The following is a 57,012-nucleotide window of genomic DNA, read 5'->3' on the forward strand; positions in this document are numbered from 1 at the left end:
GGTTCACACCGTTCGGCAGGGACGGTAATGTGGCAATATAGCATGACGAAGTGGTTGCTTCTTTTATGCAGTGCATGTTCATTGGCTAGCTAGTAACTAGTGTTGCCAAATGTAAATATGAAGCATTATTTCTGTTACGGGAGAAAGACAAAATGACGGTGAGTTTTGTTGGATTGTAAAGTGTAAACACCGTATTTTTATTTTAAGTATTTGACTGGTTTGACATTGTGTGCATGTATTGCGTGTGTGTAAGTGAAAGTGCATGTGTTTGGTTAGTGAACGTTAAATTCCATAATGCCTACAGTATTATTGTTCATATTTCATCACTTTAGAATTGCTCAAAAGAAATAAATTATGTGGAGGCATGAGCATTTCAACCCTCGGCTCCGGCACTGGCACGTGTTCTTGTAGGAATTGTATGATGGAAGCTGTTATTTTTGCTGCTTAATGCGATGCATGTTTTTTTTTTTCTGTGTGTGTTAAAATTGGCATGTTTTGATGGGTGACAAGTTCATAACAAAAGAAAAAGCCGTGCAGCTTATCGTCTGGTGGCAATATATGTACTTCCTATTCTTGTTGCGGAAGCCGGCATCGTATGTAAATGTACAACAAAGGCAGCCGACTGTCGGCCATCACAGAGAGGCAATAATACTGCTTAAGGAGGAGTATTTGTGGTCCAATTGTCGCTGTTTAACAGGTTCGCAAGTTACACTGTTCTACAAATTTTCACTTTTTTCTGTTACAGAAAGGAAAGTAGCTCTTTCTTACTGAAATTGACCTCCTGAACACGAATACGAATTTCATTTTCTAAGATTAGCTCTTAATTTGAGTTACGGCATAATTCATGTTACCCATAAGCAATGCGTTGGCTATTATTTTCAAGATAGCATAACTCATGTTACATAACAATTAATCATAATCAATGTGGGCATAACTTAATAAATATATTAAGAGTGCCCGGAAAAGGAGGCCATGGAGGCACTTGGGAAGAATTAATACAATTCAAATTTTGAAATTAAAGCGTGAAAACATAGATGAGAGATGCCGTGAAAGACAGATGCAAATTAACTTAATGATGGTGATGCTTTATGATAATTCTCATAACTGGAGGAAAGCATAACTCTGTTTCCTCCACTTTAAACACTTCCGTATTCAGCATCCTCATATTAGTAAAGATTGGGTACTCTCATTCATAGGCGTAGCTACGGGGTGTGCCGGGTGTGCCTAGGCACACCCTAATGGGCTGCTTTATCAAAGAGAATTAAAGACAGATATTTCAATAACAGAGAAAATAAGCGGCAGTTTGTAAGAAGTTGAAAATGTCATTACTTGGTACAAACGTGTGCATTATCGCTGATGAAACGAGTGTCTATAGTTTTTCGATTTTTTGATGTCATTGGAGAAAAGATATTTACTGCATTCTACTCTGTACTACAGCGCTTTTCTTCTATACCTGTCAAGCTGCACGTGTGAGAGAGCTTTCTCCAAGCTTACCCAAGTTAAAACTAAATTAAGAGCAACTCAGATGCAGGATAGATTGGAAGCCCTACTCTTGCTATTTGTGGAACAGGAAAAAGCTTAGTCTATTGATGTAAATGAAGTTATTGAACCTTGTACCTTTTGACAGACGTCTCTTGTTATAGATGACGTGTATTTTGATGTATTTGTAACATTTATGAACATTTCGTGTGTGTGTAATTTCTATGCAATTTGATTTTTTCTACTACATATACTCAGAAATTTTCAACACTGTCATTTAGTGAATTTATATTCCTTTACAAACATCAGTGCAGTTTAAGAGCCAAGTGATTGTGTTGCAAAATATGCTATTAAAAAGGTACAATACCTCAGGTTTTTTTCTTTGTGCACACCCAAATATAAAGTTCTAGCTACGCCTATGCTCTCATTTCTGTAACAAAACGTGTTTAGAACAGTGTTATGAGTTCTCAAACCAGTGGTAGTGTCAGTCGTGCATCACTAGTCGTTGCAGTTCCAGTACCAGTGTGGACGGTCTTATGGGAGTGAACAGTTAAAATGCCACCAGGTTCATTAATGCAATGGAAAAATAATAAATTGCTTAATTTTATTTGAAATCACTATGAAGAAGTCTTCTTTACATCATTTTAGGTGATTTTACGCAAGGATTAGTCCACATTTAGCAGTTTTAGTCCATATGTATGTACATATAAAGCCACTAGCTAGCACATATAAATCCCAGCCCTGGTTATAATGCATGGCGTTTAAAACTCAATGTTAGATAGAGCTGAGTTCTCTAATTTCCTTGTTTTACGAACAGCTGTGCCTCGGCACACTGTAGCGATTTTTCTAACGAGCAGATTGGCAACACTGGTTCTCCCGTTCTACTGCGTCGATCGTGGCAGAAATATCTGCATTTCACTCTACACAGATTCACAGCAAGGTAAGTGTTGTCATCTCAGTATAAGAAGAAAATTTGCCGACAGCTTTACAAAATCAGACACGATTTTTTTTTTTTTTCGCGCGGTTCATGGTCATGAGCATGGCATATGGAGCAGTCATTGTAAAGGACACTTGTGCTCTGTTGTTCCAAGCAGTGGCGTACGAGAGGTTGGGGCGAGGAAATTGTTGGGGGCTACATCCCTCTCCAAATTTTGAGTTTCGGATGAAAGCAGAACTCTGAAACAAAAAAACAGTGTTAAATGCAAACAGCCCTTAAAATGATCTCCGATTACCATTTTTGTCTTTGAATAACTTTTATAATGAAGGTTTAAATTGGTGATTGCAAAATATTTTATAGTTTATTCCGGCCTTACGTAGAAAGCAGCTATGTGATACAGACCTTTACAATTCCAGACCCCTCGGGAGAAAACCCTGCGTACACTAGCAGTTCCAAGTGAGATTGAGTGAGTGAGTGAGTGAGTGAGTGAGTGAGTGCAAGGGGGGTAATTGTAAATGCAAGGAACAATATCTACCTGTAGCATGCATCTGTGAGAAAGTCAAGAGTTTTACCGCTGACAAGTTGGTAAAAAACATCTGAGTCAAAAGGGAAGAATCCGCACTTTCTAAAGCCATTTATGGCATCAAAGGTGTACTTGCCTTCAGGTATGCTTTCAAACATTTTGCTTATTTGAAAAGCTGTTACAACTCGTCCAGGATTATTGGTAAGCCATTTTTCTAGAGCATTATTGTGATACTGACTCAGGGGTAACATAAATGAGACATGAAGTGGCTGAAGTTTATGTGTTGTATGGGGAGGTAAACACAATATAGTAACATGGTTAGCTCTCGCCTGTTCAATCACATCAAGGTTTTTTGTGTGACCTAGATGACCATCCAAAATAAGAAAGGCTGGATCTTGTTCTGATGGTTTGACATGGCTGAGAAAGTGCTCAAACCACATTGTGAATACCCCTAGTTTCATCCAGCCGGATGAGCTACACTCAAAAGCTGTTCCTGGTGGTGCTCCAGCCTTCAATTCAGCCTTCACATGTTGCCTGGCAAAGATGATCATGGGTGGCACAAAGTGTCCTGCAGATGACATGCATATGACTGCAGTACTTGACTCACCACAATCTGAAGATACAATTCGGCTGTACCAATTAAGGTTTCGTCGACATTAAAAATGCGATAGGGTGGAAACTGTTTTCCATTAACTGCATTAGTTTCCTTAAGGAGTTTGAAAAATTTTTCAACTTGAAGCTGGTTGAAAGCCCTAGCTTGAGCCACCGAAGTAGATTCTGGTTTTCTGAGTGTTCTTTCTAGATGTCGACTGCAGAAGCACGTCAACCAATCTTCTCCAGTTAACTGCTCACTTTCACTGAAAGGATGGCCTATCTTATTTTTTACAGCAAGTTGATAAGCTAAGTACCGCACATCTTTAGTTGTAAGTCCATACATCCTAGCTTCTAACTGAAGAAGGTGATTCACTAGTTCTTCCTCTTGTTCTGCACTGAAAACTGGACGAAAGCGACCATATATTTTCTTGTTGTCCTTCAGAATATTTCTGCTTCGTAATCTTCTTTTTAAAGACATTCGAGGGACAGCAAAATCTCTGGAAGCAGTCTTAACAGGCACACCATTCTTTACTGCAGTAATTGCTTTGGTCATTCTCTCCTCTGACCACTCCTGCTGGTTATTTTTGCGAACTGACATCCGCACCATCCTTTGATCTTATTTACAAAACGTCCAGTAAGAGATCACTCAAAGTTAAAGTTTGAATGCCACATGCCATGTAGCTATGTGATCTGACCTGACAACAATCAACAGCACTGACAAAGGTTGACACATGGCGTGCAGCTTAGTGCTTGTTGTTTACATTCAGTTCTCATTTATGCACACAAACGTACATGCGCACACATACACAGAAACACACACACACTGAGAAACACCCACAAACATAACTAAATGTAGGCCGACATTATAATGAATTAGTAATATCAATTGCAATATCAAATTTCCTTTTGAAAATTCGCTGATAAGTTAAATCAATGAACATATTAATATGATGGTGCATACTGAGCCCTCCAGGGCAAAGTGCTCCTTTTCAGGGATCGCTTTGCCCCACACCAGTGTTGATATCAGTGGCCATTCTCACCGTCAAACAACACTTCAAGAACAGTAGTATTAATATGTGTATAGCGTTCATATTGTGCCCTCTCACAACAAGCTTCAACCAGCAGAGTCAGTCAATAACGCAATTAACAATACACGATATTGTAAACTGCTTATCTTAGTTCAGACATGCTAAAAAACAATTTTTGTATTGCCACTTGTTGTTCACAGCCCACCTTCCGCAACATTCATCAGCTACAACACACTCAAGATGGCTGCTCTGCAGTTGACATGTTTCCCCACTTAGAAGCAACACAGTAAAGTGCATTTTCTTCGAGGGATTACTTTGCCCCAGGGGATCGCTATGCCCCGGTCTCCCCGTATAACAATGTGTTTGTTATTTATTATCCCTTACATTTGTTATTAGCAATAGTATATAATGTTTTACTTTTCTACAGAATCATTAATAACTCATAAAGTGTAATGCATTTACTGGGAAATTGTTATTTTCTTCTGGAATGTTTCTGAGAATTCAAGGAGAAATAGAACATTCACCATAGTGAGTTGTAAATGATTTATTTGATGGACTTTCATTAACAGTATCACAGTAACATTTAATACAGTGGAAATTAATTGATCTAGTCCTATAGGACTTATTTTAGTCTTTCATTCCATGTATATTCAATGTTAATAATATAATTTACATTCAGAATAGCAAGTAAGATGTTTAAAATAAATGAATGAATTAACGAATTAAAATTTTAGGGTTCGTCATAATGTATGACAATTTTGTACCCTTCAAAGTATACGAGGAAGAATCCTCTTATCTCAAACTGTTGCCTTAAAGTCAAAAAAGGGATGTAAAGAGTCCCTTGAGAAAGGTTACAAATGCAAGCTTGTAAAGGCACCAGCAGGGGATTTACAGAGCATGTTAGAAAGGTAAGAAGACATTAAAACTTCCACAGAGAGTGGCATATGTCACATGTTGCTTGTCACTGTGGTGTGAAATCTCCCTATATTGCAAAACTACCTGTTGGTTTCCTTGTCATCACTCATCAGCTAGAAATTTCGGCATTTCTTGTTTGTCAATTAACTTTTTTCGCTCTAAAATTCATTAATGCAATATTTATGCTGAATATGTGAATTGCAACATGTTCAATGCATTAAATATATGCATGTATAAAATACAAAATGTATACATAACATGTACAGCCCCGGCCCTAGGAATTTTGCCGCCCCGTGCAATTTTACTTCTTGCCACCCCACCCCAAAATACGTACAAAGAAAACGTAATGTATGAGCAACTAAGATTGTTATCCGTGGCAATTTCACATGCTATAACCAATTTTTAACATAATAAAATGAAAGAAAACATAATGTGAGCAGATAAGTTATTCATTAATAAAAAAAATAATATATATTTAAGCCTAATAATAAAAAAATATCTTGCATTTACTCAGCATAGTTTCTGCCGACGTGCAGAACTCTCAGCTCTCCTGTTTTGTTTCACTATTTCTTAGCATGACTATTTATACTGTACATAATTATGTACATTTTCCAGAATGTTGTACATGAAGTAACATATCTTTACTTCATCACTATTTACAATTAACTATGTATGTACAATTATGTACGCCTCGTAAACCACAATTTCTTCATGATTACACTATTCACTTTTTACCTTTTCCCCCTTAAGTTGGAAAGCTTACAAATGAACTTTTCTAGCTTTCTTATTTGCAATGTCGCGAGTAACAGAACTATAGTCTAATTTTTGACCAATTTCATGTTCAATTGAGATCATGGCAAGTCCATCTAACCGTGATTTGCCCATTGTGGAACATAAATAAACATTAACAAACGTGTGCGCATTCTCACACGCGACATACACTAACTGCACTATCGTTACACCATCAGGTTCGTAAATGAGGTGCAACCAGCAACGACAAAAAAGCAGTTATTCGTACTTACTATTGTGTCTTGCACGATTCGGCAATACCTATCACCACCACCTCTCGCGATCAACATGTCAAAGAACAATGCAGCTCTATTTCCGACTGCCAAATGTGACACGTCAGTTTAAATCAAACCTCGATAACAGGGGGCGGGGGTGGAGGACTGGCGAACTGTCGCACGATCAACCAATAGATAGCGTTGTAACTTGGCACCACACACGCACAGTAGATGTTGCTTACCATTTTCACAGGCATAACAATAATAGCTGCGGCACTGCTTTCTTTCACAGTTACTCTTAGCTTTTCTTAAACGTTTCTGCTTTATACTGCATATGCAAATGGATTTAAGTTGAATTTTCTCCGCCCAAAGAAGACCAAACTGCCTCAAATAATGCAGCTTCCATTTTTTATACATTTTGCCGCCCCATGCAAATGCACGTATTGCACGTACGGTAGAGACGACCCTGAACATGTATAAAATACATGTATGTGCAGGATAAGTAATAGGATCTTTCAGTGGTGTATATATAAATAATTTCATTCAGTGTGTGTACTTTTGATCCTGCATACTCCATGACTGCAGTGGTTGTGTATTCTAAGACATTCATATTTCGAGTCCAGATACTCGATTTTTGTGTAACTATGAAATATGTAATGCCATATGATGAAATTGTAGTCAATATGTAGAGTGGTAAGATAAGATAAGATAAGATTTATTTCATCCATGAATCACTTATTTGCATATACATGCAGTGATATCGAACATGTCAGTTTGTTTACAATATCATAAAATTAGACCCAAGTTTGATTCAGTCCCTTCAAAGTTAGTTCCAGTTTAATTCTGCTCCCTCAAAATTAGTCCCAGTTTGATTCTACCCCCTCAAAATTAGGCCGTTTGAATCTGTCCCCTCAAAGTTAGGTTCCAAGTTACGCCCATGTGCGTAACACACGAAGAAACATGGCAATGTGATTCCAAACGTCAAGTGTTGGATTGTGTACTAGAATTTATGTTTCTATGTTATTAGAATATAAATAGTATCCTGAGAGATATTTCATACCGAGGTGACAAACCACAAGTATCGCTTGGAAGCGAGCAGTCGGTAATCAACACGCACGCGACAATCTATGTGGGGATTTCACACCAAAGTGACGCAGGTTCTTTGGTTCAAGGCCACTTTCAAACCAAAGCAACACACGGCACATGTCACTTGGAAACGAGCCAATCAAGAGCAATGTTTCATACTGTAGCGGCATGATAGGCAGACAAAACCAGCTTTGTGTTTGTGAAATCCTCAAGTGAGAAGTGCTGCGTGCCGCTTTGGTGTGCAAAGTATCGTATCGTATCGTGGATGCACGAACAACAAACTACGGCAACACGTTACAAACTATTGAGGAAATGGCCCAGTTTGAGCGACACACAATCAACAAAGTGACACATGGGGCTTATCGTGTTGCCTAGATCTATTGTTCACACAATTAGCAGCAAATGCTTGCTAATAGACTGAAGGCACCATGTCGCTTGTCACTTCATTGGGAGATCCCCCTGTGGAACGTCGCTTCGGTCTGAGTACCATTCCTTTAAGGAGCTTTCCGACCGTAGTAACAAGCAGGTCGCGAATACGACATGAACGTGTGCTGAACGGTTTGCTGTTTGGACCCTCATGTGCAATGAACGCAATTTTAGTCTGGAAGTGTCTGTGTCACTAATCACATCAGTGTGAACATTCCGTATCGCTTGTCCCATTGTTCTGAAAGTATGTCGATGGTACTAAGGGAGTTTTGTGGGTTTTCCTTTGTCATTTCATGCAATCATCAGTTATCATCATCGCCACGATTAGTTTCAAGCAAAGAAATGCAACAGTAAACATCAAAAATACAAATGCTTTAGTGTGTATATCTATAAAAGAAATGATGATGACAACGATGATGATAATAATAACTAACCTAATTCATTCACAAAAATTTAGACTTACCAAGAGCATTCCATGCATACATTTTCAATTGTTTTATTAATGAAAGTCACAATTAACAGGACGTGGTCGACTGTCTAATTTCCATTAATATCCTCACGACCACTGTACCAAATATCACAGCAATTATCACATTCATAGAAATGCTTCATGTAAAAGTATCCGACGTTTCAGCAAAAACTCCATTTACTTCCATTATAAACAGACAAATACCACGTTCCGTTGCGGACACCAGCACCTCTAGCGGTATCACATTCGAGTGGAACCTGCCAGAGTTCCTAAAACCAGGGACGTCGTTAGGGGGGGGGGACATGGGGGCACTGGCCCCGGCAAACGTCCATGTGGCCCCAGGAAACTGTTCTGCATTTCCTGGAAATTTTACTTTCATGACAAATATTGCAAAATAATTCTTCAGTAAATTTTGCTTGCAGTTTGAAACACTTCTTCAATTTTCAGTAGCACGAACCCAAGCAAGGCATTTCTTTCTTATTTCCCTGTTTCTTGCTTGTTGAAGACAAACAGATGTATTGGGAGAGGATGCAGTTAATGGTTTTGTGGTTCGCCATGGTCAGGGAAGTCTGAGACCTATGGAAAATGCACTTCTCCTCCCTGCTACACACCAGATCCAGGATCCCCCCCAAAACCTGCACTTTCTCTTCATCTGGCCCTGCACTGGCACCATGGGCGCCGAGAGGACGACACAAACAGGAAGATTTAGCTCCGGGTGGCTAGAACTTTATGGGTTAATTATTTTATGGTTCAGAAAAGATATCCCCATGCGTTGCAAATTCCAAGAACAGAATTATATTGCTTGTCCCTTTTTCGGCGTGGGAATGAATGACATAGCGGTTCTTCTCTCATGTACTCAACCCTCCTGCTGCCCTGCAAGGAGGGAAAGGCCACTTTCTGAAAATTCGGAGAAACATCGAAGCGGTCGGTTCATCTGTTGATTTAGTGGACAGTTGATATGTGTCAGATAGTTTGAAGTAGGATTTGTTGTCCGAGCGGTGGTAAACTTCTGCAATCGCGAGAAGATAGCATCACAAAGTGTTTGTGATCTCGTTTTCCTACATCGCGAGTAAACTGTCGAATGAGAAGCTGCCAGATTGTCTTCCTCTGGAAACAATGGATCAGGATCGACCAAATATCCAACATATTGGCATTCTAAAAGAGAGTCTGACTACCACACAAGATCCTGGGTTCGACTCCCAGGGTGGTTGATCTCATGTATAATGAAGAATAAACCATGTTTCAATTAAGGAAGGAAACTAGGTATGTAGCAATTGTTTTTACAGCCGTCTGCATGCTCTATAAGTATTATGTTCCAAATTTGTATATCTTTCTGACTTTCTGTGATTTTTCTTCATTTAGCCTCCACCTGCAAATGCAGAAGCTGCTGCTGCTTAGGTGGCTAGACATACAAATATAATTAATCCCTAGTCATACAGCGAATAATACTTATAATATAATCATGAGTTATGGAGAAGCAAATAACTTATCAAGCATTTTCTGTTTCTATTTGTTGTGCAGTTGTTAACAAGGTGCATTACAATGCCAGGGGTCCTGAGTTCGAATCCCGGAATGGGCGTGTGTGTTCTTTATGATGGTCCTCTCATCATTTTCACATCATTCATTTTCATCTTCATCTGCACGATTAGCCAAAAAGTGTCAGAAAAGCGAAGTAAAATAAACCAAATCAATCATTTATATATGTCTATATTACACTGCTTTTCTACCTCTTGGGTTAAATGCTACGATGAGGATGAATGATGAGCCGAAGGAATGGCGATGGGACAGACATGATACAACCACACCTGTCCAATGTCCGAACCTTGGACGTCTGGTTTAGTAACGTGTTATACTCAGTGGAATTCTTGGGAAGAAAAACTGTAAAAGTAGGGTGAAAAGAAGCAAAGTTGTACGATGCATAAAAAGCCATGTTTAGTTCTTCTAAAACCCTCCACTTATTGAGTTCGTGTTTTAAGTCCACTGTATGCACAGTAAGGCTAATCGGGGATCCGAACCACTATGTGCCTCCACCGGGTATCAAACCCGGGACCCCTTGATTGCAAGGTGGCATCGCTACCACTGCGTCATCGAGGAGGCCGAGAAAAACTTACAATTAGTCAGTAAAATTAATATTTAGGGACAAGGCCTGCGAAGAGTTCTTTCATTCGGTTGCGCATGGTCATCTCATCGAGTCCCATAGTTTCGAGAGCAGAATTTGCTTCCATATTCCAAATTGTCCTCTCGATGTTGGAACAGCACAGAAATTTTGGAACTAATACAAGCAGGCACGTTCCCAGGGAAGGGGCTCGGAAGCTGCAGTCTTTTCCCGAAATCCTACAAATAACTGATTTTAATAATGTGTAGTAATAATTAAATTTACTTCATTAATAGGATTAAACATCTTGTATATGGTGAATTGCAATATACCAAGAAATTCATCTTCAGCGCATTTACTCCCCCCACCCCCAACCTTTTCGTCTTTAGCTAGGGGCTGCCGATAAGGAATAAGCCCCTTCCGAAATCAAATTCTCGCTACCGGCCTGACCACCAGCGATCGAACCTTGAACCTTGAACTGGTGTTTTAAGTCCACTTTACGCACAGTAAGGCTGGACCTACAGTTTAAAGTGAGATCCGAACAACTATGTGCCTCCATCGGGAATCAAACCTGGGCAGGTTGTTGAGCCTGCCGAACCAAAGACGAGAGTGTAATCATTTGAGCATGTGGGAACTTTGTTTTATCCAGTGCAATCATATATTCAGTTTTCCACACACAAATAAGATTAATTTTAAGAAATTAGACGTGTGCATATAATTTCTTATCGTCATCATTTCCCAAGTGAACAATCAGATGCCATAGAAGACTCGGGCTCGCCCTATAGAATAGTGCTAGTGCTTAACGCGGTCGCCTTGAACTAAGAGATACTGGATTCAATTCCAGTATGAACTGTATACATGAGATGCCTAGCTTGAACTCATTACGCACACATTTCATATTTGCCCTGTTGCCAATACTTGTAAACCTGGTTCCAGCACTTTATATTTAAAACCACGGAAAAGGATTTTATCTACTTCTCAATTTTCTTCCAGCAAATTTACAGATCTAAAGACTAATAACATTGTTCTTGGTGAATCAGCCATTAAGCTAATGATTTCATTCTGAATTTAGTTTCCCGAATAATGGCTGTGGATTTCATGAGAGTATATCCGTAGACTGTTGGGGCTACAGAAGAAAATGATGTTCCTTTCCAATTTATTGATTGATTGAGTTGGTGTTTTAAGTCCACTTTATACACAGTAATGCTAATCGGGACTGGTTCTACAGTGTAAAGTGGGATCCAATCCACTATGAGAATCCACCGGGTATGGAACCCGGAACCCCTTGAATACAAGGCGACGATGCTACTATGCACCACCGAGGAGGCCCTTGCTCCTTTTCTTTACAAGACTATATATATATATTACATACACACACGTACATATATAATGTATGTATATACGAGGGCCACTATTTAAATTTTAAGCCTTGGCAACACTGATTGAAGTTAGGCGCGATTTGACGTTTGCACGGAATCGTCCGGCATTGACCATAACGTACTTCAAATGTTTTGTCAATAGCTTCATTTGTGTTATGTTGCCTTGGAGATTGTGCGACAACAATAAAATGGAATTAACTCGTGAACATTTTCGTGCGATGAGTTTTTACGATTTTCGACGTGGATTATCATCGATCAACTTACTTCCACATTTGACGATGAAGCCCCATTCTTTGCCACTGTGAAACGCTGGTATAACGAATTTAATCGTGGCCGCCATTCGCTCACCGACGAGATTCGCGAAGGTTGTTAAAAATCAGTTGTTGTTCAAGAAAACATTGATGCTGTGCAAAACCTAATACTGCAAGATCGTCATCTGACATACTGTGAGATTGAGGCAACCATAGGCATTAGTTCCACCAGCATATATAAAATATTACATTATCATTTAGCTGTGAGAAAGGTATGTTCTCGTTGGATGCCACACAATTTGACAAAAACTCAAAAAGACGCTTGCGTCAATTGGTGCAAACAAATGCTCAATAAATACAATCGTGGTGCTTCAAAAGACGTATATAAGATTGTAACAGGTGACGAATCATGGATATATGCATATGAGCCGGAACGTAAACAGCAGTCGACAGTATGGGTGTTTCAAGATGAACCCAATCCAACAAAAGTTGTTCGCGCTCGAAGCACATCGAAACAAATGGTCGCCTGTTTTTTCGGGAAAACTGGTCATGTGGCAACTGTGCCTTTAGAGGAACGTAGAATGGTCAACTCTGAATGGTACACAACAATTTGTTTGCCAGAGGTCTTCGGTCAAATACGGAAAACAAACAAACGCCGTCGGATCATTCTTCATCAAGACAATGCCAGATGTCACACATCTCTTCGAATAACCGACTTTATGAAGTCAAAAAATCGAATTGATGGGTCATCCGCCGTACAGCCCTGATTTGGCACCCAATGACTTCTTCTTGTTCCCGAATGTCGTGAATAAATTGCGTGGACAACGATTTTCGTCGGCGGAAGACGCCGTTGATGCGTTCAAAAACCATATTATGGAGGTGTCTCAAGAAGATTGGAAAAACTGCTTTGACAAATGGTTCGAACGAATGCAAAAGTGTATTGACCATAAAGGAGAATACTTCGAAAAACAATAAAGCAGTTTTCAGTGCCAAATTCCTGTTTTTTCATTGTTAGGCTCAAAATATAAATAGTGACCTTCGTACTACAGGCCTATATGGTGTAAAAATAGTTTGTTAATTTATAATACTTTGATAGAAAAAATCTTATGTTTGGGCCCCCTTCCCCCAAATGATCAACTAGCTTCATCCCTGCCTAAAACAGTGCCGTTTTCCACACTACCTATTCAAGAAGTTGTACGTTAATGTAGAAACTCTCGGAGTTTACGAAAATGGTAAATGCAATTTGATGTGTGTACCTCAAGTTGTCCAACAGACAATTAAATGGTCCACATAATTACCTTCCCATCGCACATCTGTTGCTCTAATGAATAGTGCCATGCTTGTTCTCGCATTACACATTGGCATGCATGCGCAAGGACGTGTATCCACTATTGGTGTATGAACTCAGAGTTTCTGTATCTTGTAAAATAAAAATCACGATATCTTCCTCTGGTTTTAAATGGTAAGAACTTATTTCTCAATCCCTGTAAGTGGAGCATGCTATACAAATATGCAAAGATGTGTCTTGTTTTTGGCTAAAAAAAAAAAAAGTTTAAAAGGGGGCAAAATGGATTCTTTCTCTCTTAAACCTTTACATTTCAGAAATAGGGCTGGCTCTGAACATATCTCACCCTCTCTACTTGCTTGATTGGGCAAAATAGTATTTGGTTCAGGGAAAATTTGGACATGATGTTCTGGGAGAAATAAACTAATTGAAACTTTATTGCTCATTTTAACCACATTTTGAGAACAGTGACACACAATACTCTTCAGCATGTTTCGCCATTATTGATTTCAGTAAAATTATATTATTTTCTTAACTAGGACAGTTTCAAGCAAGCATAAACGTTCTATTTCTGCAAATAGCAGACTTTTACTGAACATATCAGACTCTCTCCACGCAAGAAATTTCATGCATCACATAAAAAGCAACTTTACGAATGCTATAATGAACCTCACAATCTTCATGCAAGGCATTAAGGAATTCCTAATTGTCATAACTGAATACTAAATTAACACAAAATATGAAATCCAACTCTGATTCGAAATATTAGGTAATTTGTTTTAAAAGTATCTAAAAAGTCAACTACAAATTTTTCCTCTAGTTTTACATTAACTGAAATCAGAATAGGCCTAGTTTTGTTGTAATGCACTCTGAAGTGCAAGACCAACTAACAAGGTAGTATTATTGAAACAATCACCACAATCAATCAACTGGTAATCAACACAATGCAAAAATGTTACAGGCATTAATGTTTCAACTACTGGATATGTTTATTGTTGCATATTGCTAGGAAATTTTTTAGTTTGTAGTATAAACAAAAAATGAATATAAAAGGAAAGTGTATGTCAAGACAGTAACAAGAAATACAACCAAAGGCATGAAAATAATCAGAGGCGTCGCCTGAAGGGGGTTCACGGAGCACACAAACCCCCAACTGAAAACAGAAACCAGCTTAAAATTTTCTCATAACTTAGGCTGGGTGTGCACCTAACGATTTACTTCATGCGACAGGACTGAAAATAAGGCCAAAACTCCAACTAGAAGGAAGGGCAGCATATTTATCGAAACTTTGATTTTCTGATAACCTACAAGATAATGGAATGGAATAGTCTAGTTAATCTAGTTGAATGTGTTCAAATGATCTTGACATAGGCCGTGAATTGCAAAGACTGCAAGACTGCAAGCAAAAGAAGGAAAGTGCAAAGGAGTGTGATAATCTAGTACATGCTTTATCTTGATATTATCTATCGCAGACACACACACACACACACACACGTTTTTGAGTTATGACCTTTTGCACTAAGATTGTTCAATTCCTTTGGAGGAGTGGGTGGGTTATTAGAATTAGATAGTAGCGTACGGTATCATTATGTTTAAGATTTTATGTAAAATTACATTTTACATTTGATATTTAAGAAATTTAGCTCTATTTCATGGTAACTGGTTTTTGGATGGAGAGGATTTGGGTAAAACTATTTCTTTTTTTAAAAGTTTTGTTCTCAATGTAGGAGAAAGTTATATTTGTCTTAAATATTATGCTAATTAGCGAGACTAGTAGGGGCGGGGCGGCCGGGCGAGGTAACTGGCGGGAGGGGGTTTCGACAGTTAGTATTTAAACAAATAGCCTCCTTCTACTGGTAAGTGGAATTTCTGGAGGGTGGCGGATTTTGGGTATAATTGCACTTACCTAAACATTATTTTTTTTTAAAAAATATAACAATTTAAAAAGTTAATTTCCTGTTTCTAAAATTTGAATCCAAAAACATTACACCATACTCAATAAAACACTACGGGAGGGAAGTGGGATAAAGGAAAAATGTGGGAGAACTAGTCAAACAGGGAGTATTCACATCACTCCTTTCGGTGCTGTCCCCCAAATGAAAATGAAATAGAAATTTTCACGAAACTGAATGCTTTACCTTCCTTTACAGGGTATTCTTTTTTTTCTTTTGTCTCTAACTACTACAGCAAGGAGATTAACAGCTAGTGAAGTGGCGCAGTTTATTATAATTACTGATAGTACAACCAACGGCAAAGATAATAGAAGGCAAATTGTCCATCACTATTTTCATTCCTTTAATTATGTTACACCCTGTATAATTTTAAGGAATGGAATTCTGTTGCTTGGAACAGATGTTACCTTCTACTAATTGACACTTTTATTTCAACTCATTATCATCACATTGTAGAAAATAGACTGCATGAAAATGGTGATGAGCAATTCACCTACTGATTCTTTTTGCAGTTGGGTGTACATAAACATCAAATTACATAAAATACATTGTACAATAGTCTTCTGGAATTTTCCTCTCACAGAAATTGTGAATGATAGTCAGCCTTCCCAACCAGGATTTAAAAAAAAATAATAATGTATGTATCCTCAATACTGTCTTAATCATGTTGACAAACAATAATTAACAAATGAAAAGTAAAAAAAAACAAAAAAAAACAAGGCACAAAAGATAGACAACATAGATGCCATCAAACTCTACTACGAGGTGCATTCAAGTTCTAAGTTCTATTTTTTTCTTCATTAATAGAAGCAGTTATAAACATGAGAGTTGTTTGAGAAGAAGCATTTATTCTTGAAGGTTGATGAGGTCAGATGACAGCACGATACGGCCCATAGGAAGCTAGTGGTGCAATTTAATGACGGACATGTTTTTGATAACTGGGAATGACATCATTTACATCGAAAGAACAGCGTGTTATTATCCATTTTCTTCACCTGCGTGGAGTAACACCCATCGATACTCATCTTAAATTGACTGAGACATGCTGTGGTGGTATCATGGACATGAACAATGTGTGTTTGTGGGTCCAATAGTTCAAATAATGTCGAACGTCGTATGAAAACAAACCAAAGGAACCTCGCCCACGAACCAGTCGCCAGTTACCCCATTGCTGAGAAAAGTGATATTTTGGGACAGCGAAGGCATTATACTCGCGCATTGCTATCCTAAGGGTACCATAATGATGGGTACAAGCTATGAAACGGATTTGAGGACCAAGTTGCTTCAAGCATTGCGAAAGAAACAGCCTGAAATGGCTGCAGCTGTGTTCTTTCATCAGGACAGTGCACCTCCTCATCGGGTGGCCATTGCTAAGACGCTCTTCATGGAAAACAAACTTGAAGTGAATCACATGCTCCATCCATACTCACCTGACCTCGCACCTAGCAATTTTTGGCACTTTCCAACGCTCAAGGACAGTCTCCGTGGTCACACATTTTCCGGACGTTCCTCTCTTGCATCAGTATACAAAACAGACTCCTAAAAAAGCGTTTGCAGAGGCCATGCTGTCGTGACGTCAGCGTTGTGAAAAATGTCAATGTCTAGAAGGTGATTATGTTGAGAAGTGACGGCAGTTTCAGCTCTCTGAGGTGAGTATATTTTTCAAAGTAATTTAGGAGACCTTAGAACTTGAATGCACCTCGTAAGTCCCCTCTCAACAACACATCTATACATAGAAGAAAAAATAAAAGCTTATATATACAGGGTACACAAATCTTCATTATACTATTAAAGAATAAGCAAAAATGTAGTGAAATATGTAAAAAAAAATGTATATATATATATTTAAAATAAACAAACCAGAATAGCCCATTGCCATTTCTGATAAGTGGGGACGGGAAGATTCCAGATATTTACGGGCTATACTGCACAAACGCCCTTTGTTCATTCTGTGAAGTAACATCACGTTTTCTTACATTACTTACCACAGCTGCATTTCTGTATCAAATCCATGTTGTAAACATGCACCCAGACATCCAGGCACCAGAACTTTTAACATGGCCAACTTGAAGCCAAAAATTTTGAAGTAGGTGGATATCAAGATGGCAGCAAGCGTACCTTCATATTTCCACTTGTAACAACTATATTGAAGATGGTGAGTTGTATCGTCACACATAAGATTGCAATTTTCAACTTTACTAAAAAAGATATAACTATTAGGTTCACATGATAAAACCTACAATCGTGTTTTTTCCAAGCTCAAATCAAAACATGCATCTCCCCCATATTTCTATCCCCATGTTGTAAGCGAACCAAGATGCGCAGCTTCAAACAAAAAAAACATCGCTTCCAGTCTGTGGTTTTTAACGTGGATGTAATTAATGCGGACAAAGAGAAAAATATACATTTTTTTTAGTTTTTACACTCTTTATGTGAGATAATCGAATAAATACGTAACAGATTTATACTAGTAGTATCAGCTAACTTTTTGATGCGTACTTGAGAATGTTTACAACAATTGCAAGGTTTGAAGCATTGTTGTTGGTGTTTCATTGTTGTCGTTGTGCAATGCCAATATTATTAACCAACAGACTTCCATGAGAGCTTGGCTGTAGTAAACACGCTTTTGTTGGGCTCCGTGTTCCTACGAGTTTTCATTATGGATATAACACCCAGAAAACGTTCTAGAATTATTACACTGAGTGAGAACACATCGATGACTGTGCGGCAAATCGCTGAAGAGGCTGGTGTTGGGAAATCAGCGGTGTCAAAAATTATCAGAAACTACAGGGCAAGTGGTAGTTTTTCTCCAAAGCGAAAAGGAAAGTGTGGTAGAAAACGCAAAACAACACCTAGAAGTGACACGTTACTGCTAAGAAACAGTAAAATTCACCCATACAAAACAAATGTTGGCCTGCAACGTGATTTGCTTTCTGCTGGGATCAGTATTGATGCATCAACTGTTCGACGTTGACGCTTACTTGAAGTTGGAAGAAAATCCAAGAAACCGGTTAAAAAGCAATTGTTGACAGCTAAAATGAAGACGAAATGCCTAAAATGGGATAAGAAATACCAGAAATGGACAGTCACTGATTGGAGGAAGGTAATATTCTCAGATGAGTCTCACTTTGAAGTGCATGGCTACAAAGCATCTGTTGTGCGATGAAGTCCAGGTGAACCTTTACGACCTGAACATTGCATTCAGACAGTCAAACACCCACCCAAGCAAATGTTTTGGGGATTCTTTACTTGCAGTGGACCTGGAGGGCTCGTACCAGTGGATGGAATGATGAATTCCGCAAAATACATTGACATATTGAGGTGCAGAATTGTCCCACTCATTCAAAATCCCACTAACGACGGGCAAGAAATTTTTCAGCATGACCTAGCTCCTTGTCACACATCAAAGTCTGTACGTAAATTTGCTTCTGACAACAATTTAACGATTCTAGATTGGCCAGGGAATTCACCGGATATGAACCCCATAGAAAACTTATGGGGTATTGTGAAGAAACGTGTTGCAAAAAAGGACTGTTCAACGAAGCAAAAGGTCATTACCAATGTGATTCATGTGTGGTTTCATGACAGTGATATCAAAGTTGTGTGTTCAAATTTGGTTCAATCAATGCCAAACCGCATCAAGCAGCTAATAGCAGCCAAAGGAGGACATATTTCATATTAGTGTAAGTGTACGTTATGTACATCTCCAAGAAAGAGTAAAAAATGGAAAAAATATATTTTTTCTCTTTGTCCGCATTAATTTGAACAGTACTGTATATATGCAAAATTCCACGAGGAAACAACTTTCTTTATTTTGAGTTTTGATCCGTATTTATGGTTTTTGTTTTGAGGAACCTATACCCAACAGTAAAGTTTCTGTTCAGCCAAATTTGGAAGTTCCTTGTAACATGTTATTTTTATGGTACCTTACGTTCAGTTGTGTTAGAATTTCTTATGTTACTTTCTCATCTTCTTTGGTTTGCCCTCATTACGTTATATTAAGTTTCGTTAGGATAGTACGTTAGATTAGATTAGGTTTGGTTAAGTTAGATTACACTTTCTTTACTTTCACTTTCATTTAATGTTTGTGATTTTGTGATGTGCTTCCTTAGAAAAAGAGCATTCTGCACGTAAATTAAGGTAATACCCTCCATTGCCATTGCTTCCTCACCATAAATCATACATTTCTGAAATCCTTGAATCACACCCTTTCCAACGATGTATTATACACATTTCTATCAGGAAGGGTTGATTCGACATCCTTACCAGTTTACGAACCAAAGTGACATTCCAGTCTGCTCTAGTCGATCTCAAGCCCTGGCTGTCACTTATGTATTGGTGTTACATCACAGGGTGGTATGCCTTGTGGTAGAAGTAAGTCTTGCATGTAGTTTGTAGACATATAAGCATTTGGGTTGCATGGCACTGATTGTCATATTAGGCAAATTTGTTAAAAAACCAAGTCAAATTCATTACAAATTTCCACTAATTGAAGTAATTAATGAATACAAGGAAAAAATAATACAAGCATTAACCTTTCCACTATTGGACACACTTCATTCTTCACATTGCTAGGAAAAATTGCAGTTTGTTAGTACATATATACTAGGGATGGGACCGATTAATCGGTATTCTATCGGTATCCGCCGATATAGGCGTATCGGTAAATTTACCGATACGATATATCAAAAAAAAATCTCATAATTTAGTTCAAAATTCTGCCATTTTGTTGTAATTTTTATGGATAATCTTGATGCCCTACTTTCTAAAAAAGTAATTGTCTAAATATTCAACTTCTTTTGCACTGCAGTCACCTCGAAACACACATTTATTAACACATTGGGGTCTCACGACGGGCATAGCCCACAGTGCACTAAAAGTCAATGTGGACGAACGACGGGCATAGCCCATCCTGCGGTATGCAATCGCTTTGCTGATTGAACGACGGGCTATGCTCGTACTTCGTCTCATGCGCGTGTTCATTCAAGCCCCTCTGTTGAAATTCTGACCGCTAGGTGACTCATGTGCTATTTTTATCTCGCACCTGCGACTGTTTGTTGTCGCGTTGATGTACTGTGCATTGTTTAGAATGGCGTAATTAGATCCAGACTGCATAGAGGATTCCGCCTCAGAGTTTGAAGTTAGTGACGATTTTGATGATGCAGATGAATTTGAAGATTTGGAAGGTAGGTTATATTCGTAATAATTAATTGTTGACAATATAAACAGTGTTGCAAACTCTAGTATTTTATGAATGAAGTGAGAAGAGGTAATTTTTTTGGGTCTATCCATCTTACCTCTTGCTTGATTCTCCTACATGCACTGATGTATTTTTAGTTTTTCCATTTATTATTTTGTATAGTGTATGTCAAATGAAAATTTATTTTATTTATTTAGTTTATTTATTTATTTGTTTAATTTTTACAGATGACGCAGAACGAACTGAAACATCATCTGGTCCTGTCCTGCAGCCACTTTTTCATGCAAAAGATAATTACTTGTAATTTGTAATTATTTTTTGTTATGTGCACATAAGAAGTATTCTTATGCAAGATTCAAAAGATGCTTTGATAGTTTATGTAGTTAATTATTGAAATTTCCAGATTACGAACTTAAAATATCTCTATATTAACATTTGTTACAATGTTGTACTTTTTTCTTCTTCACAAAACATTGCTGAAAAAATATTAAAAAATGTATGAAAATGAAAAGAAAATTTAACAAATTTTTGTTCATTGAAAAGAGGAAGTTTTGTAGATTTAAGAAATATGTGGTAAATAAAAACAAATTAAAAATATTTTTTTTATGATTTTTTGAAAAACAACCAAAAACCGCAGACCAGAGGTAACAATGCTGTATCACGAGGCCAGACCCGAATGTGTTAAGGAGATCAATGAACATTTCAGGTTCTTCAAGGACCATTTCTAATTTTATATCAGTACTGGCCAAAATTTCATATCGGCCCATCCCTAATATATACATATATTTTATAAACAAAAGGAATAGCGTACGTCAATAGTTAATCTAGTTGAATGTTTTCAAAATGCTTCTGTAGACCTCCTTGGCAGAATGGATGCACGGCACGTTACGATTCCAGGAGTCCTGGGTTGGAATCCTGGCCTGGGCATGTGTTCTCAGCGAGTATTCCTTCAACAATTTATCCTCATCATTGTGATTAGCCAAAAGTGACAGAAAAGACACACTAAATAACAAAAATCAAATCAAATCAAAAGCTTCTTCGACATGAAGGCCGTGAATCATAAAGACTGCTAACAAAACAAGGAAAATTGGAGGAATGTGGTAAGTATAAAACATACTATCTTGATCTCTCTCAGAAGTGCTAATACACACACTCGCACAAAGTTCTTATGAACAAATAAAGTATTAAAAAATGCAATCCACAGTAGGCAGATTGCCATATATTTTCAAATGTGACAAGTGTTGGGTGACCGAATCCTGATTATGCATTTTTCCACATTACAAATTTGTTCACTTTGATATCCTTAAAAAATAACTGTACAGTGATAACAATATTTGGCAGCGCCACTCCCATATCATGGCTGAAATATTTTAGTGTTGGCGATTTCCAATATCATCCATCGCTACAGCTAACCTACTAAAAAAGATAGATTTAGTAACCACAATTTAAACATTTTATGCACTAATGTGCATGGTGCATGACTACTTGTTCTATTGTGATAAAAGGTAAAAGGTAAAGTGCTCCCCTGTGCACAGCACCACGCCATGAAGGCGTATAGGGGGTGTGGGGGTAATGCCCCACACTTTCTTGATCCAGTCGTGAGTGGGGTGATCAGCATCACGCCCCTGACTGCCTTTACCCCCCAGGGTTTCCCCCAGGTACTATTGTCATGGTAATCCTATACATTTTAGAAGGTCAGGCTAGTGATTCTGGACTTTCCACTTTATTATAGGCTGGGTGAGCCCCAGAGCAGGTTAAGGAGATTGGTTTTGATGTGTTAGCATTTTATTTCTGCTATATACAGGGGTATTCAAAAGTCGCCATACATACTTAGCACACTCACTGTGATAGTCTTCTGAGGGTTTTGGGACATCAAAGTAATTGGCCCCATTTTGATCAACAACCTAAACACAGACACACACCTTGCTCCAGGATACAGTAATGCACTTAGGTCTAAACGAAGATGATGCATTTTCCATCTTCTTAATGGCCACCATGCTCCCCAGACTAGTCACCACTGGATTTTCATCTGTAGGGTCAGTTGAAAGCAATATGTACCAGGAGAAGATTAGAGATGTTGGCCACTTGTAACGCCACACTCTTCATGCATATTCTAAGATCTCTGTCAAGATGCAGCACACAGTGCAAACTGAGTGATTCAAACACATTGATATGTGCATTCACAGTAACGGGGCTCATATTGAACATATTGTGTAACCACAAACCAGCTTTGTGTGCTATGTATGGTGACTTGAATCACCCTGCATTTCATCAAACGGCAGGACTTCACCAAACAGTTGCAAATCAGAAATCAGAAATCAGACAATGGAAGAACAGTGGCAGAAACTAACCAAAACACTTACGAGGAAACTCTACTATTCATTCTACAAAAATCAGAGCAAAGTGGAATGAAAAATAACTTGCAGACACAGTATCAATGTGTATATAAACATTATTAGATGATGTATTTTTTGCAGCACATGCAGTGAAAAGGTACAATTACTGAAGATATTGTAACATTAAAAGGAGAAAATGCACACCAGGGACATTTATTACATAAAAAAGATAACTAAGCATGTGAAATACAGAATATATTACATTAAGAGAAAAATAACTTTAAATACATGAAAAAATTACAATGTTCATATAAGTTATTTAAATTAGGTCCAGCTGATAACCCTTGCAAAATATATAATGCTCAAACCGCTTTGCCAGTAACCAAGATGCATTAATATTCGGTAACGCACAGTAATTTTATTATGCTATTATTTCTTTTTGTGCATTATATGTTATATGCACACCTTATCTCATATAACTCTCTTACCACTACAGGTTAATGTATGATGAAGTGAGTATGTAATTTATGTATTCATATATATGTTGATAGTTAAAATTGCAATTAACAATACTAAATTTAACAGCTTCAATTAATTGTTCGCACGATCAATTAGTTTTAAAAAAACACTGTCTTAATACTTCCAAAACAATTTAACCTCACACGTAACTAATGACAGTGGAACCTCGATTTTACCATTTTCGGGGAACCAAGCTAAAAAATGTAAAAATGGAAAATGTAAAATTGAGCAAAATTTTATAACATTTTTCTATGTTGGGACCATGAAGATTGAATGTATAATGCGGGAAGTTGTAAAATCCTGGAACTTAAAAATCGTGATTCCACTGTATTTGAAACATTTTATTATGTCAAATAAAAAAAGTGGTCCTTCCTTTTTTGGCAACTTTTATCTTGCATTGTTACATGAAACCTTGAACAAAATTGTACATAAATGTCATGAGGCTGTATTTTCATTTAAAATACATTAAACAAAAATAAAGTCTTGTAACTTTTATGTATATTTTTGTTCTATGTGACTTACAAATTATAATTTTCATTGATTTTCAAAATTGATTGGTGTGATTTTATCAGCAATTAAATATATTCGGTAAGTTTATTTAATTATCTTTCCCTATCAACAACATAAAAACACAAACCTGCTAGAAATTAATATCCATTACTTGAAATTCCCATTATAAATCAAAGTATGACACATTATTGATATAAACACATACTGATATAATGTTAAAATACTGTTTAGTGGTGTCTCTCCTATCAAGTGGGCACATGTGCAACACCCTTGCATTCCTTCTCCAATTTGTATGATTCTTCTGAGTCTAGTTTAGTACGGTTCAATATTTTCTTTATCTTGGGTGAAACTGTTGCTCCTCCTCAATTTAGACATTAACTGGAAAATAATAATAATAATGAAAAAGAACAGTTGTAACATGTACCCTGCAAATTTGACATGCTTCGTTTCAGCATGTTGTTCAGGCAGCTTTCAGACCAAAGCGACATGCAGCACATGTTGCTTAGGAATGAACCAACCAACACCAACATTTCACACTGTAGTGGAATGACAAGTGGCACAAGTCTGATTGGTGAAATCCTTGCTTCAGTGTGAAATCTGCCTTGTGCGTCTTAGGATGTGTGCTTAGTGTGACAATCTGGAAACATGAAATGTTCTTACAAACTAGGTACACCCACACACATATATCTAAGTGGGGGGGGGGAGAGTGACTGGTAAACCAATACTGTGGTTGATGTCAGTAAAATACTGTATGGAATTAATTCTAAGCCATCCACAGAATACAAAGTGGTTGATATATCATTCCGTTGAATGTTGTTTTCAAATTTCATTTGAAACTAATTGTGATTTGCTATTTGAAACTAATTGCGATTTGCTATCTGGAAGGTAGTCTTCTTTCTGCATAATAGTTTTTCTTGTACGAGGGTCACTATTTATATTTTGAGCCTAACAATGAAAAAACAGGAATTTGGCATTGAAAACTGCTTTATTGTTTTTCGAAGTATGGTCAATACACATTTGCATTCGTTCGAACCATTTGTCAAAGCAGTTTTTCCAATCTTCTTGAGACACCTCCATAATATGGTTTTTGAACGCATCAACGGCATCTTCCGCCGACGAAAATCATTGTCCACGCAATTTATTCTTGACATTCGGGAACAAGAAGAAGTCATTGGGTGCCAAATCAGGACTGTACGGCGGATGACCCATCAATTCGATTTTTTGACTGTTCATAAAGTCGGTTGTTAGACGAGATGTGTGACAGCTGGCATTGTCTTGATGAAGAATGATCCGATGGCGTTTGTTTGTTTTCCGTATTTGACCGAAGACCTCTGGCAAACAAATTGTTGTGTACCATTCAGAGTTAACCGTTCTACGTTCCTCTAAAGGCACAGTTGCCACATAACTAGTTTTCCCGAAAAAACAGGCGACCATTTGTTTCGATGTGCTTCGAGCGCGAACAACTTTTGTTGGATTGGGTTCAACTTGAAACACCCATACAGTCGACTGCTGTTTACGTTCCGGCTCATATGCATATATCCATGATTCATCACCTGTTACAATCTTATATACGTCTTTTGAAGCACCACGATTGTATTTATTGAGCATTTGTTTGCACCAATTGACGCAAGCGTCTTTTTGAGTTTTTGTCAAATTGTGTGGGATCCAATGAGAACATACCTTTCTCACAGCTAAATGATCATGTAATATTTTATATATGCTGGTGGAACTAATGCCTATGGTTGCCTCAATCTCACAGTATGTCACATGATCTTGCAGTATTAGGTTTTGCACAGCATCAATGTTTTCTTGAACAACAACTGATTTTGGACGACCTTCGCGAATCTCGTCGGTGAGCGAATGGCGGCCACGATTAAATTCGTTATACCAGCGTTTCACAGTGGCAAAGGATGGGGCTTCATCGCCAAATGTGGAAGTAAGTTGATCGATGCACTCTTGTCTTGATAATCCACGTCGAAAATCGTAAAAAATCATCGCACGAAAATGTTCACGAGTTAATTCCATTTTATTGTTGTCGCGCAATCTCCAAGGCAACATAAACAACACAAATGAAGCTATTGACAAAACATTTGAAGTACGTTATGGTCAATAATGCCAGACGATTCCGTGCAAACGTCAAATCGCGACTAACTTCAATCAGTGTTGCCAAGGCTCAAAATATAAATAGTGACCCTCGTATATATGCATTGCTTGCATTGTAGTATTATTTTCCTGTAATTTACGGTTATTACAAGCATAAGAAAACAGTTTTTCATTGTGATGTTTCAGGAGAACACGCGCTCCCTTCATCAGACATTAATTTTCATTTTGACTAAAGATACAGTTAGTTATAACAGTGGTTAGCAATTTTTAAACAAAAGGAATCCGTTATATAATGGATGTTGTCAATGTTTTTTGTTTAATAACCGTAAACTACAGGAAAATAATTCTACAATGCAAGCAATGCGTACATACAAGAAAAACTATTATGCAGAAAGAAGACTACCTTGCAGATAGCAAATCGTAATATGGGAAAATAATTATTTCTGCATGTTTATACTCCTTACATCAACAGCTAAGAGCAGTATAATCGAATCAGGGTGTTTACAAATTCATAAAAACAAATTTCCTGGACATTTCCAGGGTTTTCCAGACCAAGAACCAACATTTTCCAGACTAAAGCCTTTAGTGCAATTCATATACATATGTTTAAATGTCACTATATTTTAGCTAACACCACACTTTCAATCAAACTTGGCTAAGTTTTTAGAATATTAACTTCACATGTAAAAGTGATAACGGCAGGACTGACTATAGTTAACTAAGAATTCTCTTTTTATAAAAAATCATAACAGTTATAGCATAAATAATAATAATAATAATTAGAGTAAAATTTAGTAACAGAATCTGTATTAATCCCAATATCCAAAAATTGAAACAAGAAAGTGGGATTTGCCAATAGCCACTTTTTGCAGAATATTTCTACATAAAAACTACATGAATTGTATCATAAATACACTTTGCCTAAAGTATTAAAAATAATTTCTACTGTAACTACTGGTAATAATCAGTATATCAAATTTAAGAATAGTTTGTCCACAACAGATCTAAAATGTCTTACTTGTCCTTTTTTGCTGTGTTCAAAATTAACCACATTCAGTGCACTACTACAAAAATGTTGTTTTTTCCAGAAAAAAAAAACCAGTAAATTTCCGACATTTTCCAGGATTTCCAGACTGGTAGACACCGTGTCGAATAAGTCTCCATCCCATGTAGTCTGAACAGTATAAACCATGATTCGCAAGTCTGTGAAAGATTTTAGAAATTCACCACAGAGAAACTATGCAACAGATAGTGGTAATTCTGCTGATAGAACAACAAACTATCCAAGTTTTTGTAGGAAAACTTTTGAGCCCATGGTTTGCCACTAGGAGGCAGTAGCAGCAAATATGGTGCTAAATGTGAGAAGGTGTTTTGTGCATTGGAATACGCAAGAACCTTCACTGCTTTGACGCCTTCCTGTAGGATTCTCTGCTATGTCCAGGAGCTTTGGAACCATATCACCATGACTGTAGGATGAAATGCAGTTTCAGCAAAGGTCGACACAGCATTTGTGAAGCGTATGCAAAAAACGTGGAGAGTTTGTTCTAACAGCATCAGAATTACCACTGTCAATCTGTAGGAAAATTTCTAAAATGTTTTAAAGATTTATGAATCACCCTGTACTATATAAATTTAAGTAAGCATCGTGTTGTGTGATGGATGATACTTTGAATAGGCTTGGATTATTGACAACACTTGTAAGAATTTTGACACCAAGTTTTATATTTTTGCTGCTACAAATAAAAATTTTATGAAGGAAGAGGCATTACTTTCAGGATGGCCTTTGTATAGTCAGAATTTTGCAATAGCGATACTCAGTTATAGTGGGACCACAGCGAAACAAGGACCTGCACAGAACCGCGTATCCTGTGCCTCGTACTCGGGCATGGAGGGGAGGGGTAGAGTGGAGCATGCTTCCTTATGGTCCGAGTTCAACGGATGGAGGGAAAGGTGCAGAAAGGCTTTTGGCTGAAGATTTTGTTTGTGGTTGCTCTATAGGTGCTTCTGCTAAAATGCCATCCATGAGCAGGTGCTCTTGGGAAAAAAATATTTTGGTTGCTGTAAACTGGGAGCCCGTGACCTGCTGAACTTCATCAGATGTGAAGTGTTTCCAGAAAGGCTTCCTTCATAGGCCCAAACAACCAATAATCAAAATGGCTAAGTCTGGAGAGTAAGGAGGATGCAGGATAATTCCATTTGTAAGACAACAATGGTCAGCTGGTTTAATGAGCTCAGCATACACTCCAGTTTTGTGCACACCATGAGTGGTGCTATACTGTGAGACTTCCGCTGTTAACACAGGAATTTCACTTCTTGTGCTACAGGCCTTCTGCCATTAATATAGAGGTCTCAAGTAGAGAAAAGTTTTCATCTTCCTGGGCACAATACTGGAGATTATATTACAAAATTATGGTTATACAAATTTAGCATGCATTGTATAATTGAAGTAAGATTTTAGTAGAAAAAATAAATAATCAAAAACTCACTCTAGAAAATGGTGTTCCGCTGCCGCTCCTGTAGTGGGTTAAGTTGTGTTCAGTGGAAAGTTTCTGAGGTGTCAAGAATGCAGAGGGACTCTGGAATCGTCTCGGAGTTTCATTCTCATTTTTCCTTGGCGTGTTTACATCCGTCAAAGGGCTACTCTTCTGTGATACTGAACGAGGCACATTTTCCGACTTAGCCAATTGTCGGTTCTTAGAATACACAGAGTCTAAGGTGTTGCTCCTGAAACACAATAAGAAGAAAACGTGTATAAACTATCAGAATAATGCAATGTAGAAAAAAGTTCTTGTTGATAACACTGGGTAACAGGCAAAAAATCGTCCAGGGTTTCTCAGCTGAATTAGACTAATTTTGATGCCCTGAGTCCGAAAATGACCTTGGTTTTGCTCAATCAGGTCAACCTTTTGAGCTACAGCAGGGGTCGAAGTGTCCTATATTTTTTAATTACTTTCACACCACTTAATTTATATATATATTTTATAATATTATAATATAATATTTTTTAATTACTTTCACACCACTTAATTTATATATATATTTTATAATATTATAATATAATATTTTTTAATTACTTTCACACCACTTAATTTATATATATATATATTATAATATAATATTATTTATTACTTTCAGATGGCTTCGGCGCGACGTTCATGCAGGAATAATCCTGACGTTTTCTGCTACATCTGCGGAGAATACACGCTGTCAGCGGACAGGAAGAACATCACAAGATTCGTGAAGCACGCATACCAGGCGTACTTTAAAGTCAAGCTAGGTGACCAAGATAAGTCCTGGGCACCGCACACGGTGTGCAAGACGTGCGTGGAATACCTCAGGCGGTGGACTAAGGGCGCCAAAACTTCACTGAAGTTTGGGATTCCGATGGTTTGGAGGGAGCCGCTTGACCATGCATCGGATTGTTACTTCTGCGCCATCAATACTACTGGCATCAACCGGAAGAATCGGCACATCCTCCAGTACCCCGACCTTCCATCTGCCCGCCGTCCAGTTGCTCACTGCGAAGAAATACCTGTACCAGCGTTCCCACAGCTTCCTCACACCGACGACGAGGCCACCACTTCAGACGACGTAGGATATACAGAACAGGAGTATGAAACACAAGATGGTCCGCAGCCCTTTTCACAATGTGAGCTGAATGATCTGGTTCGGGATCTCAGCTTGTCGAAGACTTCCTCCGAGCTGTTGGCCTCCAGACTCAAAGAGAAAAATTTACTTGGCGAGGACGCGCGTATCACTTTCTTCCGTAGAAGGCATGAGGAGTACATGGGCTACTTCTGCCAGGAGGAAGACCTCGTGTACTGCCGAGATGTCGCCGGTCTTCTTCATAAACTCGGCACTCCTACATACGATCCGACAGATTGGCGACTCTTCATTGACAGCTGCAAGCGCTCTTTGAAGTGTGTGCTCCTCCACAACGGGAACCAGTTCGCCTCAATCCCTCTTGCGCACTCCACAACTCTCAAAGAGAAATATGAAGCAGTGAAGTATGTGCTTGACAAAATCAAATATAAGCAGCACCAATGGATGATCTGCGTCGACTTCAAGATGGTGAACTTTCTACTAGGTCAGCAGTCCGGGTTCACGAAGTACCCATGCTTTATATGTATGTGGGACAGTCGAGACAGAGTCCAGCACTATGTAAAGAAAGAGTGGCCGGCGCGAGAGCAGTTAGTACCTGGGGCGAGAAACATCATAAACGAACCTCTTGTTGACCGGGAGAAGATATTGATCCCACCGCTACACATGAAGCTTGGGTTAATGAAACAGTTCACGCGCGCTCTGGACAAGGATGGAAGGTGCTTCAACTACATGTGCCGAGCATTTCCTCGACTGACCATTGAGAAGCTCAAGGCCGGCATTTTTGATGGCCCACAGATACGGCAGCTCATACAGGACACCGAGTTCCAAAACTCCATGAACACGCTTGAGTGCGCCGCCTGGAAATCGTTTGTGCAGGTGGTGAACAACTTCCTGGGGAACACGAAGGCACCAAACCACGCCACACTCATCAGCAGCATGATAGAGGCCTTCCAAAAACTCGGGTGTTTGATGAGTATAAAGATGCACTTCCTGTTCTCACACATGGACAAGTTTCCTGAAAACCTTGGGGCGATGAGCGACGAGCAGGGAGAAAGGTTCCATCAGGACATGCGCCAAATGGAGGAGAGGTACCAGGGGAGGTGGGACGCAGTCATGCTGGCGGACTACTGCTGGTCGCTGAAGAGAGACAACCCAGCAGCTGCTCACACACGGAAATCGAAGAAACGCCGATATCTGCCTTGAACTCTGAACTTTTGTGTCATGTAACGCTCATTCTTATTATATTATGATTATGCTTATCAAATTTAATGTAGTAAATAAATAATGAATTAATTTGGATACGTTGACTTTTATTTCTTGAGGGAAACGGAAAAAATTGTCAGGGGTTTATCAGCAGAAATTAGATTTTCTTACGAAAAACAGATTTTTTTGAAATTTCTGTAGAAAAAAATCCTGACCTGATTGAGCAAAACCAAGGTCATTTTCGGACTCGGGGCATCAAAATTAGTCTAATTCAGCTGAAAAACCCTAGACGATTTTCCAAATATTTTTTTTTGTTGCCCAGTGTAATTTGCAACAACACACTTAATCCTCGAAGCCTTCCTGAAGGCGAATGATGAAGAGGTTTTCTCGGGATATCATCCAGGTGTTTTCCAGATAGGCTTCCGTCACTCATCTTCAAGGATGAGATCGGCTGGTTAATATCCCAAGAATACCTCTCCAACACACTTAATCACCTGCAAAAATCAGGGAAATTAACTTGATTGAAAAGATTAAAGAAAAGTCAGGATTTTTTTTTCTTCCTATCAGAATAAGATATGATGAGGATGAGTGATGGTGTAATGAAACTGATGAAGAGACACTCACAAAGAACACACACATGCCCAGGCTGGGATTCGAACCTGGGATCTCGGGCATCGCAGAGTGCTACCCACTCTGCAATGGAAGTAGGCCTTTCCAGAATATGAGTATGCAAAGTTGAAAAAAATTAAGGGGTCATTCTCTGTGAGGCAGCTGGGGAACGCTGTTGCCAACTTAGCACTTTTGGGGCCAGATCTGGCTCTTTCGTATACTCATTTTGCTGTGAACTGTGGCACCCAACCCCCTGCCCCACTATGATGCCAACACTAGCCCTGGCCCACATAGACCAACTTTTGCCATGAGTACACATTCTGCACGTGACGTGATATGATTATATTGGCTGCACCGCCCCACCCCCTCTTACCTCCCCAGCTACTTTTATATAGCACCGTGGCTAAGGTGAAGATGAAAATATTGTTATCCGTTAATCCCTTATTTCAGATCTACATGGCGAAAACTAAGAATAGATTGTCATTACTTTAAAGTTACCGATTATATCAGCACCCCCCCCCCCCTTGACATGCAACATTTTTATTAAATCATAACACGATTTATGAAATCTGAAATGCTAATGAGAACACGGACAACCTTCTTTGTAATATATCGATCAGGTTTCAGAAACATGAATTTTTACAATAATTTTCCCCATTTAAAAGTGGTATGTTTTAATTATGTTACTAATCTTTAAAGGAATACCTCAATACCATCCCAGAGTATGATAATTAATATATCCCCCTCAAAGTAAAAAAACAGTTTCCCTCTCTGAACCTCGCATAGAAATGATAGCAGCCACAGATTAGAAATAGATAGTGGCCGTTTGCTTCGGCCAAGCCCCGAACATAACCGAAGGAGCACCGAGCATAACCAAAGGGGTCCCAAGGCTCCCATAAGACGTCACACGCTCGTGTATGATCGGTAATCTTCGGATGGCGCTACCTTATATATTAAGTTACCTTGGATATTGTGTACATTTGCATTGGCATCAAGGTGTATATACAAAGGTCAACTCTTTAAGATTGTTCAGTGTATAATATGATGTCATTCTTGGTATTTTATAACAACATTCAAAAAACGGTAATTGTAATCACTAGGTAAGTACATTGTTATATACATTGCAAAATAGCTGTAACAGAGCAAATATGTACATTACCTCACAAACATTCTAGTGTAAAAATATTTTAAAAAAATTGAAGATGACACATGCTAAAAATCTTTCTTGAACTAGTTTCTCTGATACTAGTTGTCTGTGATATTGAAAAAATCTTGATGGAATATGGATAAGTACACATGTAGCAATTTGTGATGGCTTTATATTTGTACAATTAGTATTTATGTTTTTAAAAGATTATACATTACAAGCTAATCTTAAATAGTTTGTTTAAACTATGTAGAGGCATTTTTTTCATAACTGATTCTTGAAAGAACTTTGATAAAGGCACAATCTTTAAAAAAGATTTGGAACTTGTGTAATAATCCAAGGATATGTGAAAAGTGTCAAGTTTAATTTGAAGCAGGGAATTGTTATCTGCTTTTATCGGCATTATCAAGCAAGCATACGAATAATGCAACCCCTCAAATGGTTGTTTTGAGGAGTAAGACATAAAGTGGTACAAATATGTTCTACATTTTGGATGTGATTTAACCAATGTGAATTTTTGAAATTGAAGGATGAAAGCCATCTTGTAGAAAACTGTTTGCATATTCTGACCGTAGATGACCAATATGAATGCGATGCTGCCCGGTAGGACCCTGGTTATCTCTCTGGAATGGATTGTATCACCATAGAGCTGAATTCACCGTGATCTTCTTGAGGTGTAAAGAAAATACAGGCACTTACTAATAACTATAGCGTTATATTATAATGTAATATGTACACACAACATTTAATTACATTGTCCTGCACTCCTGCCTCGGTAAACTGTGTATATGAAGTTGGAAGCCGGTGTTACAATAACATGCCACTAGTTCTTCACTGAATGATATCAGCACTGTAATGTTCCTGTGATACTGAACTACATATCACCGCACTTCACTGATATGCCACGAATGAAATATAGCCACGTTAGGCTTACGTTTTTTGATGAATATCCACAACGCTTGTGACTTTCGGCTGCTGCCAGAGTGATTTCTCCATGAACAGTGGCGGAAGTAAGCTACCGTGCAAAGATGGCGGCAACTAGGCACCGCACCCAATATGAACTGACCAATGGGAGTGCAGGTTTCTTAAAGCATTAGATATACACACAATAAACAATTGAAGTTATACAAAAACAAATGAGTAGCAAAATGCGCAACAGAAAGTTTCTGTTATATGCGAATATAAAAATATATATAAAAAAGATATATCATGGATAGTTTTTTAGAGATAAGTCTCCAAAAACCATCTTGTAGAAAACTTGGATGAAGAAATTGGTATATTGAGTATACTCAAATTAGAACTGATGCATGCTAAAATATAAGAAAAAGACTTACCAGTACTCTTCTTCAAGAAGGAAGAAATAAAGAAATATTTTCTTTATTTAAATTATATTTATATGTTATAAATGGTCTTGATAACCAATGCATAATTTGACGTTGTTGTAACTTTTGTTTTTTCTTGTTTTTATCAATATATTTTGCATAAAAATACTTATGACTGTTTCAGCATAAATGTTTTTCCTTAGCAAATGTAAGGTGGTATTTCCTTCTCAGCATATATCTGTGTTAACACATTAATTTTGAATTCTGATTGGTTACTATTACAGACCAGACAGGTATATATCTAAAAATGAGGTGCCAGTCAGGACTTCAGATTTAACCGAGGGCATTTACCAAAGTGATTAGTGAGACAGATTAACAGAATTTGTTGACCACATGGTTCTCTCCCTATTTACTCTGTCTCGTTATCATAATAAGTTGAATTTGAAGTTGTTTCTCCATAAGGTATACATGGGATTCTGTAAATACTTATTCATCATATTTTTCAAACATGGTATCTAGCTTAATAACCTTAAAAACCACTTCCACTTGCAACATGGGGAGAAATTCATACTCTCAAATTCTGTCTGGATTTCCTTTAGTAGCAGTGCCCATTCCGACGATATTGAAATAAATGGATACCTGGTGTGAAATTGTCCCTCTTCACCTTAACACTTATTCCTTACTATGTAAAGCATTATACAGTACTGTGGAAAGTTATTTAAAAGTTGCACGATGAGTCATGAAATTTGATTTGGCACAATGAGTAGGAACTCTGCTCAATGCTTTTGAAATGGTAAACAAAATGCTTTCAATTATGAGACCCATCTCATAGCCTCCCCCATACAGTGAAAGCTGATGTAATGTTCCCACATTTTACATTTTCCTGCAATATAAATTGAACTACCCTTGCCTCAAATTCGCAATACATTAAAGTAAATTTTGCGCTAGTTTCACATTCCCCACACTATCACTTTTTTACCCATAGATCACATGTAAAAAAAAAATAATAAAAGAACCACTGAAATAAGAGAATGTAAACAAACCTGTTTCTCATGACCAAACTTTGTATCCCCGTGGCTTTCTTCATCTTGGAGGGAAGCATTGGGATGCCAGTCTGCTTTGTGTTAGAGTCCGATGGATTTCCTGACCTAGAAAATAAATCATGTACAAATGCATGAATGTACTGTTTAATGTACCTGCCGTTAGTATCCATTTTCATTTCAGTGATTTCTTGTTATTATTATGAAAGACTTGAGATGAACTGATATACCTGTACTGTTATATTATGAATTTTCATTAAATTCTGTATTGGTAGTGTTGCCAACCAGAATTACATTCCCCTAAAACCATTAGAGCCACACATTTATGGTGAATAAAAGATCAAGATTTCGGTACAAAAACTTGGCATATTTCGGGATCAAAAGCGGTACATAAATATGGCATTTCGGTATTAAAATGGTGAATGAAAACCTAAATTTGACTTAAAAACTATACTTATTACACAAAATTAAAATTTTACTTCTAATTCCTGTGTAAAGAATTCTTGCTTCTCAAATATTTATAGTAGAATTAATCAATATTCATATGCATAACTCACGGGATTAATTCAGGCCTCAGAAGGTGTCGCATCTGTAAATAAACCCTGACTTTCGTGTTTAAGAGTTTATTTTTTATTTTGCATTTTGCCGTTCATTTTGCATAATTTTATGACAACATATGGTAAAAAAATGCACCTCACACCTTTCAGAAAAAGGAAAAATTAACATTGCAATCTGTTATTTCACATTTCGTAATTTTGTCAAAAATGAAATATGCATGCTCCTAAAAATCACTATTCCCAAACACCAGGTGCAGCATATGGACTATATCAATAAAAAAAAACACAGATTAGCATGGCATCACAAATTATAACCCTGTGAAATTTTTCTCCCAAAAAAGACCCTCTGACTTGCATCCTTAATTAATTTATTACATTTCTGGTATGAAGTAAACTGGCATTTATGGTGGAACTCAGATTTTACATTCAACGTTTATAGTCCCAATACAGGAACATGTTTTAAAGTTTTCCCGGAATTCACATTCTCCTGCACTTAAGTTTACTTGTCTGGCTCCCTTGAAAAACATAAAACCGAGGTTCCATTGTATAAGTTTAAAAACACCTGAGTCCCTAAGACAGTTTCATATATGAAGTGATCAAAATTAAGGCTGAGCAATTTCTGAAACACACTGTAGAAATATTGGATTGAAAAAAATTATTGGTAATTTTACTGATAAAATAAAATACCATTATCCTAAACCAGTAGTTCTCAACCTTTGTGAGACTCTGGCCCGGTAAATTATTCTCTTGTAATTCGATGACCCAATTCCAACAATTTTACTTGTGAATACACATTGATTAACTTTATGGCTGAACAGATATGGATCAGCTGATACCAGTGGTATCGGTCTTTCACGGGTATGACGATAAATGGAACGTGATGAAAAGAGAAGAAAGTGTGACTAAATATCGAGAAGACAATTCAGTCTAATCTATCTCTCAACTAATCATTCACTTTGATAAATGTCCTCGGTTAAATATGAAGTCTTGATTGGCACATCATTTTACGTATATAACTGTCAAAAATTCAAATCAATGTTATAGCTCAGTAGGTAGCTATGGATATATGTTGAAAAGGAATACCAGCTTACATATGAAGAATAGTGCTTATATAATATAAAATAAATATTTTTATAATTATTACATTGATAAAATAACTAGAAATAACAAGTTACAAGAGCATCAAATTATGCAATTATTTGAAAGAACATTTATAACATATAATGTTATTTATATGAAGAAAACACTTCTTTACTGTCTCCTTGCGAGGCAGAGCAAGTCCTTCTCTAAATATTTTGGCATCTATCAGTTCTACATCTGAGCACACTCAACATGTCAAATTCCTCAATCAGGTCTACAAGATGACTTCCTTCAATTTTCAAAACTTCACATTTGGCTTATTCACATCCAAAATGCAGAAAATAAAATATTTCACTCACTTAGTCTTATTTCTCATAACATTTCATTTTTAGATAATGAAATATTCATTTACTAGCTAGTTAATGCAGATGCCAGGAGATAATAATTTACTGTTTCCAATTTTCAAACTAGGCACTTTTCACCAGTTCCAAATCTTTCCTTTTTCTTTTCAAAGACTATTCCATTATAAAAGCATTTTCAAGCTTCTGTTATCAACAAAATGTCTCCATATAGTTTAAACAAACTATTAAAGATTAACTTATCAAGTATAATCTCACAAAATATCCAACCAATATCAAACCTTCCCCAATAGCCACATTTTTACTTATCTCCCATCCATCCTGAGATTTTATCAAGTCACAGACAACTAGTATTAGAGCAACTAGTTCAAGCCAGATTTTTTAGTATGGGTTATTTTCAATTGTTTTTGTTTTATATTTTTGTCCATAAGTGCTTTGAATGCACAGTATACTTATCTAATGATTACAATTACCATTTTTTGAATGTTGATACAAAATACCAAGTATGACATCATATTATACATTGAACAATTTTAAAGAGTTGACCTTTGTATATAAACCTTGATGCCAATGCAAATGTACATAATTTCAATAAATTTAATTATAAATTTGAAAGTATCATATCTTTCTTGTCAGAAAGAACACATATGATTTAAAATATTTGTTTTTCATTTTGTCAGTCAAAAATAACTGTTATGAATATGAATTCAGAATATTTCACAATTTGATAATTTTCATAATTGGGAAAAGAGAGACGCGGTAGTATATAAATACGGAGAAACTAGTACTCACTTTTATCCGCGAAGCTGTTTTTTCTTCTTTTTCAATTAATTTCAGTGGCCACTGCCACCATCCTCGTTGGAACAATTACCCCACAGTCCACCTAACAAACTGGCTAAAAAACAAAATATCTCAATTCAACCACAAACTAACATACGTGTTCCGCAACAGTGCCGATGCTAAAAATCTGGTAACTTCAATAGTGCAAGCTGACAGTGCAAAATTAGCCAGCATTGATATAGTAGATATGTACAGTTCAATCCCCATAGACCTAGCACTGCTTTCAGTTGAAAGATGGCTGACAACTAACAGAATCCCGGCCCTAGAGGTACAAGAGATAACCAGACTATTGGAAGTTTGTCTAAAACACAATTACTTTCAGTTTGAAGATAAATTCTACAACCAATCCGAGGGCCTTGCGATGGGCAACCCGCTATCAGCTCCTTTAGCCAACATCGTCATGCACCTGGCTGAAAAAGAGATACTCCACACTCCAGAACTACAACACATCCGATATGGAAGGTACGCGGACGACACAATAGTTGTATACAAAAAGGCAGAAGAACTCAACCTCCTAGTGAACAAGCTAAATAGCATCCACCCCAGGCTCAACTTCACCGTAGAGCATGAAAAACTTGGTAAAATCAACTTCCTGGACATCACCATCAGCCGTGCACTCAACAAATTCACAACCACCGTCTACAGAAAACCGGATGCAGGCAACCAGTACATACATGCTCTCTCCAGCCATCCCCCTAAGCAAAAAGCCAATGTGTGGCTAAACTTTTATCGAAGAGCCTTCTCCTACTGTGGCAAAGAAGAGGATCTACGAGAGGAGATAGCCACCATCACAGAAATAGCCCTGAAACATGGCTACACTGAATCACAACTTTCCACTTGGTGCAGTAAGGCGGAAATACAGGTCAGACACCCTAACCTACCACAATCAACCCATCCACAAACAGCCCAGCCACAACCAACCCCCAGCGACCAATATAAATGGTTTGCCTTCCCCTACCATCCCACCACTTCCAACCGCATAGCCAAAGCCCTTCTCCCATTTGGCATCAAAGTAGCACACAAACCCAACTCCAAAATAACTGATAAACTGAACAAGCACAAACGGTACTTCCTCTCTCCCCTTGACAACCCAGGTGTATATGATACAGAGTGTGAATGCAAGGCTCATTACATCGGCAGGTCCATCAGATCTGTCAATGAAAGAATCCAACAGCACCTAGCAGATGCGAAAAAAGCCCAACCCACTACTGGTCTTGCTAGACATATCAAATACAATAGCCATAAAATTCAAAAGGTTCGAGTCAAACACACTGCCCACACGCTCATAGACACCAAAATCAAGGAAACGCATGCCATAATGAACTTCCCGCACGAACTAAACATCGATAGCGGGCAAACGCACCACACTTGGATTCCACTACTGCAGCAGTTATCGCCCGGAAATAGCAGACGACGCACCAAGATGCACGGCGCACCTAACAGCGCACCTAGCGGCAGCCAGAGAACTACGAACAAAAGATGCACGCCAAGCAACAGCGCAGAAAGTTCCAACGAGGATGGTGGCAGTGGCCACTGAAATTATTCGAAAAAGAAGAAAAAACAGCTTCGCGGATAAAAGTGAGTACTAGTTTCTCCGTATTTATTGAAAATTTTGTCATGATATACAAATTGGCTTTTTTAAACATCATAATTTTATGGAATAGGTTTAAGTAGTAATTTCAGACATTTAATTCTATTATTTGAATAAAATTTTGAGCAATCATATGACTAAATTATTATAAATATTGCACAAATGTGGAACTTTGGACTTAGCCTAACCATTTTCAAATGTAGTTATGACAATGTATTATTTTTATTGTCATACGGGGTCCATAAAATGACACATGACATTATGCAAAATTAAAACTTTTTATTTTGCACAAAAAACAGAATTTTTTAATTAAGTAACAAATAAATACATTCATGATGGATGTGGTAAATGTCACTTAAGTAACTTCACATAGGTAATAAATAACAGTTTTTCTTGTATGTACGCATTGCTTGCATTGTATAATTATTTTCCTGTAGTTTACGGTTATTACAAGCATAAGAAAACAGTTTTTCGTTGTGACGTTTCAGGAGAACACACGCTCCCTTCATCAGACATTTATTTTTATCTTGACTAAAGATACAGTTATAACAATGGTTAGCAATTTTTAAAACAAAAAGAATCCGTTATATAATGGATGTTGTCAATGTTACATTGTTGAAACGTCACAATGAAAAACTATTGTCTTATGCTTGTAATAACCATACAAGAAAATAATAAATAACAGATATCTTAATATTCTGAAGCAAATTTCTTGATAAATTCATGCATATAATTGGAGAAGAATATTTCACATTGGTTCAAAGAGGTATTGGCTAGGCTCTAATTAATATGCATTCTTATAAAGCGTAAAAGTTCGATTACTTCTAGGCTTGTTGACAAATATGTTTAAATTATTTGTCAACGAATGGATCAGGCCGACATCATTAAATTAATTTGGCAATTGTTGATTTTGAGTGGCATGTTGCATTTTGAACATATTATATATTGCAGTCAATACTAATTAGGAAATTGACGACTATATTATACTTGGAAAACTGTCACTATATTGTAAATTTAACTTTAATTACAGAGAAAATATTGTACTCCAGCGTTCAATAATAAGTAGCTTGAATTTTAAACTTAGACTTTCGACTCAATTAGGAACACTTAAACTAAAAAGTATTAGTTAATGACAATTGCTGCGTAAATTAAAATGACAAATTTCAAAAGAACCCACACAGCCCGGTATAATCAATGCTAGGACCCAGTAACAGGCATTAGTCCAGCGGTTGAGAAACACTGTCTAAACAATAGAATAATGCAATAAAAAATGCAATGGATACCATACCTTGAGGGAGGAGTCCATCTCAGTTGTGGTATCCGTAGCCTTGAAGGTGATGTATGCTCTTTTGTTTCATTTGTACTTTTACAGCTAGTACTTATTGACTGTAATGAAAGAGAAATGAGAGAATTAGATTATTAATATAATTATTAAAGACAATAGAAAATCTTAATTATGTACATTTAATTGAATTGATTATTCTAGTTTGCTATTCTGCCACTTTTGGTTGATCACGAAGATGAGGGTGAATGGTGATGACATGAAATTGATCAAAAGATAATCACAAACACACATGAAGAACACTAGTTCCACAAAGGGTTATACTGGCTGAGAGTCTAGATGCCAGAGGCTCATTAATAGATAAATACCCCCCCTTCTCTCCCTCCTGTGGCTGTACAGCCCGTAAGGGCCTTGGCCTATCTCCCGACTGCCAGTCTCCCTCCCACAATCATACCCACAGGTGTGGAGTTCTTCAACCGGTAATGGTGTGACGTGAGGTCAGCACATCGAATCACCAGCTGTTGTAGGAGATATCCATGACTAAGTTATGCTACTCACGCGGAGCTCCTCAATTTCCTCACGATGGTAGGTTGCCACCGGTCCTATACATGGGCCGAAGACCCAGAGACTGAACTCATGCCATCTCGCAGTCGGAGCCCAAAGCACAGCACCTTAGACCGCAAATGAAGTCCAGGTGTACCATTCTTAGTAATCCGTAGTCAATTTATTAAAATCCACATTACAGACAGTCTAATTGGAATTGGACCTACAGTTTAAAGTGGGATCCAAACCACTGCATAATGTGCCTCACTGGGGACTGGCCCCAGGACCCCTTGATTACAAGGCAAAAGCCAAGTCACAATTGTATGAGGGATGATCAGGAAAAAGGGAGGGCGAAGCCCCCTTCCAGTAGCTGACTGGATATAATAATGTATAATGTTGTTGACAGCCAAACTATTATGTACATTCTTCATGAGAGGAAGAAGAAAATTGTTCTGTATGTATTAAAGGAGAAAAAGAAAAAAATAATACTGTCAAAGAAACCCATGATATCATCCAACAGAAACCAGCACTGAACTTGGACAATGGACAGGCACACCCGACTTGGTACCCCATCCTCAAAAAGATCCCCGACCAGAAAAAGAAAAGATGCGGTGCGCATACTCAACCCCCTTCCAGCCACGCGGGGAACAGGAACTGCACCGCACCAAACAGCACGATTCAGCCCCCCAACCACCAGCCGGCAGTGCCACCTGACAACAGGAAGCAGACGATGCAAACCAGGATACACATGCCAGTGCCACCAAACGGGAGAAATTGCAAGTACGGCCACCCGGGAACAAACAAAGCAGTGACACGGTACCATCTCCGCTCCAGACGCTGTACCCTTACTGAATGAAGGCAGAGAATCTTCAAAATTAATAGGATTTAACTATTAAATTATGCAATGCGGAAATACGAAATTTCACGTAAGTAATTTTAATCCATCATGAATACAAGGGATAGAATAAGGTATCAGGATCTCCGACAGACAGTGGGTGTGGTGAAGCTTCAGGACAGGATAGATCAGGCACATGAAGAGGATGGATGCAGAAAGACTACCAGTAAGAGCTTACAATGCAACAATGCACAAGGAGTGGGAATAAGGCCAAGGGGGAGACCAAGATGTCGGTGGAAAGAGCAGATAGCGGTGTGTGTTAGGAAAAGAGGACAAGATTGGAACACCGTGGAAAGAGGAGTGGTGAAAGACCAGGAAAAAATTGAGAGGCTCTACTTCCATGCCAACCCAGCCAGAGGCAGCAAACGGCGAAGGATGATGATGATTATGTTAGGAATAAATACTTGAGATATTGGAGAACAAAGGTCCTCCGAAAGAATGAATATGATCAGTGCCTGAAGTGGAAAATGTTAGCTGGGAGAATATTTTGTTGAGCCTTGGGGTTAGCTGAAGGATCCTCCTATGGTTTAACATGGTGGAAATGAGACGACTGGAGGGGATGTTTTGAAAAAAATTTGTAGCTGGGGATACCTTCCCCCCCCCCTCTTCACTTCACTTGAAGCACTGATTATGATATTATCTCCTGGATTTGAAATGACGACTAGGTCCACACTCAAAATGGCAGGCATTAGATCATAGAAGTTAGAAGACTTTTCCTTCTACGAGGTGATTGAGAAAAATGTACCCTTTCCAAGTGTCATTCCTGGATCCACCACTAGGCAGCACCTTAAGCCACTCCGTCTTTAACCTTTACGACTCCCATAACCCAATGGAAATTCACAATCGCATAATACACGGGGGTCTGTTAGATCCCTGTTTTGATTTTGAACAGTGAACTAGTCGTTTTGCAACTGCTATTTTCACATTACTTGACATGGTTGTAGAATATTGCAAAGCAGTTTTCAAATTATTATTATTATTATTTAGTTCAAGAAATGCAACATCATTTATGCACAGGGGAAAAAGTGAATAAAAAAAATGCAACAATGGATCCTTCATACTTTGGAAATTCTAAATTCTTAATATTTCTATATTGTCAGAAGAGAAGTACTTAAACGTAATGTGTAACCTTTGGATGAAATTGAAAATTCGTAATGAGCCATTTGAAGGACAATGTATCAAAAACACACACAACTACTATGGTACGTCTGTCAGGCCACTCGCCGAAAACAGAATTCAATAAGATTTGGACAAAGGTATGACCTTGAGAGCATATATCCAGCACCCCAAATGAAAGGTGTGGATTTGATTGATTTGGTGTTTTAAGTCCACTTTATGCACAGTAAGGCTAATCAGGACTGGACCTACAGTTTAAAGTGGGATCCAAACCACTATGTGCCTCCACCAGGTATAGAACCCGGGACCCCTTGATTACAAGGAAAGGACGAAACCACTGTCCCATCGGCCCCTGAAAGGTATGGAGAAGGGTTTGGTTGTGGTTGGAGGGGTGCGAGAAATAAAGTAAAAGATTAATGATCATGGTCTGAGATATGGTCCATAGTAGTTAAGTGTTAAAATATAGAAGTCATACCTTCTACCAGCTACTCGAAGACACAACATGATGGTATTTACCTTGGAAGATGGTGTGGAATGGTTGTTTTCCATTCCTGGTAATTGTTCATCTTCTTTCTTGGGTGTCAGACGATTTGTAGCTTGGCTCTTTTCGTACCTGCCGTTGGTAGTCTTCGTTGGCTTAGAATTTTCCGTCTCTGTAAGTATTACCAAAATTACTTCTGTCTACATAAATCTGGTGCTATAATATTATGGTTGATTTTACCACATCCATTACATTTGATCCTCAACTTATAAGTCATCATTAGCAACATATGTCAGGTAGTTCAAGGTTTGTCCGTAAGCAGTGGAACTAAAGGCATGGCAAGTTTCTTTTGCAAAAAGCACAGAGGTTTATTGTAACAAGACTACTGCGATGAAGATTTCACAGCTCGGTAAACCCAGTTTAGAGAGAGAATTCCAAACTAACAATATACAAGAATTTTCTTATAATTGAAATTCTATATAAAAAAAATTGAACAGTGCTAGTTTAGGAGTATTATGAATCAATCCTCAAAAACACAATGTTGGTGTGTTTGGTATGTCGTCATAAAGGTTCCCAATTTATTGATTAATTTGGTTTATTTTACTTTTCTTTTGTGCCACTTTTCGCTAATCCCAAATATGAAGATGAGTAATGATATGAACTTTATGAAGGCACGCTCAAAAAGAACACCAATGCCTAGGGCCATGCATATTGACTTTTTGAAGAAAACCCAAAATGTGATATCACTAGAGGCATGCATATTTTGTTTTTGACAAAAACACGAAATTTGAAATAAAACATTGTAATGTTATTTCTTCATGTTTCTGAAAGGTGTGAGGTGAACTTTCCTACCCTGTTTTGTCACGAAATGATGCAAAATAGACTCAAACACGAAATTTACCGTTTATATACCAACGCAACACTTTCTGAAGTCTGAAGTATCCTGTGAGTTATGCAATTCACGGAAAATTGATTAATTCCGCTGCAAACCTTTGAGAAGCAAAAATGGACCCCTTTATACAGAAATAAAATTAATATTTTGGTAATGATGTAATGTGCTATTAGAAGGGATATGATTATTTGTGTAATAGTGGTTTTTAAATAAAATTTGGGATTCTATTCAAATTTTTAAAACCAAAACATCATTTTATATGCTGCTTTTTCACCGCTATAACAGCGAAATTTCATTTTATTTATCGCTTTTGAACCCGAAATTGACTGTTTTTGTACTGAAATTTTGCTTTTTTTTTTACCAAAAATATGTGCCTTTAGATATAACACATTGTACGGTTAATTTTTCATGTTTTTGAAAGGTGCGAAGTGCATTTTGCTACCATATTTTGTCACGAAATGATTCGAAATGAGCTGCAAAATGCGAAATAAACTTTTAAATATGAAATTTAGGGTTTACTTACTGACACAATACTTTCCAAGGTCTGAATTATCCTGTGAGTTATGCAAACCATGGAAAATTGATTAATTCTGATGTAAATACCCACCCTTGGACCATACCTCATTTGGATCAGTAAAGTCTAGCTTTATTCTTTCAACAGGCAGACTCTAATATGAACTAAATAATGGATGGTTAGGTGCTAATGTCAAATGTCTATGTGAAGTTCTTCCCTTTCACCAGACGATAAGATAGGATTTATAATATATTTTAGTATGGAAAAATCGAAATACGGATAATTTTTTAATACGAAGTTGTTTACAAGACCCTTCAGCAAAACTGGTTTTGCTTAATTCAAAGTAGACACCTGCGTAAGTCAATAAGAGAAGATGGAATGTAGAGATAGCTTGACCTTGACATGTTTCCTTGTCGTAAGAGCTGCTGACAACTTGAGGGAAGCAGCCCAAAATGCCCGCTGGACTTGCATTCTTTGTCAATGTGCATGGCAGGTTAAGCTCTTTCAACGCTGAACACCTTGGAAATATTCACAAGTGCCAAATGAGAAATGAGAGATAAGATCACAGGAATGTTATAAAATAAAGGTGCATGGTGCCTGGAAGTCTCGCCCATCTGTCTAACTCTGAGTTTGAGATTCAGCAATTTCCTGCAAGCGAGCAACTCTTGGCCTGGTAGCCGATGACAACAACTTCCGGTAACCACTTTCATTCAAAGTGTGTTCCTTGTGCCCTGCAGCACTTCATAAAAAAAAGGGGAAACTGTTACAGATAATCAAAGCCACATAGGCCAACTAAGGATCGGCAAACTCGTTTAATGTATTGTCATCTAGGTTTACGCAAAATTTTACCTCGATCTTACATATGTCGTAACCCCCCGTTTCCCGCTTCATACGTTTCCCAACTGTGCGGATGTCATAATTTGCCAAAAAAGTGTTCTGTTGGCTGAGTGCCATTTCCCTCTTTTCCTTTCAGCAAACAGGGTTGAAGGGGAGGGATGGTGAATGCTAATTGTTTTGGCCACGATTTTCTTCCTCGTGTGTGCACATGGGCAGATTCCGGGCAAGGGTGGAAGTGAATCCCTCCTCCTTTCCTTTGGCGTCTCAAGTGAAGCAACCAGTTCTGAATACATTCTTCAAAACTAACAAAACCCATGGGATAAGAAAAAACAGTGGGTCTCCCCGATGGTGCAGTGGTAGCGTCGCAGTCTTATAATCAAGGGCTCCCGGGTTCAATACCTGGTGGAAACACATAGTGGTTCAGATACCACTTCAAACTGTAGGTTCAGTCCCGATTAGCCTTACTGTGCATAAAGTGGACTTAAAAACAAAATAACACAACAGCTCATTTTCCGCCACTGGTGTGCACGGCAATACGATAATTGCAGAATTCAGGCCCCTCTTTCTTGTTTGAAAGCAGCCGTCTCCATAGGAAATATTGCCCATATTATTGTTTCTTTCATAGTAAAACTTAAAGCAAGGATAATTTTTTCTTCTTGACACTACGGATAAAAGTTCAGTCTTCAACAATTGAGTTATCTTTGAAATGCGGAGGATTTTGTTTTCGGCCACCTGTTGCTCGAACTTCCAGCCGATCTCACTGTGATTACACTGTAGCTGCCGCCAGTGTTTCATCTAGCATCTGCAAGGCTGTTGCAATGACTCATCCAGTGCGAAGGAAAGAGCACCATTGTTTTGAATCTCGCAAAGCTGTTTTGATTTGACGATAACAAAATTAGATCTCCAGAAAGAAAAACAACTTCATGATGCACACAAAGTTCGATATAATATAATTGCCATTTTTCTTCGGAACCATTCGCGTGCTATAAAAAATTAAATCCCACAATGCTCAATGTATGAATGGACACTGAAACAGTAATAAAAAAAGGTCAAGAGGTAAAGTTTCGGCAGCGAGTGTGTTCCACCTCCAGAATACTCCTAAATCCAACAATAAATCATCAATTAAAGTGGGAATAAATAACAATCCCCCTTTTCGATATCTAAAAATGAGCAAGTTCCATAATGCTTGTCTTTAGTTCATTTTATGCTCTTGGACTAATCGGGACTAAATATACAGTTTAAAGTGGAATCCAAACCCGAGTGAATATAGAGTGCGGCTCTGTTTAATGTATCGTCGGATCCACATTCGGTGCACACAAATCGCAAGTTGCATGTTTTCTCTTTCATGGCGGATTACAATGCAAGTCGAGGAAGAGTTTGGACTGGTCCCTGGAAAGGGGGATGCAGGAAGGGGAGAAGGGGGGGAGAAGGGGGGGTGAATAAGAAGTTGGCTGAAGCAAAGAAAACGTGTCTTTTAAACGAGGTATATTTAGACAGCCGAACCAGAACGAAATTTACAGCCCCCCCCTTTTTTTTTTGTCTGGTGCAAAGAAAGGTTGTATGGCGTCTCCCAAGAGATCTTATCTTACAGGTTATATAACTACACAGGATAAATGGTGTCACCGTCTCCTAGGAATTTTTGTGTTCACATACTGTAATTTATTTACACCTTAAAAAGAGGCGCCATCTTGAAAAGTTTGGATAACTTGAAGTGAACAGTTTTTGGTCCCTTGAACTTCGCATTAACAAGGTTTTCCTATACTTATTACACACAATGAAAATCTGTAATAGCATATTTATGTAATTATCAGAATATTAAGTTTATTCTTGTGTAATTTTTGCCTCTCAAATTTTTACAGTAGAATTTATAAATTTTCCATAATTTTCCACAACTCACAGGATAATTCCAACTACAGAAAGTTTTGTGTTGGTAAAACTCTAAGTAAGACTTTATTTTGCATTTTGCAGTTTTCACATCATTTCGTGACAAAACATGATATGAAAAGGTACTTCACACCTTTCAAAAACAGTGTGTTATTTCATGTTTCTTTCAAAAACGAAATATGTATGTCTCTATGCACTAGACAGACTTACTTAACCCAAGTACAGTCCCACTCTCAGATTAGTGGTGGTGCAGTGTTGCCTATATACAGATTGCTCACCTGTTGTTTTTACATTTTCACGAGATACTAATTGGAACGGTAAGACTGCTTTTAGTGGTTTAGCCTTTGGAATAATTCCATTCTTTTGTACAGGTTTCTTCAGATTAAAAGCAGGTGGGTTGATAATCCTCTTATTCTTTAAAGTATCCAGCTTAATCTGATTCTTTTTCCTCTTCAGGGCATCAAATTTTTCAGCTATGCTGGAACATTCTTTAGTGACTGCATCATCGTTGTTCGTAGCAAGATGTTCTGTCTGTATTCTGGCAGGTTCGGACTCTGTTTGAGTCTCAGTAGGTGCAGCTTCAGTTTGTGTTCCAATAGGAATAGTTTCAGTTTGTACTTCCATGGCTACAGATTCTGTTTTGGTTTCCATGGCCATTGGTTCAGTTTGTATTCCCATTGATACAGACTTCCTTCTAGATTGCTGTCAATACAAACAATAAAAAATGGTGTATTACTAACTTACATAGACATAGTAAAAACATATAGATAACATATTTTTTCACTACGGACTGGACGAATTAATCGTTACTCCATTAGTATCGGTCAATACAGACATATCAATGCATTGGTTGTTAATTATCAATACAATAATATTATACCCAATACCACTGAATCGATTCTAATACCAATGCCAATACTCTTAGAGATGACAATAATTGAATTGTAACAAAAGTTGTGTTCAGAATATTTACAAATTAAAGGGATGGGACAGATTATACGGTACTCTATCGGTATAATCAGGCGCGGAGCGTCCATGTAAGCCGTGTAAGCCGGGCTTACACTTTATTAATTCTAGTAAAATGTATGTAATTATATGGCAAAATTCGTAAAAACTTCAAAGTTCATCTCGGCCTGATACCAGTCTTCGAGATCCTGTTTGTTAGATTGCAACACTTCACACCAGAAGGCACATGAGAACTCCCGCCTTTTGCTTGGGGAAAGTTGTAAGCCGTCTGAATGTTGCCTTACAAATTTCTGACCGCGAAGGAGCAGTGCCTACCGTCGCCCACCGTATCTGGAAGGAGAAGAACAAGGAATATAGGGAGAAGAGCGCGTCGAAACCCTAGGCGTGTAAACCTATGGGCAGAGGCTTACAGCAGCGTTGCAAACCTCATGTTTAGAAAAAGTGTTGTTCATGGACGTCCGCAGTAATTCTTTCCACCAGGGAGGATTAAGCAAAGTGCCCGAATCTGTGGCCGAGTGGTTAGCACATCGCGCTGCGACGCCAAGGGTCCCGGGTTCGAATCCCGGTCGGGCTTGGTTGTTTGTGAATGTCCATTCATCAATTTCATCATTTCATCACTCATCCCCATCTTCGCAAATTAGCCAAGAGGTACAAAACGCGAAGTAAAATAAACTAAATCAATCAATCGATTAAGCAAAGTATTTTTTGAGGGGTTGGGGTAAACTAGGTATATTTCCCTTCTCAAAATATACTAATTCAATTTGAAGTTAACATTTTTCTGCAACGCCCTTACAATAATTAACAATTTGATGTGACTGAAATGAAATTATATGTGTGAAAATGGTTGACATTCTTTTTTCAGGAAGTGCCTCCTCCCCTTGCCCCTTCTGGACATCCATGGTGTCGTTTAAACTCCGAAATTATGCTACATACTACTAAATTGTTCTGGGATTTTCATATTATAAATATTAATTTATAACAAAAACAAATATAAATTTGAATGGTTCAACCAACGACATGGGTTCCACGTTATGTGAAAAGTTTGAGAAAATTCAACCACAACGAAAAGCGGCCCTGTTGTTTTATTTATATCTCCAACTTACAAACGACTTTTTAAACTTGTGCGAGATTTAGCACCATTATGCTTGGGTTGGCTTCACTGAATACGCGCCAGCGAGAGACAGGTCCTGTAAGAGGAGGGGCTCCAGCGTTGTCGGGTATGAATGATTGACTGTAAAGGAAATTTGAGCCGGTGGTGCTTCAAGGAGGTTTTTTTCCCCAGAAACAGGGAATTCTGAGGCAAAAAACTAACAGGAAGGGGAAAAAGGAGAAACCTAGAAATGAGAGGGATACGGGAAAACTAGATACACATTGATGTGCTAAATTCTTGTTGTTTCTGTTTTTCACTTGTAGGAGAGCATAAACATTAGACATATTAAGACTCTGTTTTCCGTTTATGTATGAACTCAGCTGGTAATAATTGAGCTAAAAAGTGAAATAAATAAGTAAATAAATAAATAAATGTTAATGAAAACTGAAGATTGAACCAATTTTACAAATTTCATGTCAAATGTGAACCAAATATTATTAATTACATAGTCCGTGATTCAAACACTCTTCGAACAACGTACGAAAAGCCTGTTTATGATCTTTTAGGTGCTAGATTTGCTTTTACACTATCCTAAGAAAACACTTACATGTCCTTTGATAGATATTTCTGGATATATCCCTACAATTTGTGAGCATTTCTTTTATATTTTATATTGTATTTTTTTTTTACTAAATATAGAGAATTTTAAGGCAAGAGAGGGAATTTATTTATATCCGAAAGGGATATTCCCCTCACAGTCCCAAAGATCACTGCTTTGAGCAGTGACCGATTTTGGATCTGGTTTCTTTTTGTTTTCCCCTTCTTGCTGTGTGTTTGTTAAAGTCTCGAGGTATTGCTTTTGCGAATTCCATCTATTGAAAAGCGGACTGTCGTCCCTGTGCTGTGGTGTAATACAGTAGTGAAATGCATTATGGAATAAAATGAGTGTGATTGTGCGGTGGGGTGGAGAAAATGTTGAAGACGCCGTTGTCCAGCAAGGATTTTGCTGCCAAGAAGAAACTTGTGGATATAGGTAGGCCCACCCCTTCCTTCTCTAGCAGACATAGTAACAGAAACGAAAAATAAAGTGCGCCGATTTTGCGATTCATGATACGGAGCTGATACTTGGTTATGCGGTTGTAAAAAGTATTCAGCACTTTTCTGTTTCCTTCTGTTTTCGTTTGTTTATTATTATTATTATTCATTTTATCTAACTTTGCATATTTTTTATCGTTACGTTACTCATTGTGATAGGAATAACACTGACTTAATTATCAGATATCCAGAATTTTTAATTTGGTGAAAAATTCCAGGGAAGTGTTCTGAAAAAATTGGGGGGGGGGGGGGCGGGGGTCAATGTGTGTGGATAAATCACTAACCATGTCAGCCCAAAAATAAGCACAACGGGAAATAGCCTTCGTCATGCTAGGCTTACACTGTTGGAAAGGTCACGCTCCGCCACTGGGTATAATTACCAAAAAATTTACCGATCCAATATATCTATAATTATCATAAAATTTAGTGCAATGTTGTGCTATTTTGTTATAATTTTTATGGACATAAACTGATAATCTTCATTCCATAATTTCTTTTAAGCAAATGTCTAATTATGCTGCTTCTTTTCCATTGTAAAAAAACTTGGTTCATTTGGTAACGTACAGATATTAAGGAGATCAATGAACCATTTGGAATTTTATATCTGATTGGTAGAATATTGGTGCTTTATCGGCATTTGTCAAAATTTCATATTGGCCCATCCCTAATAAATTATATTGCCACTACACCATACCAAGCTACCAGTTTTGCTTTAAAATATTCGATGAATTACATAGAAGATAACTGGAATATTAAAATAGTTATAATTTAATTAAGAAATCAAGTTTGCCATATAATGTTTATTTATATTAAACAAATTTATGCATTCTGCATAATTATCAGGATAATTAGTGTCCAACACTGTCACTCAATATTTTTCAAGACCCTGCAAGATACCTAACTTTGCAAAAGTATAAGCAGGTATCAGGATTAAATCTGAATTTGTATTTCGTCACACCAATACCACTGGTAGAGTCCAGCACAGATATTTCTGCCGTGCGATGCACGACAGAACTAAAGAAGCAGTGTTGCTAATGGAGCAGATAGAAAAATCGCTGCAGTGCGCCGATGCACAGCTGTTACGTACAACAAGGAAATTAGAGATTTCAGGTCTATCTAACGTTGAGTTTTAAACATCATGCATTATACCAGGACTAGGATTAATATGTACTAACAAGTGGCTTTGTATGTAGCTACATACATATGGACTAAAAATTCGTAAAATATGAACTAACACATACGTAAAATTACCAAAAATGCTGCAAAGAAGACTTCTTCATACGATTCCTTATTTGAGTGATTTCAAACAAAATAAAAAAAAATATTATTTTTCATTGTATTAATGCACTGGTGGCGTTCTAACTGTTCACTCTCAAAACCCGTCTACACTGGTACGGAACTGCAACGGCAGATAACAACATGCCAACGTGTTAAACCACGACAATTGGAGCACAACACTCCTCCTCAAGCAGTATTATTATCTCCTCTCGGTGATCGGCGAAAGTCGGTTGCCTTTGTTCTACATTTACAAACGATGCCGGCTTTCACAACAATAACAAGTACATATACTGCCACTAGACAATAAGCTGCGCGGCTTTTTCTTTTGCTATGAACCAGGGCTGGTGCTAGTCATTTTGCCTCCCTGGGCGGTGGCGGTAGATGCCGCTCCATTTCGAACCCTCCCCCCCCCCCCCCAGCCATTACGCAGGAACGGGAAATTGAAAATCAATATATTCCTAAGTAAAACATCAAAATATAAAATAAATAATGAGACTTCTTATGCTATTTCAATACTATTAAGCGCAAAAGAATATCTCGCTCGACCACAATTTTCAATAGGCTTATTTTTTTCTTCTCTTCAAATTTTGCCGCCCTGGCCAGAGGCACGGTTCGCCCTCCCCTTCCACCGGCCCTGCTATGAACTTGGTCACCCATCAAAGCATGGCAATTTTAACACAGAAAACAATATGCATCGCATTAAGCAGCAAAAATGACAGCCTCCTCTTCCTCCACCTAAATCCCATCTTTCGCAGCAAACGTCGCAAACTCTCTTGACTTCCCGCAAAATGTATGTCCGCCTGTAATTTGACATGCAATTTTTTCAATGTCGGCACTTCATTTTCATGCAGAGCGTAGTCGTATATGCGCCTACGGATAACGTTTTCATCGAAAGCGTCCACTGATGATTTGGTCGCTGGTCTTTGTCGTTCTTTCCCTGGAGTGTGGAATGATGTGGAGGGGCCTTCTGACATCTCAAGAGATTGTCTTTTGTTCATGATAGCCCTGATTGTTCGTTCAGGAACTCCAGTCGCAGCCGCTGCTCTCTTGCCAAAATGCTGTATTGGGATGCTAACACCTTCACTGGCTTCCTCCTTCATGAACTCGTGCACGTTGCTTAGAATTTCCCAAGCTTGGCTATGCAAGGTTTTTGATTTCAACTTTGACAGAACTGGAGGCATTATGGAATTTAACGTTCATTAACAAACACACACGCAATACACGCACACAACGTCAAACCGGTAAAATACTTAGTATGAAATAAAAATATGGTGCTTCCAATCCAACAAAACTCACCGTCATTTTACCTGCCTTTCCCCTTCCGTGACAGAAATAGTGCTTCATTATTACAGTTGGCAACACTAGTTACTAGCTAGCCAATGAACATGCACTGCATAAAAGAAGCAACCACTACGCCGTGCTATATTGCCACATTACCGTCCCTGCTGAACGGTGTGAACCGCGAGCTGGAGCGCTATTCAATTGTTTTCAATGATGTGTGTCCAGGAATGGAATGACAATATGGCAACAATAGCAAAGGTTTTCGAGCAGGGTAGAACACGTGATACTAAGAGAGAGGGAGACGAAACGAAAATTGGTATCTACGCAATGGCAAATTTATGTGTGTTGTACTCTATCATACAATACATATTAGGGTAGATCAAATTAAAACTGAAAGGGGGGGGGGGGCACAGAATGAAATCAACAAGGTTTATTTCAAATGTGATCTCCAAAGTTACACAAGCACTTGTCCCACTGTTTCAGCAAGTGGTGAATACTCTGCTCGTGGAACTCCTTTGGCTGAGATCGGAAACAGTTGCAAACATTGTCCATGACTTCATTGTCTGAGTGGATGTGCCGACCCTTCAATGCCTTTTTCAACGGACCAAAGATATGGAACTCGCACGGTGATAACGTAGTCTCTCAACTGACTACTGGTTGAGTACGTGAATTTTCCACTCGCTTGAGACAACGCGATTTTTTTTTCCTGTCTGCAGCAAGCAGATGGTAAAAAAAAAAAAAACTCGCACAAGTATCTGCGCATGCGCGACCTACCCGTAGACGAATCTCGCACAGCTGACGATGTAGCAATCGCCTCGGCTCGAGCAAATACATCGCGGAGCGCAAAACGTAAACAAATGGTAATAAAATACAAACAAATAAAAATGCAGAAGTTTATATTATAAACTATTCAGTCTCGAGAATCTCTTGCATTACAGCTTGTTATTCCTTCTCTTTTCAAATTTATCATTAGTGCTCTTTTACCTTTTTATTTGAGTAGCTAACTCGGAAAACATTTTTTTTCATCACAAATCTCATGCTTAATACATATTTTTTTTTTATGCAAACTCAGTTTTAAATTTGTATCTTTGTCCCTTTCAGGGTTCACTACCGACAATGGCAGTAATGTTACTACTTTCCCTTTTTTCCCTCATTTTTTCGGTCACCACGGCGACTGAACATGTGAAAATCATCTCGGGAATTTATCTGAAAGAACTACCAGGAACCATCCCTTATCATTATACCATCCCCATCTACTATAATGTGAAATTAGAAATGCCTAAACCCCAGCACTTCCCATCAACACTACATAATGCCATGTGCAACAAAGGCGACGAAGATTCCAACCAATGTAAACTTGCGGTCCAACTCCAAAATTTTCATTCACACCTTTTTTCACACCTTTCCCTCTTCACAAGACCCACTCCCAACACTTCCGTAGTTAGACAAAAACGTGCACTCCTTGGCTTTATAAGTAGCATTGCTAACTATTGCTGTGATTTTGCCACTACTAAGCAACTAGAACCCTTATTCCAAAATGCTCATGAAGTAAAACAAACGATATCTAACATTAAACTACAACTGCAAGCTAATCATATTTTCTATCAAAATTTAACTGGTGAAATTCACTCTTTCCAACATCAGATTGAGGATGTTTTTACTGAATATGCTAACCACTCTGATAGTTTGGCTAGAAATCAGGCAGCATTAATTAATAAACTCAAAAATTTAACAATCAAAGATGCGCATCAAGCACAGGCATATCTCATCGAATTTATGACCCTAACCTTACAGCTTAGCCAAATTTTCACCCTTTTTGAATATGAGAATACCATTAACAATTGTAAACATCATTTTCTCTCTGAACATGTAGTATCTAAAACAACACTGCACCGAGACTTGAAAAAGATTCAAAAAAATATTCTTCCTACTGGATTTGATATAGCGATTCCTCTCACCCTTATTGACATGTATTATCAGATACCACTGTCCCAATGCAGAATTTCTGCTGATGCTGTCAATATTGAGTTGAAGGTGCCTATCACTTCCACTCAGAAGAAATATAAACTTTATTTAGCAATCCCTGTCCCCTTTTCATATCAAAATTTAACATGCGTAGTGTCGCATAATCCATCGTATATCGCCATTGATGATTCTCATAATGTTGTCACTATTAGCGGTACAGACCTTGAAAATTGTCAGGTCCATACACAGAAATTGTGCCTTCTGCCTTCTCACACAGGAAGACACGATGGGTTCAATTTCTGTTTTTCCAAATTGATTCAAGCAACAACCGTGGCTGATACGATGAATGGGTGTACCTACACATGTCACGAATCCCACCTCACTGATGTGGTCAAATTAGATTTGAATGTTTATGCAATAATTAATCCTCCTCCTACCATCACCTTTTTTTATGCTAATGGCTCCACTTTACATTATAATCTTACCACTTTTCACGAACCCGGTGCAGTATTGTTACACGTGGCTTGCCGTACAGATGTACTTATCACCCCCGATATCAAAATTCATGCTATCTTTCCTTGTGGTTTCGATCATTCAACCATCCACCGAACAATTCATATCCTTCCTGCTGCCTGGACCAACAATCCCAATTTTCTACTCGACACCCATTATAAGATTTCCCCCCTTGTGAATGCAACGGCTCTTTATCATAAACAATGGACATTTCATATCCCTCACCTTAACCTCTCCCAATATAAAGTTCTTGACATCCCTCCTATAACTCCACTTTACAGACATGCGGATTTTCCTATCATTATAATTTTTGTCTGGCTCACATGTCTCACTCTAGGTGTCATATACCAATTTAAACTTCTCCACATTCCCCTTTTCTTATGTTTTACTTCTAAGGCTCGTGCACTTACCCCTCATGACCTTGTAAAATCTCCTGCTCATACAACCACCTATCTCTTCTTAATTTTCATAGCTCTGCTGCTTCTCTGTATTTGCATTACCTACATGTACTTACGTCTAAAACGTCACACTTCTTGCTGTTCATGTTGTCACCGGCGAACCCCATCTCCTCCTAAGACATGTTCCGTCCCTATTATTAGTTCTCCTATTTCTGTAGCTGCTATATCTCAACGTCCCGCACATTCCCCACCTCCCCCTCCCACTCTTCGTCAACTTACAACTCCCACTCGCTTAGCTCCTCCTCTTCCCACACGTATCACCTTCGATGATGGCTACTGTCTACCCACCCCTGTCATTTCACTTATGTCACCTTCGACTCCAACCTTTACTCTTCCGCACTTAGGCGAACACCTTTTATTATAACTTCCCCTTCCCTACGCTTGTCGGCTCCCCCTTGCACAACGTCACCATCTGGCCATACTACACTCACGGCGTTCTCAAGCTTCTCTTCGGCAGTTCCGCATAGAGCCAGTCACCCA

At 38.0% G+C, this 57,012-nt stretch overlaps 1 protein-coding gene across 1 annotated transcript; it reads right to left on the reverse strand.

Annotated features, from left to right (window-relative positions):
- Positions 1-23,158: 23,158 nt before the first annotated feature.
- Positions 23,159-48,584, reverse strand: LOC145979400 (uncharacterized). Its single transcript, XM_083112268.1, has 6 exons — positions 48,165-48,584; positions 43,795-43,931; positions 40,731-40,828; positions 35,019-35,123; positions 28,578-28,815; positions 23,159-24,366 (listed from the first exon to the last, which is right to left on the reverse strand). The coding sequence occupies exons 1-6, from the start codon at positions 48,562-48,564 to the stop codon at positions 24,301-24,303; spliced, it is 1,044 nt and encodes a 347-aa protein (XP_082968394.1). The 5' UTR covers positions 48,565-48,584; the 3' UTR covers positions 23,159-24,300.
- Positions 48,585-57,012: the final 8,428 nt, after the last annotated feature.

This window comes from Lepisma saccharinum, chromosome 26 (genome assembly GCF_977018435.1).
Source record: "Lepisma saccharinum chromosome 26, izLepSacc3.1, whole genome shotgun sequence".
Lineage (NCBI taxonomy): Eukaryota > Metazoa > Arthropoda > Insecta > Zygentoma > Lepismatidae > Lepisma > Lepisma saccharinum.

Excerpts from the sequence above, each read along its gene's own strand:
- LOC145979400 (XM_083112268.1), bottom strand. The coding sequence starts at position 48,564 with ATGGGAATACAAACTGAACCAATGGCCATGGAAACCAAAACAGAATCT. Across the intron at positions 28,816-35,018 it reads AGTTTGGTCATGAGAAACAG|GAGCAACACCTTAGACTCTG; the intron begins GTTTGTTTACAT and ends ATTGTGTTTCAG. Across the intron at positions 24,367-28,577 it reads GCGGAACACCATTTTCTAGA|TTAATGTCTAAATTGAGGAG; the intron begins GTGAGTTTTTGA and ends ATTATTTTCCAG.